Source organism: Amblyomma maculatum, chromosome 11 (genome assembly GCF_055883805.1).
Source record: "Amblyomma maculatum isolate TAMU_Amacu chromosome 11, ASM5588380v1, whole genome shotgun sequence".
NCBI classification, from domain to species: Eukaryota; Metazoa; Arthropoda; class Arachnida; order Ixodida; family Ixodidae; genus Amblyomma; species Amblyomma maculatum.
The window spans coordinates 35,574,269-35,646,179 of NC_139354.1; the positions used below are offsets into that span (position 1 = coordinate 35,574,269).

Here is a 71,911-nt window from a genome sequence, read left to right on the forward strand (position 1 = left end):
ACCCTACTCCGGCTTGCCAAACTTCATATGCGGGTCAACCAAACCCCTCCCTTGACTCCCCCATAACACTGGCGGAGGTCTACTCAGCCGCCCGTACATTTACAAGAAACACTGCCCCTGGTGGAGACAAAATCTCCTACGCTATGATTAGGAACTTAAGCACCGAACATCTGCAAGACCTAACGAAGTACATCAACGAAGAACTGTGGGAGAAGGGACAGGTCCCATTAGCTTGGAGACACGCGGATATCATCACCATACCAAAGGCTGGAAAGCCACCGGCTGTGGAGAGTCTCCGTCCTATCTCCCTCACTTCTTGCCTGGGAAAACTCTATGAAAAAGTAGCCCACCTAAGGCTCCAAAATTACATCGACGAAAACAACATGTTTCCTTCCTGCATGCTGGGCTTCCGCAAGGGACTCTGCACGCAAGATGCTTTCCTCCGGATTAGGGAAGAAGTCATCAACACCATACCCCGAAAAGGCGAAAATTTCATTCTGGCACTAGATCTCAAAGGAGCATTCGACAACATTGGCCACCAAACAATATTGCACGAATTAAACAATATCAACTGCGGGGAGAAAATTTTCAAATACGTGAAGGCTTTCCTCTCAGATCGCACAGCCACCATAGGAATTGGAGAGATCCGATCACCAAAAGTACCCATACCGAACAAAGGTACACCGCAGGGTTCTATAATCTCTCCAATGCTATTTAACATAGCAATGATAAATTTAACAAAAAAAACTGTTGACCCGCACTGATATTGGCTTCACTTTATACGCGGACGACATCGCCATCTGGGCTACTCAGGGATCCTTGGCGCAAAAAGAAGCAGCTCTGCAAGCCGCTATAGACCTAGTCGAGGAATTTGCCGGGGAGAGTGGTCTTCAATGCTCCCCAGAAAAATCCGAACTTATCAGGCTGCACAGAAGAAATTACAAGTCCCCAGGAGAAATTCAGCTCTCTCTAGGAGACCAGATAATTCAAGAGAATGACAAGATCAGAGTTTTGGGGCTGTGGTTGCAAAGCAATTTGAGAGTGGATTATACAATCAAAACACTCAAAACCACAGTCAACCAAATTTCCAGAATGATTAGAAGGGTGACCTGGCACCGGAAAGGGATGAGGGAGGAGGACACCCTCCGCCTTGTACAAGCCCTAGTCGTTAGCAGGATTACCTACGGGCTCCCATATCACGAAATTAGATTCACTGATAAAAGGGCCATTGACACTATCATAAGAGGAGCCTATAAAACGGCCTTAAACCTCCCGCCAACAACATCAACGGAACGTCTTTGGGCACTCGGAGTGCACAACAACTTCGAGGAGCTCAAGGAGGCGGTTCTAGAGAGTCAGAAACAACGCCTAACAACAACGCAGGCGGGTAGGGAAATCCTGTCAAAACTAGGGCTATGGCAGGCACTAAGAACTTCTGAGATCAAATCACAAATTCCGACATCCACAAGAAACAACATCTATGTGAACCCGATACCCAAGCACATGCACCATGAGTTACAGAAGGGTCGAAGGAAAGCCAGAGTCAAATCATTGGAAAAACGATTGTCTAAAGACGCGGAAGTTGTCTACGTGGACATAGGGGCTTACGGCGAACCTGACAAGTTCACAATAGCTGCAGTTGACCACAAGAAGAGGCCAATTATTCAGGCTTCGATCTATGCCAAGGATCCTGCGGAAGCGGAATCGCTGGCAATAGCCATCACCATAAAAACACAAGACAACCAAAAGAAGTCATCACACGTAGTGACGGACTCCCAACCAGCCTGCAGGGACTACCTGGCCGGAAAACCTCACAAAAGAGCGTGTGCAATATTACGTTCCATCTCCCAGACGCACACAATTACATGGACACCTGGACACGAAGGCCTAGAAGGAAATGAGGTAGCGAATGATCTAGCCCGAGCTCTCACAAACCAGGCGGATCCCCATCCCTACCTCACCCCTCTCCTAGGACCCTACGGCGACAGGCTAGAACACCTACGGTTAGAAAGAAGAATTTTCTCACCACCACACAAACAACTTTCTTCCTCGGACGCTATAGACTGGAGAAAAATACAAACAAACACATTCCCTAATCTTCAAATTTTAAATAAGATAAGCCCAACAAAATACACGAGTTACTGTCCTTGGTGCGGTGCAAGCCCCACACTCTATCACATCTCTTGGGAATGCCAGGACAAACCTGACCCAACGTTAATAGTGCCATGCCCGACACACGAGCAGTGGGAGGCGGCCCTGACCAGCGACAACCTGGACCAGCAAGCCTGGATTATCCAGCTAGTCCACAAGTCAGCTGCTGCCAGCGGAGCCCTGGACTAGGGGCACCGACCACCCAGCTCCTGCGAATTTTTACTGATTATATGCTCATTAAAAGTTTTCTCTCTCTCTCTCTCTCTCTCTCTCTCTCTCTCTCTCTCTCTCTCTGTCATTCTTCTTCTTCTCTTTCCCGACATACAGTGTCACAGTGCCACGTCGACGGCTTCAAAATTTTTGTTGTTGTTGTTGTTGTTGTTGTCTAAATAACGTATGGCACATACCCACAGAGGAGGATCGGCCAAGAATTGGGTAGTAAAGAATTTTTTTCTTTATTTATTTTATTACTAGCGCTGTGCATCATTCTTCTTCTTCTGTGACGTCACATGGTTTGTGCATGCGCAGCTGTGGCTTTTTCTAACGAAGGAGCACACGCGAAACCCGTAGTTGACTAGCCTAGAGAAGCTTTTCGCTTCAAAAAGCTTTGACAGGTGCTTGTTGGCACTTAACTGCACGTAACTGTCAAGGGCACTTAACTGCAGCTGTCGCAATACCAATTTCGAGGGGTCAGGTAAGAACAACATAAAGCCTAACTCTATGTTAGATTGTTGTCAGAAAAAAAAAAAAACAAGCATATAAACGGAAGAAAAATGAATGATATTTTGCCTCGATGTATAGTATGGCACTGTCTGCTAAAGAATTCGTGTGGTAGAGACCTTACATTCTTTCTTTCTTTGACGCGTGGAAGACTTCACAGCTGCTGGGATATATGAGCGCCCAGGAGCACCTTAGGCTCCGTTTCTGCAGACTTCCAACAAGCGGATCACCTATAATGGTGGCGCATAGTAGTCATAGTTGCTTTTGCGCCAGTAAACCCCATATAACTAAATAACTATTCTTCCAACCATTAGCAACGAAAGGGGCGCTTTACAAAATTGCAGCTTGGAGATGTGTGGTAAGCATGCGAAGCGTGCGCTGAATACCTTCCGTATAGATTCAAAGTTCATGGCACATATATGTAGTTCTGACGTCACGCTTTTTAAATGTGTTTCTTTGAGCACATCACCAAAGTAGCGCCTACAACTCTCGGCCGCCGTGCTGATTCCTGTATAGGCTTTCCGCTGTTAGCCTATCGGCAACCTTGACTGCATTGAGCTAGCGCAGTTGCGTAAGAAACAAATACTGGTAGAGAGCGGCAAGGGAATGCCTACAGAAAGAGTGAGACGGCCGCCGGCGGCATAAAGAATCGACAGCGCAGTAACGTTGGACAGCGCATCCGGCTTTCCTCTTCCACATGCGTCGTTAGAGAGATCCGGTGAACTGGCCCTCGCACTCTGTTTCTCTCTTCCTCTCTTTGTTCGTGCTCTCTCCCTCGTGCTTTTCCTCGCTTTGGTCGGCGCGGCGTCGCTGGCGTCGTTCCTCGCCCGCAGCTCTAAAAACAACCCCGACGCTCTTCCGCTGTCAGCCGGTGAGTTACGATCACGCCTGCCTGCGAAACTGCCTGAGCATCGAGGTAGCCCTTCGGTTTATAAAAGTGAGCCTTCTATGTTCTATTTCACGTAACGCCGGCAGAGTGTAGTTGCCAGCGACCACACAATGGCCCTAAAGCTGGCCGTTGTGAGCGCAGCGCTCAGCTACGAGCTGTGACTTCTGGCGCCGTGCGCAGGCGCGGAGCCCGGACAGTGCACCACAATGCCGCGACCGGATTCGCGTGGGGCTCTCAAGCGACTGAAGGCTGCAGCTGTCAACTTTTGACGCTTTATCTGCAGGCACGCAATTTCAGTGGTGACATTTTGATCAATATTGTTGACGACGGTGGTTCAGCCTGACACATGTCAGAGGGTGAACCACCGTCGTCAAGAAAAACGGTTGTATTGAAGCTTTTCTCAATCAAATGCACTCCTGTCGGCGCATTCTAAATGTTTTAATAGAGCAGATATTACTTGCAGCACTCCGCCGTTTGGGCACCGAAAATCATATAAGGACTCAGAAGCTCAGAAAGGAATCAGAAACTTTCTTCATAGGTATCCCTGACCAGGCTGGTAATGCTCGGTTCGCCTAGCTATGCTTGTTTCTTCTTTGCGAAGCTTGAAGTGAATGAATGATGGAAAGCGTTGTCGCCCTGCAGTAAATATGGACGATAGTCGCACAGTCGTCAGTGCTGAAATGAAGTTCAGGCTACGCAGGAGAGAACGTAATATAGATTTCAAACGGTATGTTTAATGCGCTGAAAAGCAACGCTGTGCTGCGCTGTGATCCTGAGCTCTGGAACGCGTGCAGTAGCTCACTCAGCCCATGCAAGTTTATTCTTTCGTAGGTCTCATTGCGCAACATAACCAATAATATAGTATCATAAATGTGCAGAAATGAAGGTTAACCTGGGTTAGATTACTGGAGCCTGCTGCTGTACGCTGGTCGCTGGGGAAAGGGGATGGTGATACTGAGAGAAACGATGCGCTCTAGCTGGTAGAGAACTGTTGCTCAAGAAAACAGAAAGTTCGAGAGACCAGTAGAACCATGCTCAAAGGTGAAATGCGGTAGTTTTTTTTTTTTTATAGCACTCGTTTACATTTTTACCTCAGATTTTTCAGCGCGCTTTATGCTTTCCTACAGATACTGTTTTATGTTTACAAATAACTTCGGCGGGTGATAGCGATAGAGAAAACGTAAAAATCTGAACTTCCCGAACTGCTTGCGTGTTATTGGAATTGCTTCCTGCGCAAACGCATCATCGTTTGTCCCCTATATATTTAGCGCTCGATCACACTTTTAAACATGGATTTAATGTTTGAAGAAGTTGGTAGCAAGATAATACAATGAATTGATAGTGGGACCACATACGCGCCTGTTACCATCCCCTACGCAAATCAGTCAACCATGAAGAAATAGTGGCGAACTATTATTTCCTGCATTTGCGAACTGCGTTACTACCGCCTGCAGAAGGCGCATTTGTAGCTAGATTTACCACCCACACCCTGCATAGGGCGAAACCTTATTCCAAATTAAGCTCTCCGGTTGGCTGACAATTAAAAGCTGAATTAGCTCATAATAAGACCTCCGCCGTAATAATCTGGAACTACAGCGCTTACTTGACTGCACAAGATACGGAAACCAAACCCTACGGCGGTTACTTAGTAGCCTTACTTTTCGTACTGACATATGCCACCTGCATCTAGCGTGCCGCTGCACTGAACACATTAGCGCGTGCAGCACACGCTCTTCAGCCTGCGGCTCAGCAAAAACAGGGCTGATATGATCACTTAAATGTTGTATTCAACTTTAGAGTGGCAGCGATTTGACATCCCGACTGTAGTCTCGACAGAGTACTAAGGAGCTCACCAGAGTGGCGGGCTTGCGACTACGTTGATAAAAGAACAATTGATGATAAAAAGCAACGCAGCTCCACGTTCTACACAGTCACTTTGAGTTATTAGAAATTAAAAAAAAAAAGACCAACTACCTTCCCTGGCTAAAACAGTCGCGCTCATAGATCAGCGGCACAGATTTTATGCGGGTGAGCTTCAAGCTAATTGGCTAAGCAAGCTGCATTTCAATAGAGGACAGTATGATAAAGAACCAGCAGTACAACAGCACTGGATGTAGCTGTTACGTTTTCTTCATGTCTATAGCTACGTAGTGCATTCGACATTATTGTTTTTATGTTAGTCATAGTAGTATACGCTGCCAGTCATTCCGGAAAGGACAGCATGCAGAAGCTCAACATATGGTTGCTAGCGAAATTCAAGACACGGAATTCTGAGGGCACAGAACTATGGGCAAAATCGTTTAACTCATTAAAGCATACGCGCTGAACAGCACTAAGAAAACATAAAGGCACATAATTTATCATTTCTGATATTGAAGTATACAAAACAAAGTGTGATCAAATTTCAAGATCCATAATTAACGAGTGGAATCAGCCTGATGAACGAAATGGGCACAGAAATCTGCAGGGTTGACGAAAAGTTGCCAGGCCACAGGGCTTGCTTTTCAGCGCTATATGTCCTGACACCCAAGTTACCAGTAAAGGTATCAAGGCTTCATCTTGTTGTGGCACCACAAGGACGAGGAGAGATACGGAGAAAGACAGACCAAGTGCTCACTATCAACTGTCAAAATGTATTATGACATGTAATATATATCAAAAGAATACACAAAGAAACAAAAGGCAACCGTGACATGCGCACTCCGGCCCATGGTTACAAGGCTCATATCAAAACCGACGTGGTGTCAAACCGTATCACCGTATCAAATGTTTTAGATAGTCAAATTCAGCAATTATCAAGGCTTTCAAAATTGATGGCACTTATTCAATTCTGCGCAGAGACTTTGCGAATGACGATGTCGTGACTTTCTCACCATAGAGCTCAAAAGCACACCGTTTGAGCTAAGAACAATTTACCAACCTGCACCTATGTCTATGCACGCACATACCGGCTCTACCAAAAATAATCAAACATAACGATTTTCCTTTCATTTACACAGTAGAGCAGTTATGCTACCCCCAAGATCTAAAGCTCTGCAAGATATGTAAAACTGTTACCCTTCCCTACCACATTCTGATTTTTACGAAAACCAAAAGATTGCAATATCTTTTCTTTTGGCAATATTAACGAACCCCGTTTGGGTTGCTCATTTATTAGCGCTTGCACAATGAAACACATTTTGAAAGTATGGCGTAGATTGGAGCTGCTCGTTGTAATAATTGTAACTATTAGTTTGACGTCTGTTTCTAGGTTTTGTGAAAAGTGGTGACCCTCGCTGTCTGATACAGGGAATTAGCATACTATGTAGCAAGACGTGCTAAAATGGTCTATACAGCTCCGACTACACCATCAGAGACTTCCCTTGCCTGCGCTGACTCCGGAAACACTTGGCGTTTCGTGTCGGGCTTTCACACGATAATATAATAGAGATAACGAAGCGAGATAATGCGCTGTGGTAAAAGGCGGCACTCAGCAGCCTGATAGCAGCAAAACGTTCCGGTTTCCTTACAAGCGCCAGTTGCGAAATCGCTCTTAGATATATCTAGCCACACATTCTCGTTGTCCGTCGAGTGCCAGCATATTCTCGTGTCATCTACGAGAAGAAATGTGCAGCTTCTTCTCAGTCATGGCAAAGGGACCCTATTTGCCCGCATTCTACGCAACAATACGTCGCCATGACAGCTGACGAGTGTCAACTTGGTAGTTACCTATGCCCTGACAACTATTAATGCTTCTGCCAGAAAAAAAAAAGACACTGGAACGCGAGGCATCGCTTACTGTTTACTTTTTCGCCGAGGTATGCTACGACGAGGTAACTCCGCATGTCGTGGTTTTATTCAAACAGCACCCTCTATCCCGTGCAAGCTGGCATCGCCGCGGTCCAGTGTCCCTTTAGTTTAGAAGACAGCGTCGGATGGTGCTCCTGCTGCCTGTTAGTCTAAGCTGTTGATCTCATCTCGTTCAGCCTGTGCTTAACCTCTTCATTGACATAACTTTCGTTGCTCCGTATTTAACACTGTCGAGACGCCTGCTTGGAGAACATTAAATACGTGTTCCTAGAACTTGCAGATTCAGTTATTGTACAAACCCTTCAGGATGTTTCATTTGTAGCGAGAAAGCGTGGTTAGGGGAGAGTTGTAACATACGCATTGTTTGTTGACCTTGTATTTCTTGAATATTTTCCCTGCTTTTAGACAAGTTTCTCTCTCTGCTACAATGGTATCTCTCCATGGTAGCATAGCAGAGAAAGTTTCCTCGGTGACATAACGGCCGAACATTTTTAGAGTACTTCGTAGCAGAGTCGTCAATAATGCTACTAGAGAGAAATATATTTTCTTGGGCGAATTGGTGTGGCATTGTTTGTGTGGCAGAGCACCGCAGTGGGTGGCAGGACTTCACCAGAGCCTGGTCTCCTTTTCGGCGCTCTAAACAAAGTGTGAAACTACATGAATAATTCCTGCCAGAAGTATCATTAGCCAAAATCTCTGAGAAGTAGCTAAAGGTAAGCTACACTGCTAAATTCCCTGAAGCATTGCACTGATGTCGCATTTATTCATCTTACTTTGACATTTCCTGTCAACCACTGCTCGTGAAAGGTGCCTTTTATGACAATCAGAAAATCCTGAGGCTTTAAGAAATTGGTAGTGACGAAAAATAATGGAGCCTGATGATTACTGTGAAAACTCCAGAAATAAAAAGCATCATCATTGGCCTCGAAAGGAAGAATAGACCTAATACCCCTGTCACACTAGCAGATTTAATGTCACTCGATGCATCGAATGTCATTTGGTTTTTTTCGGTGCTACAAAGTAAAATATAATGTCATTCACAAATGGTGACAATTACGATCAGCCATAAAAGAATACTGCACTTATGGGACATCAGTGCGCATAAAATGCGTTTTAAATCACTGTGCAGCATTTTAAAGCTGATTAAACATTTCTGTACGATAATTCAAGTGAAATGCATTACTTCTGGCTGTGCTGTAGCACTTTAGCCATAAAAATCCTAGCCAAGTATCGAGCCACCCACACATTCGATAAATGTAAACAAATAAAATGGCTAACACAGCGGAGCGCGTATATACAGTGTGGAGACGCACGGAGACACGTAGAGTATACAGTTGACGTCCAAGCTGTTAGGCATTCAATCAAAACTTTATACAGCGCTGAGATAAATGCACGGCGAGAAGCGTCTACCAAAGAACACAGTACAGTGAACTAGAATACAGAACCTAAAGTGGTCGTGAACCGCTGGCATGAGTGGACCACTGCTGTTACCGAGAGTAATTGCATTACACGTGAGCCTGCAGTGCAAATAATTTTACACCTAAATTAACGATTTTAAACACAAAACTCTAGAAATATAATGTTTAACTTTCACTGTGCGCAGAATATTTTGTTGCGTTGCTTGTTTCTGCTCTGTATCTGGCGCCGAGAGTACTTATTCGGTTCCCCATCGAACACTAGTGAGTTCCCCGAACACATTCGATGAAGAATGTCATTCGAACCTAATGACATTAAATGTTCTCGTGTAGCAGGTGAATAATGGCAATAGATGCTAATGTTATTTGATTGGATTGAAATTAAATGTGCTCATATGACAGGGGTATAACTTTGCAGTTTCCATTCGTTGATACCATACAGCTCCTAACAGTTCGAATTAGATATCAAGTGATGTACACCGCAATGGTTTTCCCCCGTTCACCAGGCTGTTCCACCCTGCAGCGTGTTTGACTTATTGATCTTGTTCTCAGTCTCTAAGCAGGTACTTACAATCTGCCGTTCCTATCGGTTCGAAAGGAGAATAGTGCAGTTGACGAAACCATTGAAAACAGTAGCTGCTCTGAAATTATTGTCAAGTCTAACTAACTGCCAGTGTGGAAGACTAGTTTCAGAGCGGTAACTATTTTGTTAATAACTTTCAGGATAATTACTATGGTGTCCCTGTATCAATGTAGAATGGCCTCTAATTGCTTCCTAAATTAATTTTCTTTATTTTTGTATTCTATCCGCTGGTTCAACGATTTGTACCTAGTAATGCACAAAGAGTCCGGAAGAAGCTGGTTTAGAGTTTTAACGGGTCAGCTGATACATTTATCTCGAATTGGTCTGCCGCAGATACGTCTTCGTTAACCTATTTGTGTGCGACGTAGCGGCAGCACTTTCACAGAAGGAGTGCCTGTCCTGCCTATCCCTCTCAAAGTCTTTCTCTGCCTCAAACAGTTTCGTAGATGGTGCATTCTCTCTCGGAGCGGATATTTTCTTCAATGCAGGTGGTTCTAAGCTGTTATGCCTCTGCTTTTCACCAATTATTTCGAAATTTAATGCTGGTAAACGATCCGTGCTTGTTGTCAATCCTTCCGGTGGGCTCTAAAATAATTAAATATACTTTAAATCTTCCGTGTAAAATTGATTACATTTTTTGTGCGTTTTCTGCACGACAGAGAGTTATGTGCACCTTGGTACCCGCAAAGCGGACTCAGCGGATACAAGACATTGTGAGGTGGGTAGGAGTAACAGCCTTTTTTCATGCCCTTGATTCAATTACATATATATCAAGCACTGGATAGTGCATTCTTTATCTTTTGAAATCAGCTGTGAAGACAATTTTGTTTCAAAGCGAATTCCTTGCACTGAACACTTTCACGGTTGGAAAATGATCTCAAGGCTTTGGCCTGCTAGGATCACTTGATCTCGTAAGATGCTCAATGTTTCGCTACTGCCATCTTCAAGTTTTTCTCGCAGCTCAGCTATTAATAATTCTAGTTTCTCAAAGATGCCAGTTGCTCGATATTTGCTGCACTCGTGTGTACAAACACACAGACACACAGGAAATAGTGCTTGAACTACTCAACCAACTTTTTTATTCCTTACCTCACATGTATCCCAGTTTCGGTATCACACAGCTAATGCAAGATGCTCAAGCTGTGGATTTGCGTAATGGCTGCTCCGATGTGCCGCCGCCCAACTTCATAGTCGAAGCATTGCAAGAAGCCATTTCAAAAGATGCTTCACATCAGTACACGAGAGACTTGGTGAGTAGACGGCGTTACGCTTAGTATAGCTGCCAGTATCTGGTATTTGGTAGTCGTATAGTTTCCATCATCAACTTAGATCAGTCCACTCCGAAGCAAAATCCGCTCCCAGCGATGATCTATCATCCTTGCTTTCTGGGAGATGCGGCCACTATTGTCTAGTAGACCGTCAGTGATCTTCACTCGGTGTGATTCTCGACTGACACCAAATTCGGTTCTCCGCACCTTGTTTTCCCCCGTTTCGTTCCAGTCAGACAATAGAACTGAGAAATATGTGGAAGAATGGCGGGAAAATTCACCCTAATTCAAAGATTTCTTACGCGTGGCATTAATAAAAACCAATAAAAGTTTGACGCATCGAAACTTCAGTATGTTTTTTAGCGCAAATCAGCTTTTGAATAAATTTAAACTCCCCCCTCTTCCTTGGCCGAGATGTCACGTAAAGTTAAAAACAATGGTTCGTTTAGCCTGCGTCAAGGTCAGGTGCGTAGGCTGCCCACGGATGACGTAAACACAAAAAGTGGCAATCAGTACGAAGGGGAATCCGAAATGAAAAGTGGAGCTACGGTGGGTGAAAGGGGAATACGGGAAAACGGGACTGTTATAACGCATGCTGAAAAGCACTTAACGGGCTAAAACGCACAAGAATAGGGAGCTGACATTTCTTAAGATGGACGTCGTTAGAACATGTGGACATAAATTCAGAATATCATGTTTAAAAGTTTCCCGCAAAGTTCTCAGCTATGGCGTTTTTTTGTGCCATCATGGTTTCAAGTGATGATCACATCGAAAAATTTCAAGAAGACTTTGACGCGGTAACCTAGATTGTTGCAGCCACAATGAAATTATTTTAGCCTGTTCTATAAACCATTCCGTAATGCAGCGTTCAGGATTATCTGCGGATTTAATTGTCGTCTTTGTACACTCCGGTGTGGAGTTATTTGAACCCATACTTATTCACGTTGTCTTGGCCTAGATCAGCACGAAACCTATCTCATTGACTCAGCGCTGAAGTGTGATTAAGCGGCTGCTTTGGTACAAGAAGTTCATAAAATTTTTCTACCTTTCAGGGTCATGTGCGACTCGTCAATGCTTTAGCAAGGATGTATTCCCTTGTAACGAAGCGCGATATCGATCCGTTCAAAGAAATATTGGTCACTGTTGACGCCCACGGAGCACTACACGATACTTTCCAGGGACTGGTCAACCCCGGAGACGAGGTGTGCGATATAAGTCTTATTACGCTCCCTATTACATGCTTGTAATGTACTCTTTGCTGCGGAATTAGAACCGAGACAACAGCACATCAGTTTTTAAGTGCTTTTAGTTTACGTTCCTTTTTTTTTAAACATGCACCGGTAAATGCGTTGCAGAGCTTTATAGAATGTTTTTGTCGTTTATAATTTAGTCAAGAAAAGAAGGTATAATTCTAACTCCTACTTTGCGACATTTTTTAAATTATTTGCTTAAACAACCGTTATCTCTCAGCCGACTGCGTATCATCGCGGCCCTCTTTGTCGAATATGTCCTCATGTTATTTTTATGACTGCCTCAGCATTACACAACAAGGGTCGCATAATTATTCGGCCTTGCGTACATTTGTAGCAAAGACCGCAATGAATATGTGTAGCATATAAACAGGAGTTTTATCGAGAGACGTATTATAACTATGACCTCAAAGCAGGCTATGGATCTCAAAAGAGAGATGGTACAAGCAATTTTATTTAAATTATCAAGCCTAAAAAACGTGTATCAAACAACGGGAAAGGGTTGCTCGCCGACTATAGGCTGAAAGTTCACCGTGCAGGTGATCATCATTGAACCATTTTCCAACCGATATGAGTCCATGGTCCGAATGGCAGATGGAGTTCCCGTCTTCGTACCTCTAAGGCCGGTAACGCACATTTTTGTTTTCGATTTTATTGCTTTCAGTATATGCAGTATAAGAACTGTCGTAGTTATAGGAAAGTACTGATTCCTGAACTCCTGATACTTGAGAACAAAGTTGAGTTGAGTTGAAAGTCTTTTATTGAATAGGAAGGCTCATGGCCATGGATGGGGGTAGCAGGGAATAGGCACTTTATTATGTAGCCGCAAGACGCCAGCAGGAACTCCAGAGTACCATGTATTGTCCGGTCGAGGAGACATAATGATTATGACGCTGGACTACTGTTACCGAGGATGAGGGATCGAATCCGGTGGCCGCTTTTCGATATAGGCGAAAAGCAAGGTACTCGTGTGCTGTGCGATGTCAGTGCACGTTAAAAATCCCAGGGGGTCGAAATTTCCGGAGTCGTCCACTACGGCGTCTCGGATAGCTTGAGTCGCTTTGGGACGTTAAACCCCACAACCAAACGAAACCAGAGTGCCATGTGTTTCCGCATCATGGAAACGGGGAGATTTCGTCTGCGTTTAGAGCTAACATGTTTTCCTCTCAAAAATTGGTTTGTTGTCTTAGAGTGATGCGATACATAGCGCTTTCACGGCAGGTACTTGCATACTTCATAAAGAAGTTTGGCCGCATTGAGTGCGCTCTGGCACCCACTGCATTTCTCGATCCTTTGCGTAGACGAAAGAGGGCGAGAGGAGAAGGGCTGACTGGATTCTGGACACAGCAGAGCTGGCTTCGAAGTGTAACTCCAAGACCAAGATGATCATCTTGAACTCCCCACACAGCCCTACAGGGAAGGTTAGTCTCTGTGCTAACAGGTTTGGATGGATTTGCGAACTGAAAGGCAGACTTGACTATTGTTCACTACTGAAGATTCGAATTTGGGGATATTAAGGATTGTGCTAGATCTCGATAAACTAAGCTAACGGTGTTTGTGCTTAGAGCCGGTCAGTGCGAGCTCGTCGTACTCTTTCTAAAAGTTACTGACCCACTGCGCCGAATAGTAAATGTTAATTGGTTCGATTCCCGAATCAGGGCGCGCTTATTTACAACTGCAAAGTCTCTTTTGAAACCGCATAAGTGTGTTCAGCATCCGCACAGCTGCGGTAAGGAGGATGGTAATGAATTGCCGGACTATTTTAAGAGAAGAAAAACTTTAAATGTACCCAGAATAACCAGGGTAACCAAAAGAATGCCTATTACGGAAATGTACCAGGACGAAATAATGAACAAAGCATGGACTACGTATGGATTATAAGTTTTTGTTCAATGACGGATCTGCTTTGAGGTCCGTGTTGTGACTTCAACAATTGCATCTATACGTTCTAAGCTTTCTGTGGTTGTAATGAGTTCAGTTCAGTTCAGTCGTTCAGTCGTGTCCGACTCTTCGTGACCCTATTGACCATGTCACGCCACGCTTTCCGGTCTCTCACTATCTTCCTAACATCACATAACTTCATCTACAGTGCCTCGAGGATGCCATCTAGCCTTCGCGTTCGCTGCCTACCCCTTCTCCGGCGACCCTCAACCTTTCCCAACATCAAATCTTTCTCCAGCGACTCCTCTCTTCTCATCAGATGACCAAAGTAGCTGAGCTTTAACTTTAGAATTTGACCCTCCAATGAGCAGTCAAGGTTTATGGTCGACAATATTGACTGATTTGATCTTCTGGCAGTCCAAGAAACTCTCAAGAGTCTTCGCCAGCACCACAATTCAAACGCGTCAATTCTTCGGCGGTCAGCCTTTTTCACAGTCCAACTCTCGCATCCATACATCACAACTGGAGAGACCATAGCACGAGTTATACGGATCTTGGTTGGCAGACTAATGTCTCTGCTCTTTACTAGGCGGTCAAGGCTAACCATTGCTCTCTTTCCCAGAAGCAGGCGTCTCCTAATTTCATGGCTGCAGTCTCCTTCCGAGGTATACAAGGTGGCCACAGTTGTTCATTTCCTTGAGATATCAAGTTTTAAATTCATAGCTGTGTCATACACGATCGTCCTTTTCCCACACCCTTTGAGCTTCCATTTCCCTTCCTACAACGCTCTCAAGTAGGCTATTTCTCGACCTAAGGACTCCTTCCTACGCAAGTACTTAAACATATGTTGTCTTTCTCATCCATGAAGAAAAAGCCGAACCGGCTCCGAACCATCGGGTTTCTATATAACAAAAAAGTGATGGTTGGAAAATTTTCAAGTTCTACTAAGTTTACTTTAGACTGTTTGAACTCGAGCTTGCCAGAATGTGTCCAATAATTACTGCTAATTTTAAACGAATCGCATAGTCGATGAAAATCATTCAAGTTGTTTCACAATGTTACATCGTTTACTCACTTCCAGGTTTTTACATGGGAAGAGCTGGATACCATTGCCAGACTCTGCATAAAGAACAATGTCATTTGCGTCGCAGACGAATCTTTAGAATGGGCTGTATTTGATGGGGCTAATCATGTTAGAATGAGTAAGTATCGTTTCTGCAATGACTTCAACATGAAATATCAGTATCCTCCGTCTATATACGCTAGAAAAAAATTTTGTTGTGATCACTGTTGATGTTTTGGTACGAGGGTAATCCCAAAAGTAAGGTCTGCAAAGGGCTGCGGACGCAGGGAAACTATTTGCGTGGCTGCTCGCCATACTGCTGTGTTCATTGTACCCTGTCTTCCAAACAAACCATGACTCAGCGCGAAATGAACTATCAATCTTGGCTCGGCAGCCATTTTAAATGAAGCTCCCGTTTGTCGCTACCGCCAGGTGCGAAGCTGGCGCAGTTATACTTTTTCTGAACGCAAAATGCGTTCAACCAATCGAAATTCATCGCCAGTCGACGGAGGTGTACGCAGAGTCGTGCATAGTTGTTAAAAACGTCCGCAAGTGGTGTAGGGAATTCGCAGCTGGTCTCATTGAATTTTACGACGAAGAAAGAAGCGGGAGACCGTCAATTTGTGATGAGACAGTCGCAAAAAACGAAGAAATGGTGCGACAAAATCGGAGGATCACATTCGACGAACTCTGAATTTTCGTTCCTGGCATTTATAGAAGCGCTACTCATAGGATTTTGACAGCAACTTTAAAATATCGCAAGGTGTACGCAAGATGGTTTCAGCGAATGCTCACAGAAAACCATCAACGGCAACGCGTTGACTTCTCCCGTCTATTTCTTCAGCGGTATGGAGATGAAAAGGAGACCTTTTCGGATTCCATTGTTACGGGTGACGAAGCCTGGGTATTTCACTTCTTTCCTGAGGCCAAACAGGGATCAGGGCCCGTATTCTGAGTTTGCGTCGTTATCGAAAGTGTCGCTATCTCTCGGACCCCGAGTCATCTGATTGGTGAAAATGCCGGAACATGATGTTGCCACCTCTTCCGGTTCCGTAGCGGCAACACATGATTCCGTCGTTTCGACCAATATGATGACTCTAGGTCACGTGAAATAGCGACGCAAACTTGGAATACGGGCCCAGGTGATTGACGGCATTCCTCTTCCCCCAAGCCGCTAAAGTTCAAGCGAGCACAGCCTACCGGCAAAGTCATGCCAACTGGGTTTTAGGATCGCAAAGGGGTATTGTTGGTAGACGTCATGGCTCCTGGCACCACAGCAAAGGCGGACAGATATTGTGAGACCCTTAAAAAACTCAGACGAGTGATTCAAAATCTCAGAAGAAGAATGATAAGCAAGGGCGTGAGTCTCCTCCACGACAACGCTAAACCCCACGTTGCCTGCGAAACCGTCGCTCTCCTGCAACAGTTTGGATGGGACGTCATCAGCCACCCAGCCTACAGTCTGAACTTGGCACCGAGTGACTAACACTTGTTTCCAAAGCTAAAAGGACACCTCGCTGGATGGCGCTTCACCGATGATGACGAAGTGATGCAGTCATACGCTTCCTGAACAGCATGGTGGCGAGTTGGTATGGCATGGGCACACAAAAAAACTGACCCAGCGTCTGGAAAAATGCATAGACTGCAACGGCGATCATGTGGAAAAGTCGACAAATGGTCAGCCTTTAAGTGATTTGTAAATTGCTTAAAATAAACATTCCTTTCGATCTATAAAAACACAGGAGACCTTATTTTTGGGATGATATTCGTGAAAGCCTCGTCACGGTACTGCAGTCTAGTTGAGGCGATTGACTACTGTGCCCAATGATACGGGATTGAATCCCGGCCGCTTTACGATGGCGGCCAACTCTAGGCGCCTGTGTCCAGTGCGATGTCAGTGCACGCTAAAGAACCCCAGGTGGTGGAAATTTCTGGAGCCCTCCACTACGGCGTCTCTCATAGCCTGAGTAGATTAGGAACGGTGAAGTCCATAAAACAAGGCATTAAATTTGCGGAGCTAGACAAACGCATTGATAATTACAAATCTATTCCTTAATTAGTTCTGGGTCACTGCATTAGTGACAATGCATGTAAAGACAAGTAAACGAAAGTCTCTGAGTCTATTTGTGGTTTCTCTATAACAGTGTTCATATGATTTTAAGGAGGTTTCCCTTCGCGGTTAATATTATTTCACTAATGATCAAACTATGTTACTTTCGGCAGACACTCTGCCTGGCATGTGGGAGCGGACCGTAACTATTGGAAGTGCTGACACGACCTTCGGTGTCACAGGCTGGAAGGTTGGTGCTCCGACATTCACATTGTTTTGATGTCACTATGAGTGCCCTGCATTAGCTAGTTTAACACATTTTCATTACTATGACATGATCCGAATGGCATCCGTCATCGTGTCAGTCACGAGAGTATCAATGAAGCAAGAAATTCGGCCCGTGTTAAACTGAATGCAATTCAATACTGGCGATTTTAACAAATACGCTAAGCTCAAAAAAAGAAGGAATTGAGCTAGCGAGTCTTTATTAAAGCGATAGAGTTAAAGGACCTGAAATTGAGAAAATCCGGCGTCACCATGAGATAAAAACCGTGAGTACGCTTCTAACAGGTGGCAGCTGTCAGATAACATGACCAGGCATTGTTTGGCGGACGGGTTATATGACATCTTGAGACCGCGTGACATGGCCGAGGTGGCAGGCGCTGCACATATTGGGCCCCTCCTTTAACGTGCGGCGGCAAGATGGGAATCGGAACCTCCGGAAGCTTTGGATCCCGGCTCGGACACACTACTCATATATGCCGGGCAGTCATTTTAGTACGGATTGTTTAAAGCGGGTTCTATTACAAATAATTCCAAGGCACTGCATGCCAAGGACTGTGTGCGAGATAATACGCGCAGAAGGTAAGATATTAGTGATTAGGTGAGTAGCCAATGCCTATGTTCGCCAACAAGGATCTGCGTGCGACGGCTGCAGATGATACCCATTGTGCTGTCCAGCGCACCCTTAAAGAAGAAAGCTTAAGTGACGCCAGACATTTAGCAGTGGAACCGAAGCATCTGAGGTTAAAACCAGGGATTTTGCTTCCGGGGTTGTCAGCGAAGAGCATCTAAGGTCCGGTCAAGTTTCACTAAAAGGTCCGTTATTTCGCTCTCCACGGGTAGGGATATATTCCATATCTGAAACGCGGCAATGACGTTCACAAATCACTGAGTTTACTTTTTGTTCGAGAAAATATCCGGCATTATGACATCTTTGCGACGACATGCAGATTGGCTGGGCGTACGGCCCGCCGCCCTTGATGAGGGGGCTGCGCCTTGTTCATCAGAACTGTGTGGCCCTCGTTTGTACGGTGCTTCAGGTAAGAATTCAGGATTTCTTTTACCTCAATAATTTCATTATACATCCCGTTCAGCGCTGTTCTAATCCCTAATCGCCTGTGTACACACAGGCGATTGTTCGCTACCTGAAATAAGAACAACTGCTTCATATGTATTATTCGAGCAAGCGTCCTTCCATTCAGACTGAATTGCTGTAGTTGCTTTGAGCATTACCAGTATATGCAAACATCTCCCATTGGCTTATGTGTTTGTCTCAGCGACATTCCTACATTTTATGTACACGCTCCAATAAGAACAGCTTTTGCCTCAAGGCATGTATTGCACTTTGAGTTTGAAAGTATGGTAGCATCTCCTCGCGCCTGTGTTAGCAGTTGGCTGCGTGTTATCACGACCGGTCTCAAGCGGAGGGAGTTCCTTATCTCAAGACAGGCCGTTGGGCTACAACGCCGGGTTGCCTATATGGCAGCTCCTTTCTTGCCTGGACAGACTGCCGCTTTTTCCTGCCTTTTTTTTAGAGCGAATTGGCTCCAGTATTGGCCGAGTGGGTGAATGTGGGCTGTAGGTTTTTTTAACTATTGAAAAATAGTACTGCGTGTATCTTGCCATTTATTACTGAACGCATATGGTTGTTCCAAGCCAAATGGTTCGGTCTTTTTCACCACACTGCCTATAGTGCAACTGTGGTTACAACCTCACAGCTGCTTTATGGTAACACTACCTTGCCATCGCCGCCGTTTTGTGATCGATGAATGCTAACACAAGAGTAAAACAGTTTTTTTTTATAAATATCAAAGTTTCACCTATAGGTATAACATTGCTTTTGAACAATGAAATGCATTGTTCTTGTAAATACGTTTCTTTGAAATGAATTTTATTCGCCGCCGCCCAAATATGAAACACCTAAATTTCTCATTGGACTATCCCAAATATTTTCTGCCATGCTGCGGAGCTGAAACAGGCCGGCGACAATGATTACGAACACAGGGAATGCAATCGACATCAGAAAATATAAAGCTAGTGTAGGAAACGAACCCTTCGAGTGCAGCATAATCAGTCGTCAATAGAGAGTTTTAGCTTACCGTGATCCGCAATCCGCTACCGTGATCCGCCACGGCGCGTTCCACTGCGCATGCCCAGATCCCCTTGACGCCGATAGATGGCGCCACATACTGGATGTCGGCACATAGACCTGCCGCGTCGGGATCAATCAGCTTGTGCGCCCTGCCCACGCATGGTAGCGGGTCATGGTGGCGGATCGCGGATCACGGTAAGCTAATTCTCTCTAATAATCGGCCGCCGCGGTCGGAACCTGCCTCACGTGCCTGCGCTAAGCAGTCCGTGCAGTGGTCTAATTACTAAGCCATCGCGGTGGGATAGTTGAAATACAATGTAGACGCAGAGATAGCTGAGCACTTGTTAAGGCAAAAAATTTGAAATGTGGGAAACTTTGGGGAAAATATTTACTAATAATAATATGCATTCTGGATTTTTTTCTCTGAGAATCATTTACACTGAAACTTGTAGGCGCTGTTTCGGCAATAACCGTTAGCGATCGCTCGGAATTCATATGTGATTGCTTTGCATTCAAGGATAATATTTAGCTATGTCACGAGCAGGAACATCACCACTACACGCGTTTCGTTTGATAGCACTATCTGTGATGGACCGTAAACAATGTGAAAGTAGAGCTCACAAGTTTCAAGAGTGTGCTTCGCACCTTCACTAAGAAGCCGTATCGCAGTGGAACGAAGGCCCGAAGCCCTACTCCACAAACTTCCATTTTCAATTTAGTATTCATTTGTTCTAGTTGCATTGACCACTGTTGTGCGACAATACCGCCGAGTTCACACGTGCGGGAAACGACCTGACCACTCTCATCGGAAACTGTACCTCGGCAATGGCAGCTTGAAAAATCCAGTGCTCAGCAGGTGCGCGCGACGAGTGGAAACGGCTACCGTCGATGGCGGGACACGCTAGCTTTTGACTTCTGTGACGGCCGCTCGGCGCATTCTATCGTGATGGTGTGCGACCAAATAAAATAGAAAACAGAAATGAACGCTTAAGGAATGTGGCCCTTACCTTCAATCAAGTTAATGGTCAGGGCTTTCGGCTGCATTAAAAAAAAGTTCCATTTGAGTTCCATTTGTTTTGCTACGTTTTTGCTGTGTCAATTTATGATGCTCTTTGTGTTTCTCCGCCTTCGCAAGGAAGCCGTAGCCGTGGCACTGGAGAAAGTTACAAAGGAAATGGTAGACCGTGCAGGCTACTTGAGTGCCATGTCGGTATCAATGCAGAAGAAAAGGGATTTTATGTGCGAAGCCCTGAGCTCCGTCGGAATCATGCCTACCCTGCCCGAAGCGGGTCACTTCATTGTCTGCGACTTCTCAAGTATTGGTAAGATATATTTATGCTGCACCTCCCACTCAGCTTCGAGTGACGTACCTGTTGCTCTTTTCTGCTGCCTAGACTTCTTAGCAAAGCAAGTTTTTCATTTGGACAGTGAGTGGGGCACCATCGATTAGATATTTCATCTTGTCCACTACTACAGTAATGGTAAATATGCTAGTTTAGTGCTGCTACACTGAAGCGACAAACTATGCCTCCTAGCCATTAACTTCATTCGCTGTAAGAAACCAACCTAAATTTTGTGCTGAGGGCAAGTCAGAAGCATTTCGCTCATAGCGTTGTTTACCACTCTGCTTTGTCGATACAAGTAATAAATGCAATTTCCTGCATCCCGTTCCCCCTTTCTCAACTTATGCCTTGTGGCAAACTCTTCGAAAAAAAAAAGTAATAAATGCACTCTTAATAATAATATAGAACGCTCTAATTAGACTACTGCATCTGTTAACCCTACATCATCTTCAGAGTAAGAAAAGCCGAGGTGCCCGTAAATCATCCGTAAACTCTTGCATCTCGGAAGAGAAACTTATCAGCTGCCTTATTTATTTACCTTACACGGATCGTTCTTAGCCACTATCATTCGTTTTTATTTTGGTAATATTTTTTTAGTAACAGTGTAGCGAAGATCTTAATAACTAACGAACTGATGGCACTAATAGGGCTGCTTTTATTTATTAAAAAAAATGTGACGAAAGCTTCTCAAAATCACCCAGATCAAGTACTTCATTGGGCGAGAATAGGTGTTATGGTAGGGGAGCAGAGTTCGACTTGAGAGAATGACACTAGAGGAAATATTCTGCGTTGCTTTTATAAGCGTTTCAATACCTTGGTAATGGGCCGTCGACTTGGAAAGCTAACTTTTTGAGTTTAAACATTATAACGTACATTAGTTCTACTTATTTTAGATTAATTTTAAACGTTAGTTCTTTTCAATGAAGTCATAAATTCCAAAAGTGAATTGAAATATTTAAGGGAGGGGGGGGGGGATTATCTAATTTTAGCAATGGAGCGCAAAGAAACATGTAATTTACGTAGAGCAGACCCGATCACGGAGAAAGAGTACTCTCACGCAACGGGGCAGAACTGACGGCCATTCTAGGCTGCTGTGCTGTTCGCTTTGGCACATGTTAAGATGTATAATCGCTGTTTTATTTCAGGCTCAGTAGTCGATTTCGAAGGAAAGGAGCCCAAAGATTGCATGCTTGCAACGTGGCTGTTGAGAAAAAAGGTGCGTTACAGGCATGCGTTCTTTCATGCTTGTGTCTTTAGGGGCACTAGCCCAGTTTCTATCTGTGTCATGGAGAAAGGCGTCCGAGAGCTATTGAGCTGACCTTTCTTGAAATGAGTTATGCAAAGCCAGAAACTAAACTCAGTTCCTGAATCTGCATGCTATAATAAGTTTTATAGTTCACTGCCCGTGAAACTGACCCATTATGCTTCCAGCCCTTTGTTCTCTGTACGAGCTGCTATGGTGACGATGATAATGGCTGGTCAAGACGAGAGATATACGTCTCCACATACGACACCATTACTTTATTCTCTGAATTGAACTGGCATGCTTCTGACCTTCAAAGACATCATTATCTTGTGACTTCGGTTAATTTAATATTTATTTTGTACTTATCACCACCCCTTAGTCCTAAAGCTTAACTTTACAGCAGATTTTAATTCATTGCTGGCAACAAGTAATAATAAGGCCCGCTTGTGTCCACGAAGTACGTCACACGATGCGTGACAGCATTTTTGATGTAAGTCACTTAATTGCTATTTGGTCTCAGTTAAAGACGGAACCTCAGATCATAACATATATATAGTTTATTTTCCTCTCCTTCATACTGAAATTCCTGCTTACCTCTTCGGAAATTCATTTCCTTTAAGGAATTTTCTCGAGCCCGGATGAAAGTGAAAAATCACAAGTGAGAAAGCCAACGGGAACATTCAGGAACTCTCGCATTTAACTATAAAAATCAGATGCTTAAAAACGGGCAGCACCTTTCGTCACATTATACAAGCTAAACAATAAGAACATAGTGGCACCGTTAGGTAATTCAAATAGGAATATTTCAATCATACCTCAAATAATTTTATTTGCTCTAATAAATGCAGGAAAGCCTAAGAAAGATGAAAATCACTTAGTTAAGTATTCATGACCGACTGGTCATAGTCGACAAAATATCCATCGCGGAAATATGTAATTGCCATTTTCATAGTGTGCTTTTTAAACATTGTACACAGGAGCGCCATGTTGTTTTTGAATGTTCAGTTATCCGAGACGTTGCGTTGCCTTCTGGTAGGGTTCTGATTCTGTTAAACCTTAAGACAAAGGCGTCACTTGCACTGACGAAATACCGAAGGGTTTTTGCTTTTTGCATTGGTGGCGCGGAATTACTATCCGAATTGCCAGTTATAATCAACAATGCTTCATTGTCATCAAGTTGCCTTCCGTCTCACTGAAGAACAGCCTTCATTATGTTGTTTTTATGATGAGAAACATATTGATGGTAACTAATTATCTTCCGATTTCTATTACATCAAGCTGCTGTAAAAAAATGCATTATATTGTCGACAATAAAAATGCTAAATTCCTAACTGAGAATAATGTACTGTTTTGTGCGTTCTTTTGAGTATGAATTTCGGAATTATGGAAGAAATATTTTACTGTAACTGTGCTGACGTCTGATGTCCATAGATTTGGAAATGGTTTGAAAAATTTAGGGCAAATTCATGTTGTATGTGTAAATTTTAGTAAAGGATTTCACCTTGTTTCACATCCCAAGCTAATCCACAAACTTCACATGGTTTGCTTTCCTAATTCCCAAAATATAATAATTAGATAGAGGTCTGCATACCAGACTAAGCGAAGTTGTCGCTTGAACTGATAATCCTTTCTCTGAACCACTTCTAGCAACACTTCAGTGCCAAGGGTAATGTGCTTAGGCCGCTGTTGTTTATCATATATATTAATGATGTTATCAATTCAATGGCTGAACCAGTTCATATTAGGATCGCTGCAAACGATTACTTACTTTTTCTTGAAAAAAAAAAACAACCAAAGTGACCCATTGCTACTTATTTCAGCCTTATTAGCATTCAAGAATTGTCCTGTGAGGGGACATGAAACTCGACATAAATATAATGGCTCGTGAAAAAAGCAAATAAGCAAATCGCACATTCATTTCAGTAGAGTGTTCTGTCGTAGCCCCTAACTATAGTCAGCGAACACAAATATCTTGAAGTCATTATAATTAATAAACGTAATTGCAACCGACATGTTTCGAACATATGCCTATCTTCCTTTCAAAAAATTTTTATTCTATTTTAGCATATTCATTACTCATAGGATCCAACTTCGAACGTGCCTTCATCGTTTGGAACCCATAAACAAAATTTAACAGTACCCCAGTCTAAATCATACACCGAAAAGCATTTTTTTTTAATTTTTACTAGTGCCGCGCAACGGCCGCAGTAATGAAGCAACATTTCAGTACCAAATTACGATGAAATTCCTATTTAAGCTTCAGTTTTTGCTGAAGCATACTAATTTTAATGAACCCCTTGCCATTACCTGAAACCCTTAAACCTATCTGGTGAGGAATAGGGAAGAACAAGAAGTCCCTACAGTTTTAGAGTAAACTAATAAAAATATCCTTTTTTCCTTTCGTGTACTAAGGAGAATAGAACTGACTTCTACCTCGCCTAAAAATATCATCGGCGCGATTAACCTAATCTAATTTCGACGACCTGAGACTATCGTTCTCGATGATATATCTGCATATTTAAAACTACACATGTTTTTTCTTCACTGCTGTGTTCACTGACGCAATCTAATTGATTACTATACAGTGTTCAGTTCTGTTACACCTGGCTGCTCTCATTATTGTGTCCTGTGAAGTGCAATTTTTTTCTTATGTGCTAAAGTGCCTAAAAAGAGCCTGCATTACACTGCAAGAAACAAATAAATGAATAAAAATGACATCAACCAGCAATTTTATAACATTAAAATGTAAGTTTCAAAAACCTACGCTACAGTTGTGTGAATGGGGTACCAATATTTCAGAATCTTCTGGTGTCTCCTCTGAGTACTTTTTACAGCGCAGACCACAGACACTTTGCCGGACATATGATAAGTATCTGTTTTGCAAAGGTAAGCACGGATATCGTGGTATCGCGGAATTATAAGGCTTTCTGTAAAGTCGTGAACGTGGAATTGTTGGTTGATGAGCGATAGTCCAGTTGATGGTTAAGTTAGCATTGTTAACAGTTTTGTCTATATAACCCGTAATCCTAGGTTTTGGTTTCGAATTGAAGAGGCATAAGAGATTGTTGCGTTGTTTTTCAACCTTACTCTTTAGAGTGTCCAGTAATATCTACTATATACGTTTAAACCAGAAATTATGACTGCTCTAGTTGTTTTGATATGATGTCATATTCTGCTAGGTGCTTCATCTTATTCAATACAAAGTTGCCCTTTCAAATGTGTTCAACATTCTTCAGCGCTGTTCTGTCTGCTAGTGACAGTGCGTTAGGAAGGAAATTATTAGTGCCACAGAAAGCCGATTAATTAACAAAATTATCAATATCAGACCAGATATTCAGTGTGCGCTAATACCATAAGTTGAAAAGTTGATTAGTCAATTTCGCATAAGCATTTCTCTTTTTATTCACCTCTATTGCCCAAATCACGTCCGCCTTACCGTACAATCCATCTGCACAGACCGCGGCGGCGCATGTCTCAAAGCTTTCGAAGGAAAAGAATTGAGTTCTGTAAGTTTAAACACATGGTATTTATTGCGCAGTTTCTTGCAGTAGTCACAAAGCTATTGTTATCAATTCTTCTATGTGTTGCAACTGTTGATTGCCTAGTACGGGCATCGGCTAAAAAAAGAACAAGCAAGGGTTGAACAACAACAACAAACAAGGGAAGCAAGGGTTGATGTTACGCAATAGTATTTTGCTAATGAGGATGCATTGAAGGATTGACATTTTATATTATAGCTTGAATACGGCCAGACACGTATTTTGTACAGTGCGGGGTGTGAAAGCTGTGTTCATCGCCATCCTCAGCCTGACTATACCCACTGCAGGGCGAAGGCCTCTCCCATATTCCTCCAATTAACCCGGCCCTGTGCGAGCTGCATCCACTTGACTCCTGCGAACTTCTTAACCTCATCCGTCCACCTAATTTTATGTCGCCCCCTGCTACGCTGTCATTCCCTTGGAATCCAGTTTGCTGCCCTAAGCGACCATCGATTATCCTTTCTTGGAGCTACATGTCCTGCCCATGCCCATTTCTTCTAGATTTCCACTAGAGTGTCAGCGATTTGAGTTATTTATCTGACCCACTCTGCACATTCGTTTCCTATCCCTTAACGTTATCCCTACCATTTTTTTCCATAGCCCTCGGCTGCGAGAGGTGGTTGGTTCGAAGCCCACCGCCGGACACCCACCGGTAAAAATGTGTACAAGCACACTCCCGGCATAGCGCCGAGCTTCCTCAGGGGGTGAGCTTGGAAGAAGCTCCGCTAACCCCGCTGCTCCCTCCGGGGCACAATCAGTTTCGATCACGTCAGCCTGCAAAGGTGGTTCAAGATTCAGTTGATATTAATGTTGAGATATTGATGATAAAGTGATGTCGATAAGACGTTGACCCTGATAATGTAAAGAAAAAAGGCCCCATATGGGCTTCTGCCACGCGAGACGGGCTTATGGTTGTCTGATGGCGGAACGAATCACTGTCCCATCAGCGCAACTATTTGGGCCATGGCCCCTTTTCCCAAGCATTGCACCCCAGAAGAGCTGAGCACCAGGCCAGGGGAAAGCTTGTACCCATTGAAAACCGGTGGGTACCCGGCGGCACCAGGGATCGAACCCGGTACTTCCCGAATGCTAGGCGGATGCTCCACCATAAGTCGTATTACTAATCAGTAAAGCATCCTTAATGAAGAGATTTCAATTTCCCATTCTGCACTAATTGAGATCATGTTTCAGGCCTTTTTAATGAGAACAGGGCTCAAGAGCTTGTGTAACTTTCACACGGAACATTAGAACTGTAACTTACGACTTATACTCTGTTCCCGCAGCGAATTTTGAATATTTCTGCAAAAATAAATATCGGCATCTGTCCTTTCAGCTAAGTCAGAATGCCAGATGCGATATTGGCGCTCAACCTAGAATCTAAAATCGAACATACTGCAGTAACACACACACACGCACATAAAAGCACAGGCACACACACAGAAACACACACACAGACACATAAAAGTACAGCCACACTCACGCGCACACACACAGACACACACACACTCACACACACACGCACGCACACAGACACATACGCACACACACACACATACACATGCTCACAGACACATACACACACACACACACACACACACACACACACACACACACACACACACACACACACACACACACACACACACACACACACACACACACACACACACACACACACACACACACACACACACACACACACACACACACACACACACACACACACACACACACACACACACACACACACACACACACACACACACAACTATCTTGCAGGGGAAGCCTCCGTCCGAAAAAATTGTGGGGCTTTAAGCATGGCTTGAATCTAGTCAAAGTGAAAGCTGTGTATTTTGAATCCGCGGATTTTTTATATGTTTTCCTATGGTTTTGGGAAATGAAAGATCTTATACTTTTGTGTGGATACCACGGAATAATCGACACTCATGCCTAATTAGCTTAAGGTCGCCTAAAGGCCAATTTTGGTTCCACGCGATGATTGGCTCTACCTAGCATAGTGAAGCATGTAATCTTCTTATTGAACATTCGTTACCATTATTAGATGTATTCCTCGACCTTTATTTATTTTGTTTTCAGGATCCCCTGTTTGTGTTGTAGCAGTAAGAGAAGGTTGTATCCATAGAATTAGTCTTTCTCCATCTTTCTCTTCGTCTTTTTTTCCAGAGCGATTCGACTCTCGAAAAAGCTGCAGCTATTTTCTCGCAACTGACTGCGGTATCTTGAAGAACCATGCGCTGCGATGGAGACCCATTTGGGGCAGTAACTTCCAGCGTTATCCTATTGTCTCTACGAAACAATAAAAAGCTTTCGCAGAAAAACTGATCGCTGCACTTTTACGCAAAAAAAAAATGCCTAAAGGGGCGCAGCGAAGCAGCACTGTGCCGAAAAGTTGACACAGACACGTTCCTAGCTGTCCGCAGCATGCGGTGGCGTTTTGTTTTGGTCCAGTGCACTGTTCGGAGAAGGAGCGACTCTGAACTTTATTAAATTTGAATCAGAAAGTATGTGAGAACAGTGCCACGAGATTAACACACTGAATGGTTTGGGTTATTCTTCCGGTGCCAGTTGCTCATCTGAGCAAAATTTTCACAAAAGTAGATTTTAATATTTTTTATGCGTGACGCGGCGCTGTGCGAGGTTTTTTAGTGAACCATGATGGTCAGTCTCGATTTGCAAAAAAATATAAGTTGATTCTGGTTGCATAGGGCGCATTAGTGCCAGAAACGAACTGCAGTTTGCCAAATCATAAAGTTGTGATAAAGTATGGCACCATTATAATCTCACATAATTAGCAATATGGGAAGTGTCGTTCACTGAAGCTTGGTCATGCCACGTAGCAGGACCATTTCGTGCGTGACGTCCTCGCTGACTAGCAAAGAGCCGTCCGCCTGAAGGCTGAGGCCGCGAATAACCAATGTATAATCGCCAGTCCATAGTCGCGGAGGTTCAGCCCTCGTTCCTCAGGCCTGCGTGCCAGGAGCGGGGTGTAGGGGGCTCCTAAACCGGCGGAAATTAAAGTTTTAATCAATAAATCAATCAATCAATCAATTGCGTGTGACAAGCACAGAAAAGCATCGTGGAATACGCACATAGCGCATTTAAAGCAACTCACTGGGATCGATAGTTCAGTGACAGATTTCTCAGGTTGGTTGCGTACCACGCATGAGCCACGTTATTAGCAAGACGAAGTACTCACGGAGCCAAACGAAGAGATTGGATGGACCGCGTGTATTGACACTCGGACGTGAAGGCGCGTATCAACACTTCCGACCAACTTGTGAAGCCTGCACAGAGTGGTGTCGCTGATATATATACGGTAGCCACGGCTCATAAAAGCGAGTACTGCGACGTTTAATCTCTACAGCCAGCTTCAGTATGATGGAGGTGGTAATGGTTTATAGAATAACCAAAAAGGAAGGAAAAGAATGTTGCGGGCCGTGGAAACTAATATTTACAAATTATAGGAAGCACTTTGGTCCACTAAAAGGTCAAGTAATACCGGAGGTCGAGAAGATTCGAGTACTCGGGCTGCTCATCCAGCAAAACCGAGCCAACGGTGAAACGGTCAACAAGCTCGCGGGCAAAGCGGCTGCGGCAATGAGACTCATCAAGAGGGTGTCCAGCAGAAAAGCGGGGATGAAGGAGGAGAGCCTGACTAGGCTCATTCAATCCTTCGCAGTTAGCCACATAACGTACGTGGCCGCCTTCCACAACTGGAGGCCGAGTGAACGTAACAAGATAGACGCCACCATACGCAAGGCGTATAAGGCGGCACTCGGTCTCCTCGGGGGCACGAGCACCGAAAAATTCATGGCGCTGGGAGTCCACAACACGCTGGACGAAATAGCCGAAGCACAGAGAACGGCGCAACTCGAGCGTCTCTCTGAAACGAGAACCGGAAGACAGATACTGCGGGACCTTGGCCTCGAACCGAGGGAAGGCAAGCAGCAGAAGGACGTACCTATACCAGATAGCATCAACAGAAAGCTTAGGGTCTTCCCGATCCCGAAGAACGTGAACCCCGAGCACAACAGGGAGCGGAGGTTGGCGAGGGCCAGGGCTCTCGTAGACCTCCACGCCAGAGAAGAAGGCGCCGCCTACGTGGACGCGGCGGAGTATCGAGGGAACACCAACGCATACGCGGCGGTGGTTGCCGGGGCATCGACGGGTGCAACGAAGACCGCGGTGAGCGTCCGGACTCGAGAAGCGCACCGGGCGGAGGAGGTGGCCATCGCCTTGGCCGTTTCCGACCCCGGATGCACTACAGTGTTGTGTGACTCTAGAACGGCAGTGAAGAACTACGCCAAGGGTAGGATATGTAGTGAGGCCGCGCGCATACTGCGCAAGGCCGAAGACATCGGACGCAAAAGTCCTGTGGTGATCAAGTGGTTTCCGGCCCACATGGGCAGTGACGTGTCGGAACGCGAAAACGTGAACCACAACGAGACGGCCAACTCGGCCGCGTGAGGACTAACCAACCGCGCGGCTGCAAGCACGGCCGACTCGGAGTCTTGGTCGCGGCGCAGCGCCAAGGACAAGATGACCACCTTCAACGAAATAGTGAAATGGTACAGACTGAACAGACAGACTATGCCGCCACCTCACCCGGGGCTTACCCGGAAGGAGGCAGTGTTATACAGACAGTTATAGACGGGGTCCCTGCTCACCCCGGTGCTAGCTAAGCACATGTGTCCGAGTGTGCACGCGAGCGACATGTGTAGACTGTGCGCGAAGGAGAGAGCCACCGCGGCTCACATCCTTTGGGACTGTAGCGTAAATCCGCGCGAAGCCAGCGAGAAGACGACGATCCCGCCGCAGCTAGAGGCTGCAACGAGGAGCTGTGATCAAGAGACACAACTCAAGGCCGTCCAGCAGGTCTCGGCAGCTCTAGAGAGGCAGCGACCGAGCGAAACCGAGGAGAGGGGGGGGGGGGGGCAGCACCCCCAAGAAGGGGGCGGCGGCCCTCTCGAACCCGCGTAAGTAGCGAGGGACGTAACAAGACCTCAAGGAGCACAACGCACGAGACTGACGTAGTGGCCGCGTCACGGTAAAAGCTTGCCCTCCCTGCTTGGAGGGAGCCTAACCGATTCTGCAGGCATTTTAAATAAAAGTTGTTCTCTCTCTCTCTCTTGGTCCACTAAACTGAGCTGAGGCGAAATCGTCTGCTTCGCGGAGGTCTGAAGCCCTCCACTGCGGCGCCTCTTTTTCTTTGCTTTAATTCCCACACCCTCCTCCTTTTCCTTACTGCTTGATTAAGGTACAAATAATGATTTCGAACCCGACCTCGGCGGCTGCGTTTCGATGGAGGCGAAATGAATCCCCAATCCAAACTACATATCAAAATTCATAAATAAGGATATGAACCCCTTCTACCGGTTTTGCGGGGAAAAGACAACTTCGAGCATATTATCTGGGCGTGCAAAGCCCATAAGCCTCCCTCAAAACTCTTGTCTGATCCTTCTAAATAAGGTTGGGACAAGCTAAGGTCCAGCGATCTGTGCCGGAGGCGTATTTGGGTTTGCTCGGTACGGTGGCTCCGCAAGGGTTGTACAAAGCAACAGAAGAGACGAAGAAAGCGGGCTGTTCCGACTAGCATCTACTGCCCCCAGGAGCCGAGCAGCCTAGCAATTAGCGGCGCATGCTTTTTCAATGGGCGTCACGTTGGACGCGGCACTAGCTTGAGAGAGACTATAATACTATTTACTACTACTACTACTACTACTACTACTACTACTACTACTACTACTACTACTTAATAATAATAATACACAGTAATATTTCTCTGCTAATTACTATTACTATTATTATTATTATTATTATTATTATTATTATTATTATTATTATTATTATTATTATTATTATTATTATTATTATTATTATTATTATTATCATTAGTAGTAGTAGTAGTATAGAGGAAGACTCGTTTCACGAAGTTGGCACTGAATTGTCTAATTAACGGCCGAATTAACTGGTTAAATATCTTCACAGTTTTAATCAATAATAATAATAATAATAATAATAATAATAATAATAATAATAATAATAATAATAATAATAATAATAATAATAATAATAATAATTGGTTCACGGGAAGGGAAAGGCGCAGTATCTGTCACACTTGTGTCTGTGGACACCTGAACTAATCCGTAGCCCTCTGCTACGGCTCCTCTTCTCTCTTCCTCCCTTGTGTCTGTGGACACCAAGGGATGAAGGTGTCCACAGACACAAGGGAGGAAGAGAGAAAGAGGAGCCGTAGCGGAGGGCTACGGATTAGTTCAGGTGTCCACAGACACAAGTGTGACAGATACTGCGCCTTTCCCTTCCTGTGAACCAATCAATATTATTATTATTGTATAAAACTGTAAAGATAATATTTAGCCAGTTAATTCGGCCGTTACCTACAGACAATTCAGTGCCAACTTAGTGAAACGAGTCTTCCTCTATACTACTACTACTACTACTACTACTACTACTACTACTACTACTATTACTACTACTGCTAATAATAATAATAATAATAATAGTAGTAGTAGTAGTAGTAGTAGTAGTAGTAGTAGTAGTAGTAGTAGTAGTAGTAGTAGTAGTAGTAATAGTATTAGTAGTAGTATAGGCTTTCTCAAGCTAGTGCCGCGTCCAACGTGACGCCCATTGAAAAAGCATGCGCCGCTAATCGCTGGGCTGCTCGGCTCCTGGGGGCGGTAGATGCTAGTCGGAACAGCCCGCTTTCTTCGTCTCTTCTGTCGTTTTGTCCCTTGCGGAGCCACCGTACCGAGCAAACCCAAATACGCGTGCCGGAGTACCCAGGTTCGAACCCGACCTTGGCGGCTGCCAAGGAAGACAAAGAAAGGAAACGAGTATCAAGGGGGTGTTAATGCATTCGCATTTCTCCAATGCAAATTCTGCAGTGCTGCCGGAAGAGCCGTAGTGGAGGGTTACGGAGTAAGTTTCTGTCGCCTGAGGATCTTTAGCGTAGGCTGTGTGCTGTGCAATGTCAGCGCACTGTAAAGATCGCCAGGTGGACGAAATTACTCCTTAGGCCTGCACTACAGCTCCTCCTTCCAGTTTCACTCCCTTGCCTTACGGCGCGGTTTGGTGTCCTCAGAAACAAGTGTTACAGATAGAGCGCCTTTCCTTTACTGTAAACCAATTATTGATATAATTATTATTATTATTATGAACTGCAGCTTTCCTTTCCTGCGAAACAATGAAATTACACATTCAATAAAAAACAACTAATAATTAATTGGGTATAATGCCTAATGACATTGCATGATAACTGGCCGCACTTAATAATAATAAAAATGATAATTGGTTCACAGGAAGGTATAGGCGCAGTATCTTTCACACTTGCTCTGTGGACACCTGAACCGCACCGCAAGGGAAGGGAGGAAGGTGGGAGTGATAGTAGAGAAAGGGGAGCCGTAGTGGAGGGCTACGGAGTAATTGCGACCACCTGGGGATCTTTAACGTGCGCTGATATCGCACAGCACACGGACGCCACTTCGTTTCACCTCCATGTTTGTCATAGCTCGAAATTAATCTATAACCAAGCATTCAATCTAGAATCCGGATGATGAACCAATACATAATCAGGTCATGAATAATTCCCTATAACTCTATAACGCCTTAATGACAATGCATAATGCCTTGCGACGTTAGCCATAGCCTTAATGCTTGTCACAGTGAAAATTTCAATCTTATTCCACATAAAAATCCAACCAACGCCACTGTAAGATGGCCCTGTATGTTTGCGCACTACCGCGTGTAATGTTTATGCGACTTCAGGGCGCCTCTTGAAAGTTTTCGCTTACTGGCAGTGCGGTGGACGTTTCCTGATCACACTTTCTGTATAATCCGCACTTCATAACCAAATGCAACACGAAAAAAATCACAAAAGAAATCAGTCTCGGTTTAATGACACCTGCACGTTAAGCTGGTAAGCGTGGTTATACTCGCAAATAGAGTTGTGGTTTCCTGTCCACTAAAGAAGAAAACCTACCTCAGCCCTAAAAGCTATGAAACGGTAACATTTTCCTCCTGCCACTGCGTACAGCTTTTTTCCTCGTTATGTGAAAAAGAAATGTTTTAGGGAATCTTGAGGAAACGTCAAGCCAACACCGAAAGGAAACATCCGGGAACCGCTTCTTTTTCGTCTGGGCACCGAATTTGCTTCATTCGGAAACCGATTAGCTCTGATTCGAGACCAAAAATGTGAACACCCGGGCACCGAACGACATTTGCCGAGACGACGTCTCCGCTTTGGGAGGGAGGGAGGTTGGTTGGTTTAGGTTTGGTTTGGTTTATGGGGTTTAACGTCCCAAAGCAACTCAGGCTATGAGAGACGCCGTAGTGGAGGACTCCGGGAATTTCGACCACCTGGGGTTCTTTAACGTGCACTGACATCGCACAGCACACGGGCGCCTTGCTTTTCGCCTCCATCGAAAAGCTGCCGCCGAGGCCGGGATTTGATCCCGCGTCCTTGGGAACAGTAGTCGAGCGCCGTAACCACTGCGCCACCCCGGCGGGGTAGGTTGGTGGATGTTCCTGGCCCTGATGGGGCTAGAATAGGTAGGGAAACGCCGCTTGCGGCGGGGGCTAGCCTGCCACCTAATTATTATCTGATCTAGGCCGTCATTGCACCCACCACCGCTTCGGTGGTGGACGACGGTTGTTGCGGTGCGCGTCTTTCTCTCCCTCTTCGTTTTCTTTCTTTCTTGTGTATTTTCTCTTCTGTCTACATGAGGCAAAAACGAAATAATAATAATAATAATAATAATACCCGGCCTCGGCGGCAGCTTTTCGGTGGAGGCGAAAAGCAAAGCGCCCGTGTGCTGTGCGATGTCAGTGCACGTTAAAGAACCCCAGGTGGTCGAAATTTCCGGAGTCCTCCACTACGGCGTCTCTCATAGCCTGAGTCGCTTTGAGACGTTAAACCCCACAAACCAAACAAACCAACCAATAATAATAATAATTGATTCACAGGAAGAGAAAGGCGCTGTATCTGTCACACTTGCTCTGTGGACACCTGAACCGCGCCGTACGGGAAGGAAGGAAGGTGGGAGTGAAAGTGGAAAGGGAGAAAGAGGAGTCGTAGTGGAGGGCTACGGAGTAATTTCGACCACCTGGGGATCTTTAACGTGCGCTGACATCGCACAGCACATGGTCGCCACTTCGTTTCGCCTCCATCGAAACGTAGCCGCCGTGGTCGGGTTCGAACCCGGGAACTCCGGCACAGTAGTCGGGCGTCCTACCACTGCACCACCCCGGCGGGGCCAAAAAAAAATGTTCTGTCTCTTTTGCGCACCCACACTAAAGGTGTAGCTATTACGTTGTGTTGTTTCCAGGATGCCTTGTTGTTGAAGACGGTCGAGCTCTTCCTCCATTGGTTCTTGATACGCAAGGGGCACTGGAAGCGCCTTACAGCACTTGGGCGTTTCGCCTTGCTCCAAATCTAAATGAACCAAGGGTCCCGTGTAGCCGTCGATGTCTTGCTTGGATACATCAGGACAGCGTGCGAAAACTTCCTGCAGCTATGGTTTGGCTCAGCGACCTGATTAATTCCGTGAAATCGCATGTGGAGCGCGCAACACCAGTCAAGTCCAAGCAAATTACAGCCAGTTTCTTTCATTACCACCAAAGGTAACACGTAGTCTTTTTATTTTAATCGCACAGGAACTTGTGCCGATACAAGAGTGCGAAGTTCCTTCCACCAAGTGCGCAAGTAAAGGGGTTTTTTGTTAGATTTTGAACTTTTTTTGGCCATGTTTGGCGGTAAGTAACCTCGCTGATTAAAGAATATGTGGCGTTTTTATCAACTTTGAGTTTTAGCGGTCTTCTCTGGACATTCACATCAACGAGAAATTTGGGGGCAGGGTTTTCGCTCACTCACGGCGTGAAGCTCGTAGCACGAATTGCTGTGCGGAGTGTCGTTGCTCGTGGACTGAGCGTTGGCACTGTGCGTTCCTGGCTTGGTGTCAAGCTTGCCTTCCTTGGTTTCCTTTTTGCGGGAGACGGAAGTTTTCTCGATGTGGCCTTTCTTGGAGCAAAAACGGGAATGTGCGGTCCTGAACGTGCAGGTATGACCTCGTGCCAGCCGTCACATCGATAACAGCATCGTTGCTGGGGTGAATTCTTGTGCTCTTTTTTGAGTTATGAAGTTTCGTGTACTTCTGTGTAGCTCGTCGCTCCCTTGAGTCCTCGCAGCTGCCTTCGACACACTTTCTGCTGGCAAAATCAGCTCAAAAGCACCCTGAAACTTCGTCTTTCTCCGCGAACAGTCTCTGTTGGAGGTGCTCGTCGCGGATGCCGCAGACGAATCTGTCATGAAGCATGATGTCTTGGGGCAGCATGGTGGTGCCCCGCCGTGGCCCAAGGCTGCTTTTCGTTGGAGGCGAGAACCAAGGCGCCCGTGTGCTGTGCGATGTCAGTGTACTTTAAAAAACCCCAAGGGGTCGAAATGTTCAGAGCCCTTCCCTAGACGTCTCTCATAGCCTGAGTAGTTTTGGGCGTAAAACCCCACAAAGAAACAAAAATATTTAGCAACGGCATTAGGGAGTCTGATTGTATCATTGTTGTGTTTGTTAACCTGGAATAACTTCCCCAAGACCCCGTTTGTTTTAACGTGCAGTATAGGATTACTGCGCACTGTAATTGTTATGAGCTGCATATTTTTGTATTTGATATCCCGTTATCTCCCGCCAGATAATTAGAAAGTCTTGCTTAATCCGTTTCAGTTGGGGTAGTTGTTTGCCACGCTTGCTGCTTTTTGTAGAGAGGCTTCAGTTTCCTCGCCCGATCCGCTGTTCGGCCAGACAGTGACATCGTCAGCCTAAAATGCACTGGTTAGTATGTGGGATCTTCTCATTTTCATAACGCCGCTTTTCATATCTATTCGATATATATAGTTGCAATTCTATCCTTCAAAAATTGGAGATTTAATAGTATGTGAGTCACATCCAAATCCGAAATAGCCCTGGGGCAGGGGACACATTGTCAACTGCTCAGCCAACTTGCATTCCCAGGATTGAACTGGGCAACTTTTAAGGCGAAAGCCATTCTAAGCTCATGGGCTGGGCGGATAGGTCTGCAGGAAATAACAGTTAAGGAAAAGAACCCTGCCTCCACCAGGAATGAAACCACTATTATTCCGATCCCCAGCCAAGGGAGCTAATCACTCGGCCACGGCGGGCTTTTTTTATTATTATTTTTAAGTTAAATTATTGAACAAAACACGTTTATATAAACACATTGTACAAGGCTGTTACTAAAGAAAAGCCAGGATCACTGTTTGTTGATCGTGTTAACATCGCCTTGAAAAACCAGGAAGAGGACTGTAATGAACAAAGTTGAGAACTGCATATTAGACACTGGTGCTAAGGGGGCAGAGAAAGTTCGACATGTTATTCCTAGATGCGCGTATCAAAGAAGCCAAAAAAGAACGCCGGGGAGTATATAGTATAATCTTTAGGCGATGCTGCCGCCAATGGCACATGCCGAGATCAGTGGCACCCAAACCGTTTGTACTGCTAGGTCATTAAATTACCCACAGCTGTCGTCAGAGACAGACGACTCGAGTGCTCTCGCTGGCCACTCTGGTTTGTCCACAAGGTGCCGCCATATTGGTTTCGGGCCACGCATGCACTCCACCACATCTACACACGCACGCCAGAGTGCATGCACTGCGAGCTCAAGCACACAGTGTTGGAGCATTGCACACTCACAAGGCACGCCGAGACACAAGGCCTGGCCACGAGACGTCCAAATTCAAGCCAGGTTCGCGAGAAACCGACCGTAATTCTCCTTGTCTAGTATGATGAAGATGACAGCGAATATGCACTCAGTGGAAACGATAATCATGAGAGTAGTAATGACGGTGACAGTGCACTTAGCTGATAATGGGGATAGTAGCGATACTGGCGATGATGATAGCTGCGATGACAATGACGAAGCAGTTAGTCCTGTGAAGTAGCTTTCGCCATTGCCCCTCATAACCAGACTTATGCGCAGAAATGCAATTTTGTTCGGCCACTGCTTAGAAGGTCATGCTGCATTAGTCAGAGTATTACTTGCGTCTAAACCAATCAGTGTATGCGGGAACCGTTCCTAAGGTCCTGCATATGTGTTAAATCTACTGAGAATTATGGGCTCAAAAACCTTGCCCAAGCATGATGTTAACGAAATTGGTCTCAGATTTATTGCGCGGAGACTCTTTGCTGACCTGACAATGAAAATCACCTTAGCTTGCTTCAAGCTTGTCTGGATGCTGCCTATGTGGCAATACGTGCCGCAGGGCTGTGTTATTGTGGATGCAGAGCCATCGTCAAGATTTCCAAGAACCTCTTGCTGCCATAATATTTAACGTGTTAAGTAGCGTGCTTACTACCGGCTGTGAAATATCCTGAGCCAGGGCTGGATTGTATTTGCACTGGTATGTCTCGGAAAGGCGGCAGGATTCTTGTGGGCACTTGTACAATATTCCTTAAAGCATTTATGAGGCTGTCATTTTCCTCTTGAAAAACGTGTACAACTCGGCAAAGATTTTTGTGGTCGCCGATTTGGTCTACTCCGAATCTATGAGTCATTTGTGCAACAGCCAAATGTCTTTGCTGCCTATACACGTCCGTTCATGCTAGCACATATTTGGCACCAGCATTTTCTTCAGCAATGCATCATTGATTGCTCCATCGCCTTATCCAGCTTTTCTATTCTGGTTTTCAACTGTCTGTCGACTTTTTGCGCGAGCCAATGCCCAACCTGTAAATCTAGTGCGGCTTCCAACAGCTGTGCAACAGGTTTGGGCGCCCTTTTTCTGCTCTACTTCCTTAGTTTGCATTTCAGCATCATTAGGTAAATCAAGCGTACATTCTTTTAACTTGCCAGTGCAATCTAGTTTGCGCTTGTTACATATCTCAGAGTATTCCATTTGGTGAATAAATATTTCCTCGTCTTAGGCTTATGCGTACTGCTATTAGGGTTGTAACCAGTACTAGCAGGCTTAAAGGAATACTATCACGTGACCAGCTGCAGGCGCATAACTCTCACCCAGTGCAAAAGCAAACCCGCTCAGAACGAGCACTCATGGAAAAGCCAACTTAGTTCTTCCAGAGGCTCCTTTGCACGATGAAGAAGCACCGCCTTTTCTTGGAAGCTTTTTTTATTGTGAGATTTATTATCTAAGGTCCGTAACAAAATAACTCACATTACGTAGGAAGACGCCTAGTTCAAATTTTTCATCAGAATTTTCTGCATCCTTTCTACTGACACTTCGTTTTAAAGCCAATAGTGAAAAATGTAGTCTATAGTTGTATTTTAATTTTGCAAAAAAACTATAAACTACTGCAAAATATGTCACGAGAGTCTTAAAAGCGCTCATTTGGCTTAAGCGCGAAACAGATTACCTCCTTTCTTGCTTTGCCTAACAAATATAATTTCTTGGTATTCTTCGAATATTGCCGCACTTCCTGTTTTGATTATCTTTTTTTGCTGCATTGATATTCTTGTTTCCACAGAGTTGTTCCATGAAACATCCATATATATATTTGGCAGCTCTCTCCTCTCTGAGTCTGAAAAAGGCTAACATTATCAATAAATGAAAATAAACAAATAAAATTTGGTTGCGACAGCCGGTCCCCGTTTCGTTTTTGTTTCGTGGAATATAAACTTAGAAATTGTAAATGCTTGCGACATTACTTTCAACCCAGAAAACATGGTTTGAAACGTTTTATTTCATATTATTTTTTGCGGTGATTTTCGACACCGTATACCTTCAAGGGACGTGGCACCTATGGCTTGTCCTGTGGCTTCCTTTTATCTTGTCCTGTGTCTTCCTGCTCGGACTGTTTATATTAACAGTGGCACCTATGACATCCATAATGCTCTTGTTGGAGTTCTCGCTTCATAGCTATGCTTTCATCAGCTTGCTACCGTCGCATATTAATGATCTTCTGCCTTTATTACCTATGGCTGTGCACGTCTTCATCAGGGAAGATCAACAACTCTTGTTCATTCACATTATCAAGCTATTAAGCAAACGTGTATGGCAGACGATGTTTCATAAAGCTCATTTACCACACTCATTCATTTGACAGATAGCATTTATTGGGTTGTAAAGCACCCGGTACTCGTGATAACAACCGCGATAATGTAATCTTTTTCATTAAACGCATTTGAAAGGCCGTTATGTGGTGATCTCATCGCATGCGATTACATTTCTAGATACCTGAAGGCGGACAAAGTCCCTCCCTCCCGATAAAATGCCTTTCATTCGCGGCACGTACTTTTTCCAATTATAGATGCCAACCTTTTGTGGACATTAGTACGCAGCAAGTTTTGTGCTGAGCTCGGAGGAGACTGCCGTGAGTGTTTGTCTTCTTTCATAGCATGTCATTAATTTAATTCGGTTGCTGAGTGCGCATGAGGCGCTTCGCGGCCGCATGTGCGACAATTGTTGTTGTCATAACAATTAGGATATTAAAACTACCGCTGAAGCGACATATCTGGAGGTTGCACTATTATTGCAGGCTTGTCACCTGTTTTGTGGCTATCTTAGATGTGTCAGTTTTTTTTTTTTTTGCACCTGCAGCAAGGTTGCTAGGAAAAACCTCCAGCTGAAAGCAGGTCAGGCTGCCTATTTCGACGCTCTGCTTGTTTTAGTGTGCTGAAAGTATACTTCTAGGATGAGCTAAGCAGAGCATTGGAATTGCGTGTGCCGCCGATCTGATTTGCTCAGCTTTTCGTGATTCACTACCAAGAGGCTTGGGGCGAGTAATTAAAATGCAAGTCTTTACAGCTTAGCCTGTGACAGACCAATGACCGACCATGACCTCCCCTTTCACCTTGACTTGACTCAGTGCCTGCACCTTCGGAGCAGGCACTGAACATCCACATCTTGTCAGTCACTGCTAAGCAACAGCTATTACAACAGAAAAAACCAGCAGTTCCTAGCACATTTGCATAGGCCCAAACGTGTTAAATTGTGTGATAATTTTTCCCGTCATTCTATCCAGCCCACACGATGATCGCCGCAGACGTCATATTCGAACTCGGTGACCCGGACAAGGTGTGCGGCTCTGAAGACCACATTGTACTGAAGCTTGACAAACCATGGAGCCCTTACAAGAAATCAGCGTCTGCACAGTTACCCAGAGGCTTGCACCTCGAAGATAGGGGAAAGCTTATCAGGACCACTACGGAAAGCTTCATTGCCAACCAAAGAATCTTATGTAAGCTTCGAGTCGATGCGGCCCTCTTCGCTGGCTGTGCCGCTTTTCGCTCTTGCAAATCACTTGCATCCGCAGCCCGAAAGGTGCTCGCCCAGGCAAATACACTGGTGATCGTTCACAACCGCGATTACGTAGTAAATCTGGTGGACTGGTTCCGGTCGGTAGAAGTCCTGGTTCTCCATCACGACCTGAAGCTGCAAACGCTGCCGAAATCCTGGGACAAACCCCCAAGTTTGTCGCAGTTGAAGAGACTCATCGGGAGTACTGCTGCCATAGGAATGGACCATCTCTACCTGCCACCAGATACCATATACGCGTTAGTCTACTGCTGTACTCATGTAAGCATCCCTCTAATAATCTTCCTTTCACTATTCCATGCATTCTATTTTCGTCATTGTTTTTAGGCTTGCTGTTTTACATACCGTCTTTTTGAAGAGTAATGTAAGAAGTTAATCAGGCGATGTATAACGACTGTGGTTTGTATGTGCGGCTTGCCTGAAGTGGCGCATTCTTCATTTTTCATGACACAATGTCGAGGAATTCAAGAGATCATGCAGTCTATAGCTAATTGAACTTAGCCTATTTTAGGTAGTGAGTATCCACATATTCAAAACCAGCGCTGCAAGTTCTGGAGAGTTCCCTGCTCCACTCCAGCTACAGTCACTGAGCTCCTTTTAGCTGCTCATAACCAAGTGCGCAAAATGATGTTTCTCTTAATCCGTAGATACTGCAGGCTCGATAAAAATGCGACGTACGATGCTTAGGGAGAGCCTTCAGCAGTGACCTCCGAACAGTTGCGCCTTTCTCTAGACTGGTGACTGGACACCGCTCGTCCTTTTTTGAACTTTGCAAGGCGTGCGACGGTAACATACTGGGTCCAACCAGGCATTCGACGCCCACAACATAAAAGGCTAGATCTCCAATGAGATTTTCTGTTCCGCGTGGAATTTCGCGCCTTCGTGCATACTTTTTGCATCCACTACTTTTAGGCGTTGCCCCAGCAGTAAATATTGTAATAGGGCGTTTATTGAAGCTCAGATGGAGAGCTGTGAGGACAGGACCTTGCAACGGCGAGCCCAGCGTACTTCGTCTTCGTCGCACAACGCACAGGTGCATGTCGATGGCGATGACTATCACAGTACATTTTCCCCCCGGGTAAAAAAAGGAGCCATCCTGGCGACTTATGGCGCGGAAAGCACAGCGGGGTCATAGAATGGCTTCAATCGGTTCACGTGAACTGTTTCACGACCACGGCGACGCAAGTCCGCAGAGGGCGTGACGGGCTCAACTACGTAGTTGACTGCAGATGTTTGCTGGAGGACCCTATATGGCCCGTGGTAGCGAGCAAGAAACTTCTTTGAAAGGCCAGGGGTTGTGGAGGGCACCCAGAGCCACACCAGTGTGTCCGGGAGATATGGCGAAGATTCGCCGGTATCACGGAGGTATTTTTGTTGCCACTGATTTTCTGTTGTGAGAGAGCGGGCGAGCTGACGGCATTCTTCTGCGTACGTGACGGCATCGGATAGCGGGGAAGATTAGGAAACATCAGGGCGGTAGGGAAAAAGTGTGTCCATAGTACAGGGTGGCTCGCGCCCGTAAAGGAGAAAGAATGGAGAGAATCCAGTAGTGGCCTGTGTCGCGGTGTTATATGCGTAAGTAACAAACGGTAGAACTTCGTCCCAATTGGAATGGTCGGTGTTCACGTACATAGCCAGCATGTCACCGAGAGTGCGGTTAAAACGTTCTGTCAGTCCATTCGTCTGAGGGTGGTACGAGGTAGCGGTGCGGTGTATGATGCGGCATTCTTTCAGGAGAGCCTCAAGAGCGTCTGATAAGAAAACGCGTCCGCGGTCACTGAGCAGTTCGCGAGGGGCACCATGGCGAAGAACCAGGTTTTTCAGAATAAAGGCAGCCACGTCGCATGCGGAAGCAGAGGGCAATGATGATGTCTCAGTGTAGCGGGTTAGATGATCCACTGCCACGATAATCCAGCGGTTGCCAGCTGAAGTTGTAGGAAGGGGACCGTATAGATCTATGCCGACACGATCAAACGGACGGGCAGGACAGGGCAACGGCTGCAACGAAGCAGAGGACTTGAGAGGAGTTTTTCGGCGTTGGCAAGACTGGCAGGAGCGGACAAAATGGCGGACAAAGCGGTACATTCCACGCCAGAAGAAGCGTAGACGCAAGCGCGTGTAGGTTTTCAACACTCCGCCGTGGGCGCACTGGGGATCAGTATGGAAAGCAGCACAAATTTCGGCGCGGAGATGACGGGGGATGACTAAAAGCCACTTCCTTCCGTCGTGAAGATAATTGCGGCGATAGAGCAGCCCGTCACGAATTGAAAAATGGTGAGCTTGGCGGGCAAGCGCCCGAGACAGACGACCTGGAGAGTGACTTGAAAGAAAGTCCAGAAGTGTAGATATCCACGGGTCGCGCCGCTGTTCCGTGGCCATGTCAATAGTGGCAAGCGAAGACAAATCGTAGGCGCAGATCTCATCAGGCAACGAAGAGGGAGGCAGCGGTGAGCGCGAAAGAGCGTCCGCGTCAGTATGCTTGAGGCCTGAGCGATATATGACACGAATGTCATACTCTTGGAGGCGAAGAGCCCAGCGAGCAAGGCGGCCGGACGGGTCCTTGAGGGACGCCAGCCAGCACAGAGCGTGATGATCAGTGACCACATAAAATGGTCGGCCATAGACATACGGACGGAATTTGCCGATGGCCCAAATAATGGCCAAGCATTCTCTTTCCGTAACAGAATAATTGGACTCTGCCTTGGTCAAGGTGCGGCTTGCGTACGCCACCACATAGTCTCGGATACCAGGTTTGCGTTGGGTGAGAACGGCGCCTATCCCAATACCGCTAGCGTCAGTGTGAATCTCAGTTGGCGCATTCGGGTCGAAGTGGCGGAGGATGGGAGGCGAAACCAAAAGACGGCGTAAAGTGTTGAAGGCGTCATCACAAGCAGGTGTCCATGCGGAGAGGTCGGAGCTACCGGAGAGGAGCTGGATGAGAGGAGCAATAATAGAGGCGAAATTTAAGATGAAGCGGCGAAAGTAGGAGCATAGGCCAATGAAACTTCGTAGCTGCTTCAGTGATTTTGGGCGTGGGAATTCGGCAACTGCACGAAGTTTGGTGGGATCGGGAAGAATGCCATCCTTAGAAACGACATGACCTGGAATTGTTAGTCGGCGAGCAGCAAAGCGGCACTTCTTCAGATTCAGTTGGAGGCCGGCGGTAGCGAGACAAGTGAGAACGTCCTTCAGTCGGAGCAGGTGGGATTGAAAATCGGTAGAAAAGACTACGATATCATCGAGATAGCAAAGACAGGTTCGCCACTTGAATCCACGAAGCACAGTGTCCATGAGGCGTTCAAATGTGGCCGGGGCGTTGCAAAGCCCAAAGGGCATGACGTTGAATTCATATAATCCATCTGGTGTGATGAAGGCAGTTTTAGAGCGGTCAGCGTCAGCCATTGGCACCTGCCAGTAGCCAGATCGTAAATCCAACGAGGAGAAAAACTCGGCGCCCTGCAAGCAGTCTAGTGCGTCATCGATGCGTGGCAGAGGATAGACGTCCTTGCGCGTGATCTTGTTGAGCCGGCGGTAGTCGACACAAAACCGGAAGGAGCCATCTTTCTTAGGTACCAACACAACTGGAGACGCCCAGGGACTGTGGGATGGCCGAATGACACCCCGACGGAGCATGTCGTCCACATGATCAGCAATTACTTGGCGCTCCGAAGCCGAGACGCGATAGGGGCGCTGGCGCAAAGGTGCAGTTTTACCGGTGTCGATGGTGTGCTCTACGACAGACGTGCGGCCCAAGTCAGTTTGAGGAAAGTCGAATGAAGAAGCGAAGTTCTGCAAGAGGGCGACAAGTTGATCACGTTGCGCAAGTGGAAGATCAGCATCAATAGCATGTTGGACAACGTCGGAGGGCGTCGAAGCGGTCGCAACATCGCAAGAGCACAGACTAACGTCGAAGGAGGGGGTTGAGTCAGCAAGAGTGGTGATATGACTGGGATCAAGCTCTTCAAGACGTCCAATGCATTCGCCACGGAGCAGGACTGCTGGGCAAGAAAATGGGTTCGAGGCGTAAAGTGCACTCTTGCCGTCTTGAATTTCGAGAACAGCGAACGGAAAAAGGAGGCAGGGATGACGGGAGGTGGCTTCGGAAGGTGTAAAAATCGCAGTCAAAGGAGTTACCCACTCACAAGACAGTGGTACGAGGGCAGCAGAGAACGGAGGAATGTCGGTGTCATGGGCGACGAGAAGTTTTGCAGTGCGGGGAGGGGTATCACAGAAGGGGGCATCACAGAGGGGGGCGAAGGCAATTTGTGCACGAGCACAGTCAATAACGGCTTGATGAGTCGATAGAAAATCGTATCCGAGGATGATATCATGCGAGCAGTTCGGCAGAACAATAAACTCGATGGGATACAAGACGTCTTGAATGAGCACACGGGCTGTGCAAGATGCGGAGGGGTGAATGTACTGTGATGAGGCGGTGCGGAGCGAAAAGTCGGAAATCGGAGTGGTCACTTTGCGAATTCGACGGCAGAGCGCTTCACTGATGACGGAGACGGCTGCACCGGTATCGACGAGAGCGAGAACTGTGGCGCCTTCTACAGAAACTTTGATAACATTAGCGGGACGGCATGGAGGACTTGAGGAATTCGAAACAAGCGCAGTTCTTGCCCCCGGAACTGCGACTGTTAGTTTCCCTCAACGGTGCTGGTAGAACGTCGCAGCATTGGAGAAAGCGATCGGCGCCGAGGAGAATGTGATCGACGAGTGGTATAGGTTTGGCGATCTTGTGGGACAAATTGAGAACCGGGCGGAATCATTTGCGAGCGTGAGTCGGTATCGTACGGGTAAAATCGAATGTCAGGCTGTGAAGGTTGGAGGCGCTGGCGACAAAGGCGCGCAACATGGCCCGGCCGACCGCAGGCATAGCAAATCGGAAGGTTGTCCGTAGTACGCCAAGGTTTCATAGGATGTGGGCGGAACCTTGAGGGTGGGGCTTGAAACGAAGGCTCAGCATGCGGCGGTGAACGGTAGGCAGGGACCTGCACATAGGAGCCAGACGTGGGCGAAGGTGGTGGCCTAGCCGTTACTTGGGCATACGTGAGAGGTGCCGTCACAGGCGGCACCACGGGGTTGGACGGCAAGGCATCAGCGACGTGTTCTTGCACGACACGGCGTATAGCAGGGGCCAAAGATGGAGCCAGTTCAGGAACGAGGCGGCCCGAGTCTTGAAAATGGGGAAGGAGTGAGATTTGACGTGCGACCTCTTCACGAATAAAATCTTTGATCTTTTGATTCAGCGGGCTCCCTTCAGAAGTTGGCGAACCACCCAGGGCTAATGCGGATACGCCTTCGTCGCACACACTGGAGCGGCGCCTAGAAGCGCGCCGCTTGCGGAGCTCGTCGTAGCTCTGGCAAAGCTTCACGAGTTCACTAACGCTGGTGGGATCTTTCGCTACCAGCATCTGGAAGGCGTCCTCAGAAATGCCCTCGAGGATGTAGCGGATTTTGTTTGCTTCCGGCATGGCCGGGTCGACTCGTTTGCAGAGATCAACGACGTCTTCTATGTAGCTGGTAAAGGTCTCATCAGCGCGCTGAACACGATCGTGTAAACGTTGTTCGGCACGAAGCTTACGCACTGCCGGGCGGCCGAACACTTCCGCGAAATTCTTTTTAAATGTCGACCAAGATGACAGGTCAGCCTCATGGTTGCGAAACCAGAGGTTCGCCACGTCCGTCAGATAGAATATGACGTTACTGAGCTTGTATGAGTCATCCCACTTGTTGTAGGTGCTTACTCTTTCATAGGATGACAGCCAGTCGTCGACATCTTGATCGGCCGTGCCGCTGAACAGGCAAGGGTCACGCTGGCGCACGACGCCAGCACACATGATCGTGGGTGGAACGGCCGGCAGCGTCGAAGTGTCTTGCATGGCGGTCGTAGAGGATAGTGTACGGCTTCGCAGTTCCAGTTTGGGCGGGATCGCTTCCGGCACCTCCGCCAATTGTAATAGGGCGTTTATTGAAGCTCAGATGGAGAGCTGTGAGGACAGGACCTTGCAACGGCGAGCCCAGCGTACTTCGTCTTCGTCGCACAACGCACAGGTGCATGTCGATGGCGATGACTATCACAGTACAATATATTTAATTGGACTGGTATATGGAGCGAAATCTTACCATGTGGGCATTACTGAGACTGCGGCATGCGTACAGTACAAGTAGTGTGCCAAAGTAGGTACGCACAAAATTCTAGCATTAGCGACCTACTCGAATCGTTTCGACCCGTTACCTATTTCGGAAGACATGCTACTGTGCTTTGAGACAGAGTTGGAGGCCTCTACGGGCAATCCGGGCGTTTTCTCGCTTCTTGAGTGACATGAGTCTCGACACGCGACTGTGATGTCAAGCAATGTGTCAAATACTGTGGCATACAAATAACGTGCCATAAGCGATCAAGGTACGCGAGTGCACCGGCGATGTATTTTTCTTTTCTATTTCGCGGTTTTGCTTTTTGTTTTGAGCTAGAAAAACCGATGCATCGGTTTTCCCTATCGCAAATAATGGACTGGAAGTTTCCGAATGTGCTGCACCCAAGCGCAATAATTACTCCCTTATTGCCTGGTGGCCTGGGAGTAGTGTAGCTGACTCCTCATCTAAGAGCACTGAGATGCTTATTTTTATTCCCCCTTTCCACCTGAAATCAGTAACCCGAGTTGGCAGCTCCTCCCAACTTTTTAATGTCACGTGTTATCGCTACAACATGGCAGCTACAACATGGCAGCTACAACCCTCCAGCATCATTCTCACGAATTTTCGCTCACAACGACGGCGCCAAATTTTCTGCGTCACGTGACATTTAACGCTGTCGCGTTTAAAAGCTTAGAGCACACTGCGCGACCTTAGACCATTTACAGCCGTGCAAGCAAACCACGCATTCACTTTCATCTCACAATTAGCCAAAACCTATCGGAGGAACACATTCTACAATACCTGTGTTTGCAACCGCTGAGGTGCACTCCTAGAAACAGGTTAAATAAAGCACCAGAACGCACTAGTACCAAACTGCGGCTCAGCAGCCTTAAGGACACACACATTCTGTTGAATTCAAAAGTAGTGATAACCACAGTAAACTTAGTTATAATATGTGTATTACTGACTCTTGCTAGCCTATTTAGCAGCAAACACCTTGAAGATATGGGCAAGCAAAGTGGTCCACTACGAAGTACAGCACCAAGACAGGGAGAATGGGGCTTGCCAAAGTATTGGACGGTACTAATGATGGGAAAGCAGGCAGTTGTGAAATTACAAAAGATGAGCAATGAATCCGTGGTAGAACAAGGTATAGAAGATGGGTGCGCAAAACAAAAGAAAACCGTACAATGGTCGAGGGGCAGCCCGATTCTTCTAGTATTGCGAAAGCAATACTACTCTAGTTTTCGAGCCTTCAGCGTTGCACGGCCAGTAGCCACGTCTTACCACCGTGACGCTGTGACGTCACACCTCACGTGACACTACGGTGAGAGCTTGGCTACCAACTCAAGCGGTCGGCGTAGCGCCGTTACCAAGTCGACGAATGGGCTTGCCTTTGCCTTGCCTTTAATGATATAGATGACGAGTAGTTTGCAGATTAGTAAAGTGATGAAATGTTGCGCTGAAGATTGCTTTGTCCGAGTCGGGAGAGCACAATGTCTGAATACTAGAGCATAACGTTGGTTGTGAGTTGTCTGATTCTGTCCATAAGTAACTAGGAACATGTTACCGTGTAAGCAGTTTACAATTTTTAGCCCCAGCATGGGCACTCGTGCACTCAACCCATATTTAGTTTGCACTGTTTTCTATCGTTTTTTTCATCTAAATGTGCCTTGCATACCGCAAAAAACGTTGTTTTAAATTCTAATCTTAAATTATGATGGTCAGTCGCACTAAGAGCGCGCTCTGCAAGCGATTCTTCGCTGTGGGGCGGTACAAATTTGTTGCTAAACTCTAAAACGAAAAATGAAAACAGCCTCAACACCGTATCATAGAATATGTTGAAAATGAGTCTTGTTTATATTCTCAGCAGCTTATAGAAAAATAATCTTTTCAGCCAATGATTTTTTTTTTATTTTCGCTGGTTGGGATTACAAAATCGAGTATTGAGAGCCCTCAATCCACTTAAGTTTTTTTTTTTTTTTCGTCTTGGCGTTTTATCCAGCTCTCCGAGGTGCAGGCACCCATGCACGATATCGTGGCCATGAGCAATTTCATCTATGGTGTACAGCTGGAGAGCAACACTCCTTTACTCACGTCGCCCAGCCTGGTTCTCGGGATGAGCATGGAACGTTTGGACGGAGCGACGTACAGCCCTCAAGGCAACGACATCACTTTAGAGGAGATGATGACGGCGCGGGCACTCTTTCCAGGAATAAGACGTCTCGAGGTAACCAAGGATCGGAGCCCTGTTGTTTATAGTGTTCGCACAAAAGTACTCACTACGCAGTGTGAACACCCAGTGGCGTGGGTTCTTGATGGGAGTGGGGAGCAACAGTAGGGTATAACAGAGAGGCAGGTGTCGATAAGCTCAGAATGCATTACGTTCCAGAGGCACATTACCTCTGAAAACAAAAACTTCGCTGGAGGCAATTAGGTGTGTCTTAAGTGCCGCAAGGCAAAAGCCTTTCGTGCAACTCTGTGCACTCACGTTAGCTCTTGTGCCAGTTGGTGCATGTTGAACTTAATCACAAGGGTGCCAGTGGAAACACTAAGACGCGTACTCAAAAACGAGGAGGTAGACACGGACGGAAGCTGGCGGTAAATCAGCGTCCGTCCGTGTCTACATCCTCGTTCTTGTGTACGCATCCCCGTGATTACGTTCGTGCACTCATTTGCGTTTCTTTTTCTATTTTGTTCTTTTTGTTTTCCCCTATTTTTGCTCTTTTTTGTTTTTACTGCGTTTACTGTTTCATCTTTTGTTGTTTTCGTTTTTTAATGTGTTTACTATTTTTCTGTTTAGAGCTTTTTTTCTCTTTTAACTTTTGACTGACTCCTTCCGATTTTGTAACGAAATGAGGAGGGCCGGCATCAAAGCTCTGCAGCATTTTTGCACGTTGTTTGGACGCTTTTCACGTATTATGCACAATTAAGACGTCCGTCGCTGTTTTCACGTCTGCACACTATATCGACATCCATGGCTATTTCGACGTCGAATCAACTTTTTGGCTCTCATTATTTACTAATTGCGCCACATCAACGTCATTTTGCACAAAGAGGCGTTTTTGCACCGTCTGCCTCAAACAAGCATTCAAGTATTAATAAATCACGTCATTCTTCGACAGGGACGGCATAGCGCCCTTTGCTGACGGACACTTACTGCGTACACCTATGATTATATAAACGGCCTTAAATGTGGGAGGATACATAGGCATTGACACGACAGTGTCAGTACATTCCGTATGAGGCTTACCTTGCCCATACTCGTTCGCGTGCGTGCATTTTGTTTCTAGTTTATTAAGTAATGCCTTCATTTGTACCTCTATTATCTTACACATATAGTACTAATCTACCGCACTTTGGAAATGACCGCCCGACATAGATGGAGAAGCCCTGCTTTGCACAAGTAGTGCGATAGTCCCTGCGTGGTGGTCAATAAGGTTAGTGTCGTGTTCGCGAACATGGAATAGGCACGTGGAGTCACAAACCTATGAAGGTAGTGTCATGTACGCGAACACGGAATAGGCATTTGAGTCAAAAACCTATAAGGGTAAGGTCTTGTACGCGAACATGGAGTAGGCATGTGAATCACAAACCTGTTAGGGTAGTGTTATGTACGCGAAAAAGGAATATGCATATGTCGCAAACCTATAAGGGTAGAGTCATGTACGCGAACACGAAATAGGCATTTGAGTCACAAACCTATAAGGGTAAGGTCATGTACGCAAACACGGAATAGGCATTTGAGTCACAAACCTATGAGGGTAGTGTCATGTACGCGAAAAAGGAATATGCATGTGTCGCAAACCTATAAGGGTCGAGTCATGTACGCGAACACGAAATAGGCATGTGGAGTCACAGACGGAAGGCATTAAGGCTGTCGCGTCATACCCTTCGAGGCGGAGCTCAAATGCTCCTCCCCAGCCTTTCTGCCTATTTGCCATTAACCTTGTTATTAATGTTGAATTTTGAAGCCATCAACTTATTTCATACAGGGATTTTCCTTATGCCGGGTCTTTCTTTATATCCGAGTATTTTTCTCGGATGCCGCTTTTCTTGCAGGTGGAATGAGGTTTATATTCAGGGTGCCGCTTTTTTCGTGGTCTTGTGCCCCTTATTCGTAATGCAATGAAAATGATTTTGTCAATTTGATGACATAGAAGTCACTGAGAATGACTCAGCAAAACTGAAAACTACCACCAACGAGCCATAAGAAATTAGGAACAGTTTTAATGACGCAGAAAATTTTAAATAATAAGCATGACTCATCAAATATGAGAATTAAGGAAGAGTCAGGAAATATCAAGGCGCGAACGTATGCACCCGTTCGCAGAGCAGATTGAGCCAAATAACTGTTCATGAACAAAGAAATACATGAAAAATATAAACATAGAGAAATAAGTTGAAAGTTGGCTACACAGTATGAAAGAGCACAGGGTAAAGGGGGAGAGGCTCAGTTCGCAAGCCGAGCGGACGTTCCGACAAGGGGACTGTCTTCGCCTCAGCCGAAGACAAGTCCACTTGTCGAAACATTGCTTTTGCTTGCAAATTCAGGCTCCGACTCTGCCCTTTCGGTGTTCCTTCGTTAAAGTATTTGAGGACATATGAAGAGAATATAGGTATAGCAGAAGCAATCCAAGGCAAAGCAAATACGAATGCCTATTCTTAACATATTTGCATTAGGATGACTGAACTCCCCAGTGATTTTGTCATTTTGCTTGGCAGGTCACCACGGATCGCCTCGAAACTATGTCTCTTATTGAAAGATTTACTGAAGTCACTGATCTCTCGTTGGCTTCTCGAGGAGGCACTGTTATTCCTTTCCCGATCCTGTTGGAAAGCGCCCTCATGCATCTTCACCTCAAGCACCTGTCACTCAAGTTTGTCACCTTCGTTAATCTCTCGGCTATCGCGAGGACCTGTCCCGACCTAGAGAGCCTTTCTCTCGTCTTGAGCTCCTTCACGGCTGGCGAACAAGAAATGCCTCCGATCTCATTGCCGAACCTCGTCAATCTTCGTCTCTCCTTTTGTAGAGAGGAGGGTGAAGTTTGTGAGGGCGTGATGAACGCCCTTCTGAAGGCAACGACGAAACTGGAAATTCTGCGCCTCGATGGCGCTGCGCTTTGCGCGTCATTCCTGATCCGCTGCAACAAAGAGCATTTCCCAAGTCTTCAGCGCCTGACGCTCGGTACAGACAAACACCTGCCGGCACTGGGACTTACTGGAGATGATTTACGATGTCTCGTCGAGGCGCTGCCGTCTCTCCGGTACGCTGCGACGGACAGCTACGACCTGCGGCTTTTCTTTCTCAATTACATGCCGCTAGTTACCATCGACTGGTGCCATTGCACAACATGCGCTGCAGAGTTTCCCCGCATAGATAAAGACCACGAGGTTGTTTGGAACTCGATAAATCGCCCAGCGTAGCTTGACGCTTGGCCATTTTTTGACCTTAGCGGTAAATCTCGCGCAAACAAGCATGCGTGATAAACAAAATTAAAAAAAAAAAACCTATCTTTCGTTTCAATCCTATAGGTAAGAATCTCATGTTCATAATTACACCGAGAGTTCATTAACGTAATAATGCATTTTAAAATAAAAAAACATGATTTCCAAGATTTTTTTTTTTCTGCGTGTGACAAAATGCCCTGACCAGAATTGAATAAAGGCATCGCAAAAAAAATATTCGCGGCATGAGTGACTGTTGTTCTTTCTAGGCATTGCTAGTAAGCAACCAAATTTGGATCATTGGCAATCACTGTTGGCAAACATACACACTTCACGTCTTCTCACTTCCGAGGAAAGTACCCATGTTACTTTTACACATACATAGAGTTCCACGAAAATGCAGGCAAAATGCAGCCTCCAGAAAAGTGAACAATCAAAGAAATATAAATAGGGCGAAAGTAGTTTGCATAATTTCTTAATTATCACTGTCTCATAACAGTTCGAATCACACCAAGAGCCGCTGCAGTGAAAGAAACCATTTTTTGGCTGGCTGAGAATGGTTATGATGTCTAAAACACGCCACAACGAATGACCTAGCAGAGGTCACGTGAACAATAATAGCTAGTTGCAGAGTACCATTAACGGAACGAGTCATATTCGAGAATGACTCCCTTGCTCTGCTACATAATTTTGGGGTTATACCTCAACCTCTCGGGAGGTGGTGACGTGTTGATGAATGAAGCAAGGAAACCGGCGCAAACACACAAAGGAAATGTACCTAAAAAGTAAAGAGGGATTGAAGTTTGTGAAACCCAGTTTGACGAGCGGTAGCTGTGGTTTTCTTGGTTTTCCTAATACTGTGTTTTTACCTGCCTTCATCCCGCATCTATCGCGCGACCTCTGACTTCAATAAGAATAAATCATCTTTCAAGTTCAAAGCCTGTAAGTCACAGTCAAGTGGTCAGTAAATGATGTGGTCTTGCAGAAGCTAATCCAAGCATACCACACTGACGAATCTGGTCGCTGACACGTTAAGTCCCACTCTGACCTTGGCTCAGCTTCAACGTCACGACGAGGGAACCTTGCAGTGGTTCCCGCGTTTATACTTGGTGGAGTAGAGCGACAGCTCTAGAATTCGAATGTTATCGCATTCCCTTTAAGGGAATCTCATAAAGTAAGCAAACCGACAGATGTAAAATATATTCAAAATCTCTACTTCTCGGCAAAGCTGACCCCAACAGGAGTGTTACATGTATGAACGTTAAATTCTTTTCTTCAAGTCAGCGGAAGTTAATATGAAGCCCGCTTGGATATTTGGAATAGTCATTTACTTTCATAAGCTAGCTGGCCTCAATTCCCGCTGTCCTCCTCCTAGCAACTGTCATCAGTATGGACCTGCATGTTATGAAAGAACAATAGTAGGCATCCAATACGTGGTGCACTGCTAAAGGAATCAGACGCCCTGACATCAATTTCAGCGTTCGTGAACCCGTGTGGTTTCAAGAAATGTCTTAGGGATAACCATTTCCACTGAAACTGAAAAAAACAACAACAAAAGAACTGCAAACATTACTATTGTAATAGAATGTTTGTTCGGATATTTGTCGGAAACCTTTTGCGATCGCAAGGATTTCGGTAGTAACATCTGAATTTTCATTGTACCCTCAGGAAAGTGCTGCAGAACTATAGATCAGATTAAACTACTACAGAAAAAACTGCAAGACTGCTAAAAAAGCAGTACACAAATACAAAACGTTTTGAAATTACGACAAAACTACGTCTTTAAACGCATTTTCGGCATTGTCGTGTAGTTTTCTTCGACTGCTTTGATTGACATTTAGGCCAAACCCTTAGGTGCGTTAATCTGCCGTCATGAGTGACCTTCAGCTGGTAAGCAAAAGCTGAAAACTTCAACTCAACCGTCGTCGCTGTAACCCTACAACAAGATTCTCAGTCATTTAAAAAAATGGTTCAGCTTCCCGTTGCGGTACCTTATTGTAAAGGTGCCATTTTGCATACACCAAGTAGCACCCGTACCTAATGGAAAGCTAGAAAGGTCTTCCATAAGCTTTGCAGATATTAATATTTCTCCTGGCATGCTTACTGGCTGTATAGACCAATTGTGTGCTTATTGAAAATTTACTCCACCTCCTGAGGTCCTCCAAGGAAACATAGGGCGTTTATTTCAAAGGTCTAATAACGCAAAAAAGAGCAGAGTAAACGCTGACAATAAGTACATTCCCCGATTCTCTAAGACGCCGGTGCACTTTTATTGAAGCAGCGACTATCAAAGAAATCTAGGTTTTTGGTGTACAAAGCTTCAAATCTTTTTCTAAGGGACAGCCACTGCATGAAATGTGCCACATTACGAAAGACGTGGCAAAGATGGCGTAGTAAATTCCTTGCTGTAGTAGATGAACGATCCTGCCATTTTCAGTGGCACGGATGACCACGATGTGGTGGACTTGCGGTCCTCATGCGACCGGGTGAGCACTCACAACTGGTGGGATGACAGCATGAAGCTGACAAATTTCGTTTTCTACTCGACGCATGTTGCACACCTCTGGTTTAAAAACCACGAATCGGACTTCGCCCCCTGCTCCGCTTTCAAGAAAGCCTTTATTGACATCTTTGGGCATCCGGCCGTGCACAAGCTTAGCGCTGAGAAGCGTCTTCGCTCTCGCTCCCAGCAAGTTGGTGAAACCTTAACCTGCTACATCGAAGACGTCCTCGGCCTATGAAGCGCGTCCGTGCAGTGCATCATTGAGAAAGGCTGACCACATTGAGCATGTGCTCAAAGGCATTGAGGACGACGCCTTTCATATACTTGTAACCAAGTGCCCCACCTCTATCAGCGAGATCTTCAACCTGTGCCAGAGGTGTGACGAGCTGCGTCAAGGGCATCTTCTCTTGTTTGCCCTCTGCACAAGCCGAGACAGCTAACATCGACGTGACGACAGAAGTGAACAGTTCTCTCATGATTCAGATACAGCAATTTGTCCATGAGGAGGTTGCTAAGCAGCTGTCATTGCTTCCATCTGTTCCAAGCCTGCCATCAAATTTGGCACCGCGGCTTCAGCACGTCATCCTGCAGCAAGTGTTCTAGGCCTTGCCGTCAGTTTGTTACCCGTCTCCCGTTTCAGCACCTTCTGTTGGTGTGCCTATTGTTGCAGCGCCGCTTACTTACGCTGAAGTAGCCCGACAGCCACCGCAAGTGTTAACTCTTTTTCGTTCTCCCCCTCGAGTAACTCCCATTCCTGCTGTACAGCCGCGCCCCAACGTTTCCAACCATGGCGAACACTAGACAACTTGCCAATCTGCTACGCCTGTGGCATCGCTGGACACGTTATGCGTCACTGCCGCCGCCGCGTAGTGACCTGCCTCTTTTAACGAAACTGGCTGCTGAGCATACGCTTACAAAGCTCCTCGGCCTTTTACCCTAACCCCGACTTCCTAGCCCATCGACTCCAATACTATCCATCTGTTCGTCGCCGCCCTCCATCTCCGCGTCGCTACTCGGTGTCTCCTATGCACCATCCTTCAACCCCCCCCCCCCCCCCCCCCGCATGACAACTAGTGATTGCAGTTGCAGTGGCAAGAACCGCGTTTTCGACAAAAGATATAAGCCCTCGTTTTCTGCCGCCAAATTTGATAAATTTTTCCGAGGAGGGCATCGATTTTTTCGATTAAAAGCCACGACCTTCTAAACACGCTGAGGAGTGCAGGCAGCTCACCCGCTTGTTCACGTCTTCCGACCAGGGGCGACAGAAAAATCGTTTTGACGCTGCTCACACCGCCGACAGCTTACTTTCGCAAGTCCGTGTTGGCTACGTGCGCCTTCTACACCACCTGGCCTCTCCTCCAAGCTGCTGTCAAAATACCAAGAACCACACCACGTTCTTGAGCGCACTCACCTGTCAACTATATCGCTGAGCCCATCATGCCGTCACCAGACCTTCGACGACATCGGCGTAAGACTCTCTATTTCTCTTGGTTAAAACCCTACTATGACCCAGACGTATTGTCCCTTTTAGTCGCCGCGATGGCTCCCTCTTCTTCTGGGGGTGACTGTAAAGAATATGGCCTGGTGCTAGCGCGCCGACACGAGGCGGGAGCACCGGCTTAACGAGCAAGCGGCAATCTTGACTAAGGCCAAGTAAGCGAGCTCGCCCTACAACAGGCGGAGGAGGCTTACTCCAAGACCTTCTCTGCGGCCACGGCGCAGGAGAGCCGGCAAGGAGACCCTCCCCCTGGCTGAGCCCCTGCCCCGAAGTCCATGTCGGTGTAAATAAAGTCTTCTCACTCACTCACTCGCCCTACAACAAAGCTAGTTATAGTATTAATAAATACTTATGTGGATGTAAATTGATTTTCAGGAAAGAGACGGCGCAGTATCTCTTACGTTTTCTCCGTGGACACCTGAATTGTGCCGTAAGGAAAACATGGAAAAGGTTTAACCGCGCTGAACTTAAGTAACAAAACAAAAGCTAAAATGTTAAACATTATGATGCTTGGCTAGACTTCGTTGTTGCTCGGTGATCTGATTCAGTCTGTCGTCTTCGCACCTTCTGAGACGAAGACAGTTCACGGTGCATCTCGCCTGGATACTCCAAGGCGACTGCTCCATTGTCAAGCGCTGTTGTGATCGGAGCATCGACTAAGAGGCAGCGGAGGCTATCTACTGTACATAAAGCAAAAGTACATAAAGAGCCCATGTCTCGAACAGTCAGAAGCAGCCACCAGTACCAAATCTAAACCATTTCTGCACAGATAGGTACACACAGAGGAGTGTAAACCTCTTGCCCATGAAACACCAACAGCTAACTTCGCGAAACAATTTGAATGCAGACTGACCTTTCTTGAGTGGCAAGAAATATGTAGCAACCAACGTAATATTGATATCGTAATGAATCCTACAGTCATATCACGCAAGACAGCGAAGAGGAAGACAAAATGGAGCCTGGTGGTGGTGATGACAAACGTTTGTTTACTCTTTGCACAAGGAGGTGTTTAGACCAAGGCCCTATTGGCCCAGGCCCTCACAAATCTAGGTGGAGCTCCTATTCCGGAGACCCAATGGCGTGTAACGCCGCTCGAACCCTGGTGACCAGGTCCGCTGGGACTGTAGGTCATGACAGCTGAGCACCGCCGCCTCCAGGGCCTCCCTAGAAGGGTGGGTAGTGAAGGATTGGGAACGGTGGGGATTGGACAGACAGGCCCAGACCACGTGGAAAACGTCCAAGAAGGTCCCTCCACAGAGGCTGCAGCCCCCATCAAAGTCTGTGTTGAAGTGCTTCAAGACTGCCGGGCACAGCATTATGTTTGTAAAAATTTTGAGAAGGAGCTTTTCGTCCACTCTCCGGAGACCTTTACAAGATTCCGAAAAACGGCGGTGGCTGTCCTTATAATATGTAGTAATTTCTTTGAATGTAATAAGACATTGGGTGGGCTCGGAGTAGATATCCCGAGCAAGTTTGAGTGCCCGGGGAGAGAGCACGCGCGCCGCCTGATTGGCTAACTCATTGCCCAGGAGTCCCTGATGGCCGGGAGCCCAGATGTGATTACAAGTTTGAGGGTCGCTGGACCGACAGATATTTTGTAGGATGCGCTAGGCTAAAGGAGGTATCCAACCCAGATCATGATTCTGACAGGCCCCCTTGGAGTCAATAATGATGTGTTTTACTTGTGGGGGGGAGAGGACGAGTGCAATCGCGATTTCCTCCGCGTGTGTTGTGTTGTGGGACTGGAACGTGAGTCCTGCCACTGGGTTGGTGTTGTGGACCACTGCCGCGGTGAACCATCTTTCACGGTAGGGACCGGCAATGTCCACGTAGTATACATATTGTTGACTACGATAATGCCTCTCCAGTACTTCCGCACGCGCCTGGCGACGGCCATTATGATCAGAGTGTGACTTGTTACGAGGAATGTGTCCGAACCTTAGGGGGAGTCTCCAGGGGTCTGGCCCGCGTACCCGTTCCTCAAAGGTAGTGGCGCATTGGATGTGTAGTCGGTCAAGAATGCGGCGACTGGATGGCGTTTCTGATAGGCGCGTGTATTGGCTGAAAAGATGGGCCTCTCGGAGTTCCCAATAGGTGTTGACCACCCCAATGTCCAACAAACGCTGGTTGGATGTGGCAATGGGGAGGTCAAGAGCCCGTTTGATAACTTTGCGATGAATGACCTCGAGTTGATCCTCGTCATGTTTGCGCATGTGAAGGTAGGGGGTTGAGTAGAGGAATATACTGGTAACGAATGAATGTGCCAGCCGCAAGGCAGCTTTACTTCGTAACCCCCCATGCTTATTTGGAAACCCGGCGGACCATACGGCCCACCTGGTCGCCATACATGCGAAGTTTCGTTAGTGTTATGTCCGGTCTGCGTTGTTATTGAATAAACAGACCAAGAATGCGGATCACCTTGGCCTGTCTAGTCGGACCCGAAGGGAGTATAAGGTGAATTGATGTGTCGTCCCGAGGGGAAGGATGGATGTGGACAAATTCTGATTTGGTGGGGGCACATTGCAGACCGCAGTACGCAGCGTAAGCGACCATCACCTCCACTGCCTCTTGTAGGCATGTTTCCATGTGTCCAAGATTACCTTCCGTTGCAAAGATAGAGATGTCAGCCGCATATATGGCATATCGAATGGCAGGCATAGAGCTTAATTTAGCAGGAAGGAGCCTGGGTGGTACTTGGGAGCTGATCCGAACCAGTCTTCAATCACCGCCTACCGCCCTGAACATCAATTGCAACGCTTAAAATATCTTATTTTCAAATATTATAAGGACACACATGCTCCGCCCCTAAGAGTATGACGCGACAGCTTTCACACTTGCATAACGTTTTTGCTTGTAAATGGTTTTCTTTCCTTTTCATTTTTTTTTTATTTTTATACACCGATTTACGATATCAATCGTTAGCTTTCTGTTCTCAGCAATTTCGCACTTCGGAAGTTTTCATTTTTTTTTTATTTCATTTATATAGTGATCAAATACAAGATTTAAATTTTCGTAATTACCATCAGCAAGAATTTGCTATATGTTCTGAGCATTTTAGCACATTTAACTCTTCAATATCCCTCATTTTCAATTATTGACATTAAGTATTGATCAATTAGCCACTGTGAGTTTTTTTGTTTAGCATCAGCTAGCACTGGCCTTTACTTCGATCCCTGGGACACTATGAAGCCTCTTTATACAGTTTTTCATTTTCTCTGTTATTTCAATTATCTTACTAATTACAATAAAACTTTCTGAATTAGCATCATCAATCATCTGCTTTTCTTTGTGATCATTCTGGCACCATCGAAGCAGCTTTTATAAAATTCTTGATTTCTTCAAGTACTTCAAATATTCATCAACGCATTCTAAATTTTCAAAATAATTTATCAAGAATTCACATCTCGTTTCAAGATTTTTTATGCCCTTCAACCACCTTTCTCGATTTTGTAATTCTTGATCTCATCAATTAATTACAGTGGTGTCATTATCTCGACAAGCCTATCACGTACCAATCAATCAATAATTACAAGAACCAAAATCACAATGATACGATTATTTTACACTGCTCTGAATTTTTCCGACGCGAGGCGCTAACTACTACTGCTATTACTACTACTACTACTATTAGCTAGTACATAGAGGACAAGATGTCTTTATGACAGAGCGCTGCTCAGTAACCTACCTTTTAAGTACGCATTTGTTACTGGTTGCAATTTTTTTATATTTGGGCTGTGGAAAGATGACTGCAACCTGATAATTCTTGCTTTTAGTGCCATTTCGGACACAGTTCCCTTGCATGACCTGCTTTGAGCCTGGCAGTACTCCTGTTCAGTAATTTTGTGTTGAACCACTGTGTCACGGCCTCCTGGCCGACAGTACTCATAAATTAAAAAGATGGGAGTGAAAGCGGAAAAATGTGTCATGGTGTAGGGCTGTAGAACAATTTCGCTCAGCTGAGGATCTTTAACTTGCAATCACATCGCACGACTCCAAGAAATCTCTTCGTTTCGCCTCCATCAAAACGCGGCTGTTTCTTATTTTATTGCTTAATTGGTGTTGTGGGAAATGAGAATGTCTACTTTTTTGGGTACACTGCTACTAAGGGCTTGCAGACATCCGATCCATGCCAAGGGTTGGTGCAGGAGAGCTCGCAATGCCAAACGTAGAGTTTGCCTGGCGGCTCCGGTTACCACGGAAGCATCAGCAGATCGCAGCAAAGAACCAGGTGTCGTCTCGCAAGAACAATGTTTAATATTGCATCTCACAATAATGGGCAGACATGCAGGCCCCAGATAAAGAGGCGAAATGGTTAGCACCGGAGGTCTCTCGATGGCTTCTCCCTTTCCGCGGAGCGATCTCTAAAATTGGTTTACGTGGAAGGCATGGTATCTGTCACTTTTCCGCGGACACCTGAACCGCGCGTTAACGTAAGGCAGGAAGATGGGACTTAAATGGGGAAAATTAGAAGTGCTGTAGTCAAGGTCTACGAAGTAATTTGGACCATTCGGGAATCTTTAACATGCACTAACATCGCCCATCACACGGACACCTCTACGTTTCACCTCCATCCACAATTTCGGTATTTATATCCACACCCTCGCTGCCCGTATGCAAGTCTAGAAATATATAAGCTGACATCCGTCACCTGCTGTGGCAATGTCCCGCGTTGAAGCCGATACGGATCCCGCCCCTGATGGCAGCTGGCCTTTCCCCCCCCCCCCCCATAATCCGCAGTCATATGCCGTTGGGACACTGGGACCACATCATCGGTCACTCCTCGATATCATTGCATCAGTCAACCTTTTTTAATTTATTTGACCACACCCTTCATCCATCATAACATTCCTTTTATGCCCTGAGGCAATAAACTTAGCAAAAAAAAACGCAGCCGCCGCTGGTCGGAATCCAACTCGGGTACTCCTGGGCAGTATTAGGGCATCTTATCCACTGCGCCATCGTGGCATGGCAGACGGGTGACACCCAAACTTATATACACGGCATCCCGTAGAGAGAAGAAGAAGAGATAAAAAGATCTCACGGAACATCCTCAGGCCGGTCCCTCAGAAGTAGACACATTGGCGCCGGCCGAGGTCCTTCGCACAGGCAGGTTGGTGCTTCTCTGCACTGGCAACGCTAAGAGCAAGCTCGAAAAATCAGAAGTTGTACCTTGACCAGTTCAGTTCAGTTCAGTCGTTCAGTCGTGTCCGACTCTTCGTGACCCTATGGACCATGTCACGCCACGCTTTCCGGTCTCTCACTATCTTCCTAGCATCACATAACTTCATCTGCCTGCAGTGCCTCGAGGATGCCATCTAACCATCGCGTTCGCTGCCTACCCCTTCTCCGGCGACCCTCAACCTTTCCCAACATCAAATCTTTCTCCAGCGACTCCTCTCTTCTCATCAGATGACCAAAGTAGCTGAGCTTTAACTTTAGAATTTGACCCTCCAATAAGCAGTCAGGGTTTATGGTCGACAATATCGACTGATTTGATCTTCTGGCAGTCCAAGGAACTCTCAAGAGTCTCCGCCAGCACCACAATTCAAGCGCGTCAATTCTTCGGCGGTCAGCCTTTTTCACAGTCCAACTCTCGCATCCATACATCACAACTGGAAAGACCATAGCACGAGTTATACGAATCTTGGTTGGTAGTCTAATGTATCTGCTCTTTACTAGGCGGTCAAGGCTAACCATTGCTCTCTTTCCCAGAAGCAGGCGTCTCCTAATTTCATGGCTGCAGTCTCCTTCCGAGGTAATCTTGGAGCCCAAGAAGAGAAAATCTGCCACAGCTTCCACTTCTTGTCCATTGATGCTCCAGGACTTGATAGGGCAAGACGCCATGATCTTTGTCTTTTTAATGTTCAGTTTAAGCCCAAACTTCTCACTCTCTCACCAGTACAGCTTATAAATTAAAGATGAACGGCGTTTCACTCAACGACTTCACAACTTATAAATCTTAAAACATACCCCGATGAGCGGGCTGATAGTCTAATAAAATGTGCTTCGACCTTTGAAGTCTGGGTTTCTTAACGTTCAATGACATCGTTCAGCACATATTTCAAGGAACGGTAAAGTATCTCAGGCGGTCTACATTTCATGAGTCCTCCACTACAGCACCTCTCATAGCTTGATTTTATTTGGGAGGTTAAACCGCCCAACCCTCCTGAAAAACGAAACGTTCTACGGGGCAGTAACCTAACACAATTTCACCAAATCACAGAGACTCTCATACGGTGCACATCATTATCATAAGATATCTTCTATAATTTATGTTAATGTACAAGAAATTATGAGATCTTGCGCAATTATATGCGACTTTTATGTTATTTCTTACGTGAAATGAGGGAGACTGTGTGAGAAAATGCGAGGTTATTGCCTCATACAATTTTTTCAGTAGGGAACCAATGAACGAACTACGCGCCACCTCTAGTCAAGGACAGCGTGCGCTTTAATTGTACCTTCAAGAAGCAGTAGGACGAACTGTTGCTGTGTGGTTCATGTGTCCACAGGCAAAAATGTGATAGATACTCTGTCTTTCCTATTGGCTTGGTGGCTGCTGTTTCAGCCCTAAATGTTGCTCCATCTGTGAGACACGGCGAAAAGAGCGGATGTTTGGCCAATGCCTGAATCGCCAAAACCGAGTTCCGATCACATTGCGGCATTCCACACGGACAAGCAGAAAACGTGTAGTAAACTACGGAACTAAATTTACAGTTAACAATCAGTTATAAGACCTTAAGAAATACAGCCCAAAAGCTTCCGAAAATGTAGGTTTTTTCATTCTAGCACTTGAAGCTCACGCGAGGGCGACACCAGGCAGTGCTCGCCCAGAGCTGCCAGTTTAGCGTCTATCGGACGTTTCATGTATAAGGTTTGATTACTCTTCCTTCCCCTTCTGCTTAAATCTGTGTTCAATGGCCCGAAAGCAGCACAGAGGACGGCAGAGAAAGAAAAACAGCCCGCACTCTACCAGAATCACCCCTAAGTTAACATCTGGTGATCTTCAGTACGGAGCTGCAAGCAAGTGTGGAATACGCATATGCAGTGCCTGAAACCTGGTTACTCCTAAACGACCTGATGCAGAAAATTAACACTTTTCAGTTCTACTGCTAACTTCTGAACGATATTCGAAGGCATTGATGCACTGAACGTACTCCCGCTCATTGCACATGGGATGCAATAAGGATGCCACCATATCACATGGTGTGGGCCTGTCAGCAAAACACAAATATAATAGTTATAGGTTTGGTTTGGTTTTGGGGTTTAACGCTCCAAAGCGACTCAGGCTATGACAGACGCCGTAGTGGAGGAATCCGGAAATTTTGACCTTCTGGGGTTCTTTAACGTGCACTGACATCGCACAGCACACAGACGCCTTGCTTTTCGCCTCCGACAAAAAGCGGCCGCCGAGGCCAGAATTCGATCCCACGTCCTTGGGCACAGTAGTCGAGCGCCCTAACATCTGCGCCACCCCGGCGGGGTAAATATAATAGTTATAAGACAGGCAACTAGGAAGGTTTTAAGACAGGCAACTAGGGAGGGCTGGGAGGCGGCCCTGTCCAGCTCAGACCTGGAGTCCCAGCGTGCGCTGGTCCAGATTGCTCGAGCAGCGGCGGCGGCCAACGGCGACACGGTATAAGGTCTGCTACTCAGCGCCATAACCATACGCACCTTCCTGTTCCAAATCATTTCACTCTCGCAATAAATATTTCTCCTCCTCCTCCTCACATAACATCGGGCCTGTTTATGTCTGTAAACTACGTGAAAACTACAACCCAATCTCATATACCCAACCATCCTCCCTTCACTGAAGCTGAGGGAAAGCTCATCTGCGCAGCGGTAAGAGATTACAGGCTTGTATTCCCGTCGCAGTGGCTCAGTGGTTGAGAAGTTCGGCTACTCAAACAGGGTACCCGGACTCTTCCTGGACAGCAGCGACCGCTTTTTGTTTAGGAGAAATGCAAATGTGTCAGTGTCTGTGCACGCTAGCGTCCCCAGTATATTGAAGTTATCCGAAGCCCTTCATTATGACACATCTTTGCCTCGTTCTTCGAAATTTACGGAGCCCTCCACTATGGCTTCTCTCGTAGCCTGAGTCGCTCTGGGACGTTAAACAAAAACGAACCTTTCGTCTAAAGTGCCATTTTCCCATTTAATTATGGCGATGTCAGGTTTACGCCTGCATGTTTGGTTGGTTCATAGGAAGGGAAAGGCGCAGTATCTGTCACACTTACTCTGTGGACACCTGAACCGCACCGTAAGGGAAGAGATGAAGGTGGAGTGAAAGTGGATAGAGAGAAAGGGGAGCCGTAGTGGAGGGCTACGGAGTAATTTCGACCACCTGGGGATCTTTAACGTGCGCTGACATCGCACAGCACACGGACGCCACTTCGTTTCGCCTCCATCGAAACGCTGCATGTTTTAATACTTCTCCCATGGCGTGGTGGGTATCAGGAGCGGGCGAACAAACGGGGCAAGGCCCCTTAATCACAAGGACAGTATGCGAGCTACCTGCACTTTGGTTAAGCTAGTATAGAAGCTTAACGCTGTCCGTGTAAAACATTTCGTCTGATTGGAAATTACAGTAACTTTACTCTAAGACCCCACCGTTCCGACCAGACTTAGTTCACAACTTTAAAATAATATTGCGCTTGATTGTGTGGCCTCCTCCCTATGACAGTTAGACCTGCTTCCGGCTGTAGTCTGATTGAATATTGACCTTTTCTGACGCAGCGCGTTTCAAACACGCTCATAGGGACGTTGTTTGGGACGACAGCACAGCGCTAGTCGCCCGTCACATCCTCCACCTTCCGAGGAGCAGAGGAGGCCTTGGCCTGCCATGCATCCAGACAGTGGCTCGAGTACTCGCGCTAAAGCTGGTGGAGAGGCTAGTGGCTGACCAGTCTTACCCTGGTCGCTCGATCATCCTGTACTGGATGAGCATGGCGCGTCGCATGCTTACAGCCGATTATTACATCGGCCCACAGGTGGACAGACCTCCGCCTTTTTACCGCGAGGTTGCCGAGACAAAGTCGACTCTTGATTCAGACCTGTCAGATGTTAATGCAGGCGACCTACCAGCCATACGCATCAGCGAACTAGTTGCCGTTCGCAGGCTTTCAGCTGATGATCAACGAGAGACCGCGGTCCCCAAATGGCGAGCGTGGGCAGCTTGTCGGCTGCCAAGTGCGAGGTTTTGACTGACTTAGGCGCTGTGGCGTCCTTCCCACGGGATAGCGCATTGCCAGATCGGGTATTGTACCCAATGACCACTGTACCAACTGCGGTGCTCCCGACAGCCTCTCATGTTTGTTTGTTTGTTTGTTTTTCGAATGTGTAGTTGTGAGAACAATGTGGCAGCTCACATATAAAATGTTTAACGTCCGGGTGAACACAGGGGTCACGCACCGGCGCAACCCTTTTGAACATCTTGTGTTCACTGTAGTTCTGTTTGTGTTGTAGCGTCTCAGGTGCCTCGCTGAGGCGCGCCGCAAGGTACCCAGCCTTGCAGAGACTGCGCCTCGTCATCTGGAAGTATCTGCCTGGCCAGTTGGAAACTGACGGCGAGGCGCAGTTTCTGCGGGGCAGGCACACGCGCTTCTATGTTGTGCGGGGGAGCAGACTTGAGATGCCTGTTATATGTTATTAGACCCCCCCTTTCTATTGTTTTCCCTTCTCTGGGAAATCGTGTATTTGAGTTTATTGTGTACAAGTACCTTACAGTGTTTGTTAGTGCTTTCGTGTCTGACTAATGTGCGTTTCTGTATGTATGTATGTATGTATGTATGTATGTATGTATGTATGTATGTATGTATGTATGTATGTATGTATGTATGTATGTATGTATGTATGTATGTATGTATGTATGTATGTATGTATGTATGTATGTATGTATGTATGTATGTATGTATGTATGTATGTATGTATGTATGTATGTATGTATGTATGTATGTATGTATGTATGTATGTACACAATAAATTCTCTCTAGTTCAGTTTGCAGGTAGTCTCGTGCCTTCTATGAAAAATTTTAGGCTGCACTTAAGTCCCCCAGCGTGCGGTAATACGAAAGCAAACATGGGTATCTTGCATCTTGCATTTTCTTTGGATTGCTTGGTATTTAAGGAATAACAGCGCGGAGACGAAGGACAAGGAATTTTTTGCGTGTTTCTTTCTAATAAAATGCAGTTGATAGCGCAGGTGTTGTCTTCCTTGTCCTTCCTCTCCGCGCTGTTGGACCCAATACCATGCAAAATTACCTTTCTGGCAGGACGGCTTGTACAAATCCCAATCAGTTGAATCTCCCGCAATCGGTCTGATCAGCATAGGCACACCCCAGGGCTTGGTGTAGTCCCCACTTCTGTTTAGTGTGGCTATGTGCGCGCTTCCCAGGCAGTTGGAGAGCATCGAGGGAATAAAATTCGGTCTCTACGCACACGACATCTCCATATGGACCAAGCAGGGTAGTAACTTCAAAATTGAAGAAAGGCTTCAAGCAGCGACCTACATAAGTGTGAGGTACGCGGCCATCCGATGATTTATATTGTTTTTACCTTGGGCTGCATTCATCTTCTCCAGGTGGGCGGCAGTCCAAGTCTGTCAGCGACCTCTTGCGCTCTTGTCGAGGCCCGGGACTGGACGTCTGGGTCCCGGCTGGCGAGAACAGCTTCCCAGTGTTCCAGCGAGGGAGATGGTACTAGATCTGCCGGAAGCGAATCCTCCGCGCAGTCCAGATTATATGGTCTAAGGTGGCAGGCTCGCCGCACAGTTGGCACTATGGATTTACTAACTCGGAAAACATTTGGCATACATACAGGGGTTTGGCTGCGACCGCGTTTGCAGCCGCGGAACGTAATAGCCTGTTCTCGGCTCAGCGAAGCGTGCGGACGAGGCAGGCTCGCCCTGAGCTCTTTGTAATAAGTGGTAATGGCCTGGTACTTATCAGGTGACCCACCCCGTCGGGAACCCGCGTCCGAGATCCCCTCACTAACTCGGCTGACGAAACCTCGAGCATATTGGTGAGCGGCCTCGTTCTCCGGGATGCCCGAGTGAGCCTGCGCCCACACAAGATCCACTACGTTCCCATCCTTTGGTAACACGCTAAGAATTTTGAATACAGTGGCGGAGATACGACCCCTGGCGAAGTTGCGAAGGGCCGTTTTGGAATCACTGAGAATGGTGCTGCTTCCGTTTTGAACAACTCCTAGGCTATTGCGGCCTCTTTTGCCTCTTCTCGGCCCGTGACCACCGTAGCTGCTACCCTGCGGGAGATGCTCACCGCGCTCACAGCGAAAGCCTCCTTTCCTGTAATGTTGTATTTTGCCGCATCAACATACACGGCACAATCATCCCCTTGATACTTTTTGTCTAACGTCTTCGCCCCAGCCCTCCTTCGACGTTCGTGGCGATCCGCTTGCTTGTTCTTGGGGAGTGGTTTGTCCCAAATGCGTTCACACATCTCTCCCGGCAAGATAACCTGGCTTGAAGAGTCCTCGCCCCTTATACCTAAGCCTCTATGGATACATAGCCCCGCCTCAGTCTGCCTGAGCCGCTGCTCTTTCCATGTCAATTGTGCCTCAATGAGTTCTTCGAGGGTGTTGTGGACCCCTTGTGGCAGATGTCTCACGGTGGACGTGTTTCTGGGGAGGCCGAGAGCCGCTTTGTATGCCTGGCTTATCAGGCAATTCAATTTTTTACTATCGGCCTTCTGAGGTCCAGGTAGGGGGTGGCATACACAAGCCGACCGAGGACAAAAGCCTGAAATAGCCGACATATGCGTCGCGCTCTCCCTTACCTTGTCGCCTAGTCACCACGCGCTTAATTAGCCGTATGGTCTGTTAGATCGAGGTCCACAACCTTTCCAGCGTTACCTTGTTGCACCTGTTGGATTGTATAAACATCCCATGCGCCCGTATCGTTTGCACCTCCGGTATTTCGTTTCCCTGGATTTCTAGCGGGAAGATCCTGCTGTATAAGAGGGAGTATGGGACGCTGCCAGTTTGTAGTTTGTACCATTGGACGGCCTTTTTTTGTTGTTAGATTGCGGTGTGCGGGAGGATATGAGCATCTTCCAAGTCGGTAGTGCTGGAGTATGTACGTGCAAGTGGTGAGTAGAGAAGCGCGTGAAATATTAGTGTCGGGGGAAGCAGGGTAGTTGATCATACTCTCGGTTCGGCAAGTGAGATCTCGAGCGACAGTGTGCGCCTGGGCGTTTCCGCTGAGCAACTCGTGGGCTGAACCCAAAGAAGTAAGCAAGAGGTGAAAGAGAGTGCAGTAGGAAGTAGAATGTATAACACCTGGCAAGAGATACAGCCAGCATCGTAATTGGGGGATAGCCTGTTGAGGATATGACTATTTTGGTATTAGTGTCGGCTAGCGCTAGCGCAATGGCAACCTCCTCAGCTGTGGTAACTGTTTCTGCTTTGCGAATGCTGCAGGCTGTGTACCAGCTGCGGTGAGGGGCGGGATCTACCGCCACCATCGCTGGCTTCGAGATATGGCAAGAAGCGTCCGTATACATGACGGCCGGACGTCCGCTGAAGCGTTTCTCGAACTGACGTGCACGGTCGGCTCGTCTATCGGCGTAGTGTTCGGGGTGCACCCGTTTGGGAATGGGAGGGATGCGGAAATTTAGTCTCATCAGGCAAGTTGCGAGCATAGGACGGGGAATTAATAAACTGTTTATTGAGGCTGGGACAAGTTTTTATATTTTGCAGGGCTAGCTAGTCGACCTGAACTAAAGGGAACCGGAGAAACTTCATGGACTAATACGTCGATGCGTTAATTGTGCGCTGAGCCATCCAACGTGCATGTTGTAATTGTATTGTAATTGGCATAAGTAATGCATGCATGTTTAATTGAGAGGTGGTGTGCTACAAAACAGGCAGACCTATCTTATAGGAAACAATCCCGACAGGGGCCAACACGAAAGGCAGAAATGAAGGAGGAAATCACGAGGTAGTTAACCATCCCCCCGTTACCTAAGAATATGCGTCCAGAAGAGAGAAAAGAGCGGAGGCTGTTCATCTTTGGTATAGTAAGATGCCCTTGGAGAAGGTGGCCTTTGTGGTCACCGCGGGTGCCAGTAGCGGACGAGGTGTATCCGCGGTAGTAGATGGCCGCGGACATGCCGTTACGGCCGCCTCCTTAATGGGGCGCTCCGCTGTAGAGGCGGGGGAGGCTGCAATTGCATTGGCTTGCTTCAGCAGAGAAGCAACATTATTCATAAGCGGCAGTAAAACTGTCATCCAAAAAAAGTGGCTGGGGCTTAGCTCGGTTAAGCCCGGATATCAGAAGCGAAAATCTTCGGCGATGCCATGTTACGCGAATGGCATTAATTACTGGTCTTAAATCTCGTAGATGCCAGAGTCTTTCTGAGATGCCACATACATGACCGAACGGACTGTGCTCAAACTCAGTCTTAAACAACTTTGTAGCGCCAGCGCTTTCACTCACTTTCAATGTGGTCTCTACACCGCCACTGCTCAGTTCGTCGTCGATGGCCTCGTCATTTTCACTCTGCTCGCTGTTAAAACTGGTGGTAGTTGAAAGCCGTCTTTGAGCCTCTTGTCGTCGTCGTCTCGCCAGGCGCTCCTCTCTTCGCTTAGCGGTCTGCACTGCTCGTTTGTCTCGACGCCTCTCATTATATCGTTCTTTTCTGCTTTCGAAATCTTCGTTAGTTGTCGTGCTCACCGCACTCAAACGGCGATCAGCGCATCTTGCCGTGTAACAAGACGAGCCTCCCGCTCTTCCGGCGTTTCAGCAGCTTGTTGAGCCCTACGTGTGGCATTTCTCCGCTCCCTCTCGGCCACTTTCCATGACACCACTTCAGCATCGTCTTCTTTCATGGCCGCCTGCGCTCCACTTATGGTGAATTCCAATCGCAGAGCAGGAGCAATTCCAGAGCAACGTTTTCTGCTCCTTTCGGAGCAATTGTCTTCCAAACGCAGATCCGGAACACGGATCGCGTCTTCCAAACGCAGAACGGGAGCAATTGCCGAGCAAGGGTCGCTCCGCGGAGCAGTCAAAACTACTCCGCCGAAATCGGGGGAACCGACCGGAAGTTTGCGTGACGTGCTTTTCCGGGCGACGCTTGCGCATGCGCTAGCTAGCGCATCCATTTCCGGTGGCTCGCCGCGTTGGTCTCTGCAACGCGCCGCTCCATAGCAGACGATCAGTATTTGCCGCCGCCATGGATGGTGATTCGCGTCGCGCTCTTGTGCTCGCTTTGCTTGAGGACAGCGAGTCGGAGAGCAGCAGTTCCGACTCATCTGTCGAAGAATCAAGCGTCCGTGTAAACTCAAAGCCGCGCACGTTACAGCTCGGCTCTGGAAGACTGCAAACATTCAGTACGTGAACCGAAGTTTTCTTCCATATTAAAGAAAGTGCTGAAGGAGTCTTACCGTGCGTTTCCGCGCTCGGCTCTTCGAGCAAGGAGGATATAATTGCGTAAACGGCTGGTGTAACCTTATATCAAAGGGAAGAAAGGCTGCAGGCTTGCAAAGCAGACGACGCGAGCGCACGAAAAGCGCGGGCAAGTGCAAGGAATGATGGGTACTTTCTCCGTCTCCGTTTGCTCGCGAGCGCCACCTACTTGCTCCGGCCGGAGCAAGAGCATTCGAAACGCAGAGCCTGGGAGCGTGCTCTCCGCCGGATTAAGGCGTTCTGTCATGGAGCGTGCGCGCTGCTCCAGTTCTGCTATAGTTCTGCGATTGGAATTCGCCATTAGAGAGCTCCTACATACCGCTCCGACCACAGCCGCGTATTTGCAGCAGCGAGCGGCCGCAGCTAAAGGTCAACGGCAGAGCCAGCATGCGCCTCTTATCTGACGTCATGCGGCTCTTGCAGAGCTGCGGCAGCGGCAGCAGTGCCTCTTTCCCATTGCATTATGGCATTGCAGATGTCCTCTGAGAAACTGATTTATTTATAGGAAGGGAAAGGCACGGTAACTGTCTCACTTGTTTTCTGTGGACACCGCAACCGCGCCGTAGGGGAAGGGAGGAAGATGGGAGTGAAAGTGGAAAGAGAGAAAGAGGAGCCGCAACAATAACGGCGCCTTTTCTTGCACAGAACCAAGTTATACTGTTGTTGTTGTTGTTGTTGTTGTTGTTGTTGTTGTTGTTGTTGTTGTTGTTGTTGTTGTTGTTGTTGTTGTTGTTGTTGTTGTTGTTGTTGTTGTTGTTGTTGTTGTTGTCGTTGTGGCTGTAGGAAGAAGGAAAAAAATCCACGGGCCTGCTACTGGCTTGACTGAAGATAAAGCGCACGGGAAGACACACACAAGAGAAGAAGACACAGGACACGCGCTAACTCACATCTGGTAGTTTGCTTAAATATAAACTGGCTCTGTAGCTGAGCCACCTCCGATGCCTGATTTAATATTTATAGGAAGGAAAAGGCGTGGTAACTGGCTCACTTGTTTTCTGTGGACACCGCAACCG

At 46.5% G+C, this 71,911-nt stretch overlaps 2 protein-coding genes across 4 annotated transcripts; both read left to right on the forward strand.

Annotated features, from left to right (window-relative positions):
* The first annotated feature begins 3,657 nt into the window (after positions 1 to 3,657).
* LOC146173471 (kynurenine--oxoglutarate transaminase 3-like) lies at positions 3,658 to 27,891 on the forward strand. 3 transcript variants are annotated; one of them, XM_084583131.1, is made up of 13 exons: positions 3,658 to 3,742; positions 10,207 to 10,265; positions 10,653 to 10,797; positions 11,868 to 12,017; positions 12,605 to 12,691; positions 13,367 to 13,486; positions 15,028 to 15,148; positions 17,233 to 17,309; positions 18,292 to 18,381; positions 20,569 to 20,755; positions 21,922 to 21,992; positions 24,822 to 24,908; positions 27,746 to 27,891. In XM_084583131.1, exons 2-13 carry the CDS (start codon positions 10,213 to 10,215, stop codon positions 27,803 to 27,805), a joined length of 1,248 nt encoding a protein of 415 aa, XP_084439257.1. In that variant the 5' UTR covers positions 3,658 to 3,742; positions 10,207 to 10,212; the 3' UTR covers positions 27,806 to 27,891. The 3 variants fall into 3 exon arrangements, with proteins under 3 accessions (XP_084439257.1, XP_084439256.1, XP_084439258.1); XM_084583130.1 differs by having other exon boundaries at positions 3,659 to 3,808; XM_084583132.1 differs by lacking the exon at positions 24,822 to 24,908 and having other exon boundaries at positions 3,659 to 3,808.
* A 12,702-nt stretch (positions 27,892 to 40,593) lies between these two features.
* Positions 40,594 to 52,686, forward strand: LOC146173472 (uncharacterized). The gene is made up of 3 exons (XM_084583379.1): positions 40,594 to 41,141; positions 49,030 to 49,254; positions 51,750 to 52,686. The coding sequence occupies exons 1-3, from the start codon at positions 40,596 to 40,598 to the stop codon at positions 52,449 to 52,451; spliced, it is 1,473 nt and encodes a 490-aa protein (XP_084439505.1). The 5' UTR covers positions 40,594 to 40,595; the 3' UTR covers positions 52,452 to 52,686.
* The last annotated feature ends 19,225 nt before the right edge of the window (positions 52,687 to 71,911 follow it).

What these genes read in the sequence shown, in the direction of transcription:
- LOC146173471 (XM_084583131.1), top strand. Translation starts at nt 10,213, where the DNA reads ATGTGCACCTTGGTACCCGCAAAGCGGACTCAGCGGATACAAGACATT. An exon ending in TGGTCAACCCCGGAGACGAG is followed by an intron (nt 12,018 to 12,604) that starts GTGTGCGATATA and finishes TTCACCGTGCAG; the next exon opens with GTGATCATCATTGAACCATT. An exon ending in TCTTCGTACCTCTAAGGCCG is followed by an intron (nt 12,692 to 13,366) that starts GTAACGCACATT and finishes TCCTTTGCGTAG; the next exon opens with ACGAAAGAGGGCGAGAGGAG.
- LOC146173472 (XM_084583379.1), top strand. Translation starts at nt 40,596, where the DNA reads ATGATCGCCGCAGACGTCATATTCGAACTCGGTGACCCGGACAAGGTG. An exon ending in TAGTCTACTGCTGTACTCAT is followed by an intron (nt 41,142 to 49,029) that starts GTAAGCATCCCT and finishes CGTTTTATCCAG; the next exon opens with CTCTCCGAGGTGCAGGCACC. An exon ending in CAGGAATAAGACGTCTCGAG is followed by an intron (nt 49,255 to 51,749) that starts GTAACCAAGGAT and finishes TTTGCTTGGCAG; the next exon opens with GTCACCACGGATCGCCTCGA.